Raw genomic sequence first — 69,758 nt, 5'->3', positions numbered from 1 at the left:
CCCTGGAACCAGGCTCTCGTTCTCTGCCTGTCCTCGATGAGTTATTCTCCCGTTTAGCTGCATTTCCGATGGTGCCTGCCCCACTCTGGGGAGAGCAGAGATTTAAGGCCTGTGGTGCCCTGTTACCGTGCCAGAGATTTTCTCTCATAAAACCCACCCAGGGAATGGTTCAGGAGAGAGAGAGAGAGAGAGAGAGAGAGATTTGTAGTCAGGCTGACGAAGAAGCACAAGGCAGGTAGAACCAGCTCTGCAGGGTGGGGGTCGGGCCCTGGAGAAGCTCCCAAGGCTGCCTTTGGGCAGAACCCCGGCCCCCAGACCTGCCCCCTTCCCTGGTGAGCGCTGGTGTCCCGTCCTGCAGGCAGAGGGAGCCTGCTCCTTTCCATAGCAGGAGAACGGTGCCCCAGGGCAACCCAGACCTCCTTCTGAGGACAGCGAGTGAGCACTGTCACTCACCCTGCCCCCCAACTGGTCTCCACCAGTCAGAGGCGTCTCTTGCTGAAGAAAAAGGGGTCATCAGTGGAGAGGTCCACCTTGGTTAGCTCCTTTGTAATCTCCCTTGCCCACCATTTTCTTTCTGTTTCCAGTTTGCAGGACATGGTGACAAAGTATCAGAAAAGAAAGAATAAACCGTGAGGACTGGAGCGCACGCGCTCTCTGCCTCTCCCGTGGTGTCTAACTGCCCCTAACAATGGCTCCCCACCCAGGGCCCCTGCTGCATGCCGCACGTGGACACAGCCTCTCACACCTCCTCCAAGCTGGCCTCACGCTAACACTGCTGACTCTGTCCTGAGGCGAGGCAAGGCGAGGCGAGGGGCCGGGCCCTGCGTTGGGGGTAGAGGACAGGCCACGAGGCGAACTCCCCCAGGAAGGTTTACAGCCTGGATGGGCAGGATGGGGGCCTCCCACAGAAAAGAGCGTTCGGCCTCAGTCTGCCTTCCTGAGCTCCGGCCTTCTCCTCCTTCAGAAAGCAGGTGTAGCTGCCTCCCCGGCCTATTTCACTGAGGGAAAATCTGATTGGGCTGGACTGGTCCACACCCTGGGGCTCCTTTGGAGCCTGTGCCACCCCCCCCCAAAAAAAATGGATAGGTTTCATTTTGGAAGGGCCCACCACCTCCCTGTGGCAGACAAGGGTACGAGGTGTGGGGCGACGTCTAGCAGTTTCTTATTTGGAGAAGGCATCCAGCCAGCTCCTCACGGGCTGCTTCCCCATGGCAGGAGAAGGGAACCCAGCCAGATGTGTTCACCTTGCTCCCTGCAGGCACCTCAGGCAGAGGAGGGCTCCCCCACCCCCAGGCGTTTGCGATGGTGCTTCCTGTCAGGTGATGGGGACCCCAGGAGATCTGCCCTCACCCTCCGATTCCTGCTTTCTGAGTGGTAGCGGGATGGTGGGAGCAGACAAGCGGGCCTTGAGGCCGATCAAAGTGATCCTCTGTCAAGTTCATCAGGGCTGTTTGTTCGGAGGTGGGTTTTTTTTGGTTTTTTTACCATGGCATTGGCTTTCCTCCCCTGACTCTCTCTTGCCTGGCAGGCCTCCTCCCCTGGCCGGGATGCGCTGGCAGCGGCGCCCAGGAGTCCGTGAGCGCTAATGATAAATGTAATAGTGTGTAACAGTGATAGAGGGCCGCTGGAGCCCGGTTGTCACACACAATTAATATCCCCCGCCATCCTGTCTCCGTTTGTTTGTTCCCCAGCGATTTGGCTCCCAGTTAACTAATAGCACATGAGCCTGGACATAAATTGTATTTGACTCGGGGTTTAATTCCGACCATTTAAAATTTCAACTGCCCCCTGAGCCCGCCTGCCCCTGGAGTTTGTTCACGGGCCTGATTATTTAAGGAAAAGAGCCTAAACATCATCTATAGGCTTGACACTAAAGGGAAGGCGAGGGCAGGCCGGGCGGCGTCTCTACCCATTCGCTGCTCTGAAGGGAAGGAGGAGAATTTGTATTCTGGGTCCACGGCTGCCTGTCCCCTGTGTGTTCCAGTCCTGCCATCCTTGGGCTGGAGGAGCTTCGAGGGCTGATAAAATGTGCATTTAAGATCATCTTCTAAACCATTGCCAGGCAGGGGCACACGCGCGAGCATGCGTGTGTGCTTACGCACACATGTACATACCCAGTGTGCAATCACGCAGGCGCACTGGGGCGTGCAGTCCTCGCCACGGTCCCACTGCTGGCCGAGGTGGTGTGGCTCAGTGCTCAGCCGCTCTGGGCCCCAGCGCCAAGTTATCGAGCGAGCGAGTAAAGCGGGCAGAAAAATAATGTTTCGATTTACTTAGAGATACAGTTGTTATTGCCATAACCTTAATGAAAGCAGTAAACAGTGCAGTATTAAGGGAGATTTATACAGAAACACTTTTAACATGTAGACATAGATTTTGCGATGCACACAGAACCTCCTTTCTAAAGGCAATCAATATGGTTATGAACGGTGGTGATAAATTACGGGTTCTGAAGCCGGAGAAGGAGGTTTTTTTGCATGGGTGTATAAATCAGGTGGTGCTGGTGTTCCGTGGGGCCTGTGCACCATAGTAAATCTGCTGGGCTCGGACAGGCACGGGGCTTGCATTAGTGGTTTCAGGGCTGTCTGCTAAACTCCTGTTTACCCGGGATATCAGCCAGCCTCATCTTTGTTATAATTCTGTTCTTGATGGAAGCCCATAAAATATGCCTCTTTGTTCCCCTCCCAATGGGTCATGCTCTCTCACAGTCTCCAGAATGGAGTCTGGCAGTTTCCTCTGTGTGTTTGTGTGTGTGTGTGTGTGTGAGAGAGAGAGAGACAGAGAACACACTTGCATGCACAAACACGCACGCGTGCCTGTGTGGCTGTTTATTCAAGAACATAATTCAGGAATGGGGCTGCTCCTGTTGACACAGATGAAAGGAAATTAATATCAAGGAGAAATGCTTAGCATCTCCATAGCAGGGGAATGTGGGAGCAGACATTTTGCAGAATTCTAGAACATTCTCAGAAGCCATCCTAAGCCCCCGCTGCTTTGTAAAGGAGTTGCCGTGACTCCAGCCTCCGATTCTCACTCCTTTGGGCTTTTCTGCCAGTAGAGAGGGCTCAGGCTGGCTTGGCGAGATGCACAACTGGGAAGCGAGAGCAGGAGGCTGCCTGAGGGAGGGAAGAGGAGACTTGGATAAACAGACCCATTGTCTGGGACTTTCCGAGGGCTCAGGTGGATCTCCAGGACACAGTTTGAATCCCAGAGCTGTTGCCAGCACCTCGGGAAATGGCGGATGCCCCCTCCTCATCCTAGTCTGTTTCCTAAGGGTCTGGGACGTCACAGGGTGGGTCTGATATCTGGCCCTTCCCGCTCAGGTGCGTCACCATCAGCCGAGCTGGGAGGTGTCCATTTCACGCTAACCTGAAGGCATAATGATGCCTTTCTCTTCCCCACCCGCGGCCTGCAATCTGGCTCTCACGGTGAAGGCATGGGAAATGGCCACAGCTGTGGCCACATTTCTGGGAGTGGGCAGACAAGAAACAGAATAGACCTCAGTGAGTAGCTACAGGGCCTCAGACTCATCTTTTTAACCAGTGGCCGTTTAGCTGGAACTCATAAATGGACAGTTTCCCTGTCATCCTCACTGGAAGTGTTTGGCTCAATAGCAGTCTGTCTCCACAAGTAGAATGGGAGGTCCTCCATGCTCCTCAGGGTCCTCTTGGTGGCTGTCCTGAGTGTGGCCTGCTGAGCGGGGCAGGGTCCTCGTGAATGGGGCGCCCCATCTAACCTCCCCGTTCTGCTCCCTGACTCACTGATGTGCATGCCATCCTGCCCGCCTACCCCGGGCCGACCCACGGCCCCATCAGCGCTCCCCACTGGGCCGTGGCTTAGCCCTTCCTCCCCGGTCTCTCCTACCTTTCTGCTCCTCATCCCACAGCGAGGGGGACTCAGATGTGGACTCGGAGCTGGAGGACCGCGTCGACGGGGTCAAGTCGTGGTTGTCGAAAAACAAGGGGCCTTCCAAGGCAGCTTCTGATGACAGCAGCTTGAAGAGTTCCAGGTGAATACATGGCCTTGAGCTGGGAGGGAAAAGCCACCTCCTAAGCCAAGGATAAAGGAGCAGTGCCTCGGTCCCGGAGGGGCCAGGCCTCTGGTACCGGCCTCTCTTGCCCAGCACATGTACGCGGGGCTCAGGGTCTGTGCACCCTTGTGTTTCCTAGGTAACGGTTTCCTACCAGGCTCAGGCCTTTGGTTTGCTGTAGGTTTGACTTCATCCCCATTTATTCATTCAACAAATAGTGGTTGAACCACCAGAAAGTTTGGGCCCCAGAATCAAGATGGGAATGGGGCATAAGGAGTGTCTGGACCCCATGACCCTCAACAGGACTGTCTCAGGCCAGCTCTGGATCTCTGAAATCTTAACAGGACTAGCAGCAGAAAAGGCACCGGTGCCCCTGACTTGCTTATCACAGCCACATTTCTCTTCCTGTCCCCTTCTCTCCTTCCTCTGATCTTTTCACCATGTCCCCTCCCCACCTCGCCCCTGTGCTTCCTGCTCACACCCGTCCACTGGAGGAACGCCTTCCCCTCCTGTCCAGCCAAGTCAGTCTTCTGATCACACAGACAGCTCCCCCTGGAATCCAGCTCCCCAGTCCCCATCCCTCACTTCCCGGCCAGCATGGCAGCAGGAAGGGTAATCCTCTGTCCCCTGTGCCAGTGCCTCCTGCTGGCTCCCCTGCCTCACAGTTTCTCCCCAACTCAGAGCCATCCTGATCCCCACCCCCCCTCCCAGAGTCAGCAGGCAGGCTGGGTTGACAAGTAATCCCGCCCCCCTCCTCCCACTCCCCTGAGGCCCCTTCCCAAGTCCAGCCCCTCACTACCAGCACCCAGCGGCCCCCTCTAATTGGTTTAATTTATTCAGCCAAACAACATTTCGTTGTGGCAGATAATGCCGCCTTCCCCGCCCCACTGCCGTTCACCACTGCGCAGCACAAGGCTCCAGGTAGTTGACAATGAAATAAATTGAACTAAACGTTTTAGAGGGGGAAAAGTGATGAAATAGAACAATGGTCTAATTTACATGACATTCTCCATGAAGCTATTTTCACTGACGCAAATTATTTTGCTTCATTTCCTCCAATGCTCTCACTGCCACTTTGCTGGGGTGCTGCTGGTGGCTCCCTTTGCCTCCTGTCTCTTCCCTCCCCCTGTGTCTTTATTCTCTGGGTTTCATGCAGGCTCCTCTCCCTCTCTCTCTTCCTCTCCCTCTCTTATTCCATCTGTGCTGCTTCTAATCCACTGCTGGTTCTCTCTTCCCGGCCTCACCTCCCTCCCCTAGAATGGCCCTCAACACCTCTGGCAAAGAGGGCAAGGGGGTGGAGGAGAGGCCGGCCTCGGCACTGAGCTCCCTGAGCTACCGGAAGCGGCTCACCCTGAAGGACTCCATCACGGGCACCGGGGATGAGGACTCGCTCTTCACCACCCTGAGCGAGCGGGCGGCCTCCCCGGAGAGGCCGCCCCGGAAGACCCGCATGGGCCCCAGGGAGGAGCCAGACGAGTGCGGCTCCATCGTCTCTGAAGCCCTGAGCCGCCCAGGCCGGGGGCTGGAGAAGCGGTGGGGCTCAGACTTTGACCGGGCCTCCACAGTCTCTGCTCCCACCAGCCGGGCCTCCTCGGCCACACGGCGTGGCTCCGGTGAGGATGGGGCCCGTTCGTCCATGAGCTTCTCCCTCTCGGGCTCCCCCATCTCCCGGCGCAGCACCTCCCGGCTGGATACCCTGTCCAGGACCCTCAGTCCTTCCTTGAGCCGCGCCTCGGGCCGGGGCCGGGACAGCCCGGATTCCCGCCTGTCTCTGGGCCAGAGCTGCCTGGATGCATGGGACGACGGAGCTAGTGTGGCCTTGAGCGAGGCCCACTCCCAGTATAGCCATCCGTCGCTGGCCCGCAGTCTTTCGGTGCCACCACGGCCTCGTGTCTCAGCCTCAGCCACGGATGAGCCCCTTGGCGCTGGCATCCGCCCCGTCAGCCGGCACTCCTACCTGGACCCCGACCTGGAGGCTGCCATCAACGAGGTCTTAAGCTTCAAACCCGGCCCGTTCCAGAGGAGCAGCCTGGAGCCTGACTCGGAGGAGGATGACCGGAAGAGCATCCAAAGCGTCCGCAGTGCCCAGCTGGACCTCCCAGCGCGGGCGGCTGGCATCCGCCGCTCGGCCTCCGCTGCTGACGTCTCCCACTCCCGCAGCAGCCACAAGGGCCGGAGCCGGAGACGCAGCAGCTCCCGCTCCAGCTCCAGCTCCGAGGACTCCTCGGAGCCCAGACGGCGGAAGAAGGGGCGCTTGCGCAAGGGCAAGAAGAAATCCAGATCGAGGAGAAAGAGAACGGAGACCGAGTCGGAGTCCTCGTCCAGCTCCAGCGGCTCTACGGTGTCAGGCCACAGCCGCTCGAGCGTGAAGAAGGGCCCCGCTGCCGAAGACGAGGAGGCTGCAGGCCGGCAGTCCCGGCAGTCTCGGAAGGAGGAGAAGAAGCGCAAGAAGGAGGTGGACAGCCTGATGATGCGGTACCTGTACCGGCCTGAGAGCGACTAGTGCAGCAGTAGGTGGCAGCTGGCGTGGGGCATGGAGTGTGCCACTCGGTGTGAACTAACATGCCCCCACCTCGCCCGCCCGCACGGAGGCCTCTGCTTCGCTCCCATTGGGCACGCCTGGCCTCAGGGAGCCTTCTGGCTCCCACCTTGGAGAGTAGGGCTGGTTAGTCATCCTGAGCCCCGTGCCCCCCAGACTGATCCTGCAGAGGACAGTCACTCACACTTATTAAGTCCCTGCTGAGGGCCAGCCCCCCCCCATATACTCACCACACTGTTTGCACCTAATCCTCGTGCTAACTCCATAACCAAGGCCGGATGAGCCCCACTTTACAGGAGAGAAAACCGAGGCTCGAGGAAGTGAAGTCATTTGCCACAGTCACAGGTCACACAGCTGGGAAATGATGTTGCTGGGATCTGAATGGAGGCTACTTAATTTGCCCTTGACCACTCCTCCACACGGCCCAGGGCAGAGCACGGGGATGACAGGTTTGGTGCGCGTGCCTGGCAGCACTGATGCCCCAACAGGCTGGTCTCGGGAAAGGGCTCTCCCTTCCCTCTTGGGGGTGAGTTGGTGCGCTAGTGGCCATCTATTTTGAGGCCTTCTGGCTCGGCTTTCCCCTGCCCTGCAAAGCCACCTTCCTCCCTGGCACACATCTCAAGCCTCAGAGTGCAAGGCTCCCCAGGGCCTCAGCCCCCACAGTACCACACCCTACATCACACCCTGAGGTGCCTGACTCCCTCCCCAGCCCTCCCACCTGAAGCCCACACATGGGCGGCACCTCCTCTCAGAGGATCTTAAAAAGTAATAGTGAATAGAAATTAGCAGCTGCTGACTGACAGACCCCTCCTGGCTCTCCTGCCTCCCCCAGCCTTCTTTCTCTCTGTGGGGAGGGAGATCAGCAGTCAGGCCCTTTATGCCCACACCCCCGTCTCAGAAGAAAGGCGCAAAGACTGACTCACTGGAATCCCATTGTTGCCAGTTTCCCTGGTGGGTGGTGACATTTGGATCACCCTGGTTATGTGAAGCTGTTTTCAGCATGGTACCTCCCAGGGCAAGCTTGCTGCTTCCCAGGAGATGTGACCCCAGAGTGCCGCCCCCTGCAGCATGGCCCCTGCATGAACTAACACACCTGTCGCATGCCTGTGGGCCTCTCGTGCCATGGGCACCTGGGCAGGTACACTGATTGGGCAGAATCCTCTCCAAAGGGATCAGTTAACGTTTTAAGAAGTGGACAGGTAGGAGTGAATGTTATCTGCAGCGATGTGGAGATGGGTGATGGGATGCGATTAGGGGGATGGTGCAGAGAGGGTAGAATTTAAACCCAGACCAGGCTCATGGCCGTCTCAGACTCCTCAGACCCTGAGCTGCTCTGAAACCAAGTCCCTGGGCTCAGCACGGGCTCTGTCGCTTCCCCCATGTGGCTGATGACTGCAGGGTGCTCTGGGAAGAGCAGGGAGCATCTGGGTTGCACTAGGGAGCTATTGTCAGAAAAGACAGGAGTCCCGATATCAAGTCTACTGCCTCATCCTTCCCCTTGGCAGCCCTGCCGAGTGCCCTCCTTCCCCAGCACAGGAAGTCAGTTGGTAGGCCAGGCCCTTCTGGGTACCGCACCGGAGAGGGAGAGGGAGAGAGGCGCAGGCCTAGCTGGGCCATCGTACACCGCCCAGCATCAGACCCAATGCTCTCAGCCTAACATCACCCTTGATCCTATGACCAGCAAGAACAACAACAAAAAAGCCTGTTTCTTGCCTCAGCCACCTGCACAGTTCTCTTGTCCACCAGGAATGCAGGAGTAGTCCCGAAACCCCACACACCACCACCCAAGAGGATTGGATTCACAGCGGGGAGAGTGGGCCCCAAGCCAGAAGCTAGCCAGCCAATACTGAGCCAGCCAGAGAAGGGCGGGGGAAGGGAGGGCCTGGCTGGGCTCAGTGTGCACTGGCTTTGGGTAGTTAAACTGCCAAGCATGGGGGCCAGGAGCAGAGCAGTGGCTTAGCTTCCCATCTGGCAACAGGGACCAGCGAGAACTCCGAAGGCGAGCTCATCCATAGCAAAGGCAAGGGGAGGGGGCTGCCACCCTGGGCTCACCCAGCAGAAATTAGCTCATACACCAAATTGTTTGTGACAGCATTGTGCAGGAGATGCTGGCTTGTGGGGAGGAAAGCTTTTTGAACAATTTGGTTAAAATGTTCACATTGCCAGCCCTGACTCTTGCCCTGGGGAGGGGGCAAGGCGCTGGCTGTTGACTCTACAGCTGTGGCTCCAGAGGCCACAAAGGAGCCTGGCTTGTAGCACACCTGGCTACCTAGGTTCGGAGCAGGGCAGAGGAGCATGGCATTGGCTCCCCTCTCCAGCTACCTCTGCTGCTTGCCCAGCACTCGGATGGAGCCGTGTCAGAACCTGGCTGTCATTTATCCAGGCCTCTGTCTGCTTGGCAATCACAGGAATGTGGGAGTGGGGGCCTCAGCCCAACTCAGGAGAGGTGCGAGAATGGAAAAGAGCTCAGATTGGCCCTACCCGGCAATGCCCCGTCGGCATCTGGGTCGCAGTCCTGGCATCTGCCTAGCCCCCTGTCCCCCCCCCCGCAAAATAACCCTACTGTTTTTCCACAAAGTCCTTTGCCCAACAGCAGACCTTCGCACTTGGGTGCCCAGAAATTCTGTCCAAAAATTGAAAATAAAACCAGGCTCCCACTAATTTAGAATTCAAACAACCCAAAAGCTAAAATAACCCCAATTTTTTCTATGTTGCACAGTCATCATTGAGCTTTATAATTTTGTCCCTGAGACACCCTAGAGTCCTTAAGTGCCTTTGGCCCATCAAAGTAAGACTCATTTACGTTCAGTCTAGTTTGTATGAAATGTGTTTTGTGCTATTCTGATTCCTTTAAAAATGGTAATACATTCATGAGAAATATGATAACTATTAACCAGACTGCCCCATTCCTGAACCATTCTGCATAATTGAACATGTATTCTATCAGGCTCTTCCTTCTCCCTGGGGAGACACAGAGAGAGAGAGAGAGAGAGAGGCCTATCTTTACATACTCCCTGGGCTATCACCCAGGAGGGCAGGGAACATTCAGATTTGGTTGTGTTTTCTCTTTAGGTCACCCCATCTAGCAGCAGGGTGGAGTCAGCAAAAGGCTTTGAGGTCTAAGAGTCCAAGTTCAAATTTCCATACTGGCTATGTGACCTTGAGCCAGAACCTTCCTCTCTTTGAACCAGCTTCCTGGTGACATTTCATAGGGTTATCGTGAAGAGTAAGATGGGTGTCCAGAGTGCCCGGGACAGTGTCACACACAGGAAGTACTCCATAGCCAAACCCTTTCCTCCCAACACAGTTGGAAAAGCTAAGAATGTGGGTCTTTCTTGCAGAACGCTGTTTCCTCCTCTTTCGGTTTGGGGATGGAAGAACTTCCAAGGGGCCAGTAAACAAGGTCCCCCATCAGATTCTTAAAGCAGAGTTGGGGGCAGAGGGATCACGGAATTCCTGTTTATCCTAGGGAAAGCTCTCTAGGATCGGGAGGCAGAGCTGTGTCCCTGGAAGCGCACTGGGCAGGGACTCTGGGTGCAGGACCCTGGGAAGGGCGGGCGGGGGGAGAGGGGACACAGTCTGGGCTGCATTTTGTTCAGTGTTGAAATTACAGTGCACTTGAACCAGTGAAGGCAGCGGAGGTGGGAGGGGCAAGGGCAGGCGGTTCTAAGGCTTTGGGAAAAAAGGAAAAAAGATAACTGGAGCAAGAGGTTTCTGTCCTTGCTCAATGCCATGAGCCTGCCCCATCCAGGGGATAATTATCCTTCCCATCCTGGTGAGAGGAAGCTGGAGGCCTGATGAAAACTCTGTAGGATTGGGTTATGGTACCAAGAAAGGGATGACTATGCCACCATGAAGCAGAATTCTAGCCAGTCCCTACATCCTGAGCCTCCTTCCCTTGCGGTGAGTAGATGATGCCACGGTCAAGGGCAGAAATGCTCACAGGCCTTAGGAAAACAATGAAGAGAAAGGATTAAGGTCTGGGAGTATCCAGTGGGGAAAGACCCTCCCTCTCAGAAGGAATCATGGTTAGGGGTGAGGTTACTGACCCGCAGTCTCCAAGTCAGTGTGGTCCATGGACCAGTCCATGGACAGTTTTCTGGGGAAGAACTGAAAATGCAGAATTCCTTGGTTCCACCCAAAAGCTAACAAATCACAATTTCTCAGGGGGAAGGACACAGGAGTCTGTTGCCGATTTTTAGGTTGAGACCTACAGCTCTACGGCATTGCTTTCCAGGGAATTTCAGAGGTTTTTGGAATCAAGACAATGCTCTCCTTTCTGTCACTACTCTGCGTATCTTCCAGAGAAGTGAGGGATTGGAGTCACCTCTCAATTTGTGGCTTTTGAGGAATGCTGTGACGGTGTTGTGGGAGCTTCCCCAGACCCAGAGGCTTTGGTGCTGAAGGTTTAAGGGCATCGTTCCACCATGACCTTGCTCCTCTCTCCCCGCAGCCCTACCAGCTACTGGAAGTCCCTTGCCCCTGACCGGTCAGATGATGAGCACGACCCTTTGGACAGCACCTCCAGGCCACGATACTCCCATAACTATCTGAGTGACAGCGACACAGAGGCCAGACCGACAGAGACCAACGCATAGCCCAGGGGAGTGGTCTGTACCTCTCGCACCCCCCGGGCCTCTGCTGCCACGGCGCCTCTCCCAGGAAGTGGCAGGGCACAGGTCTCCCCCACCAGACTGCTGATCCACATGGGAAACACCCGCCCCCCCCAGGTCTGGGGGGCTTTCCACGCTGCGGGTGTCTGACATCTCCACATGGAAGAGGTGGGGGGGTGGGCAGGGCAGAGAGGAGTTCCTGAAAACAGAACTTTTTGCTCCTTCTGCCTCCAAAATGCCACACTCTGTGGGCAGTGGCAGGTGGCTTTGGCACTGCATGGAGCCAGCAAGCTGACCTCCATCTCCGCCCCCTGCTCAGGGACGGTGGACACATTGCCTGCTGGAACACTCTAGGTTGCTGGATCCACAGGGAGGAGTCGGGGGCAGGAACAGCCATTCCTCCCTACGGCCCCCCCTCCCCACAGCCCCCAGCTTGGGGTGAGGGCTTTCTCTTCTCAGTGCCTGCTGTCTTTTTACTTTTAATTTAAATACCCAACCTCTCCATCACAGCTGCATCCCTGAGAGTGGGAGGGGGCCGTGATGGCAGCTGGAGTTTGCGGGAATGACTAGGGGAATCTCATCTCCATCTTCGCTTCTCCGAGAGCAGTCCTTTCTCTGTGCAGCTGGAGAGACCGGTGAACGGAGCAGGAGCCGGATTCTTCGGTCAGCCTAGGGAGGGGCTCTCAGGTGCTTCTGGGTATGGGTTGAGCCAGCCTGCACAGACAGGGGTGCCTCGGTACCATCCGGCACTTTCAGGCCCCACCCCCTCTGTCTCATCAGTGTGTTAAGTGCAATGACGTATTTAAGACTAAACCCATTCCACCCACACCAGGTCGGGGCCTATCCAAGCGTTGCTTCCCTGCCGCTCTGTCATAGTTGCCTGGACCATAGGCCCAGCTGGAGAGGGAAGGCCGCAGGTGGAGGGCTCGTGATCAGAAAAACTGAAGATCGGGTTTGGGTCAGTAGTGATGTGTATTAGACACAAGCCTCCACCCGTGTCCTAAGCCAGAGTCATTTTTCTTCTTCCAGTTGTCTTGTCCCCACACACTTACCCTAGACATGACCACATGTGGCCCGACAGCCCCATCCCCCACCCTAAAGGTCATCCCACCAATGCCACCAGACTTGGGGGCCCGAGGGCAGTGCCTAGTGTCGCTCCCATCCGCTGTCCCCCACACCCCCTCTCCTGCAATTGGTTTGTACTCATTGGGCTGTGCTCTCTCTTCCCTGTTTACCTGATGTATGGAAATAAATGTCCTTTTCCTCCTGGCTCTGCCAATTTTCCTGCCTGTTCCTTCAGGCTCAGGTAAAGTCCTGGGTGGTCCCTGGGGAACAGAGTCAGGATTCTGGTGGGGACCGGGGTAAGCGCCCGGGTCGCTGGTCTATGCCCACACCAGACCAGTACCACTCAGAGCTTTTTGGAAGGTCATTTGGGGCAGGCAAAGCTAGTAGGATGAGAAGGTTGGTCCAGAAAGACAAACACCGCCTTTTAAGAGCCTGCAAACTGTAATCACGTGAGCCATCCTTGCCGCATCCTTTCCTAGTCTCCACTCAGAAATGTTGAGATCTCTCTGATTATTAAATCTCACCAATTACAGAAGACTTTTTGTTTGTTTGTTTGAGGGATGCAAGTCCTTCTTACTAGAAAAAAGTTTTAGGTTTAATTTCAGTCATTCCAAATAAGACTTTCTGACCAAACATGGCAGAACTCCCTCTGGCCCCCAGCCCCATTGGCCACAGGGCAACTTGAGTAGGCTGGGAGTTCTGGCTTCTCTGCCCTGTTCAGTCTCTGCCTTCATGCCTCCCTTTACGCTTGGTCTGCTCACTGACAGCTAAGAGACAGCTCTTGCAAAAGGGCAAAAAACAAATGACTCCTCTGACTCCTCTACCTTCTGTAATGTGACCAGTTATAATCCTTGCACACATAAAGTTTCTTTTATAACTGGTCAATCAGGCTCCCCTGGTTTGTACAGGAAGACAGAAAAGGGTATGAGACAGCCCTAACACCAAAGCTCTGGTGATGTCAGCCACCCAGAAAGTGTCAAGAAAGAGAAGGAGGGAGGAAAGTCCCCCAGAGTGACTGGGAGAGGAGTATAAAATGGGTCCATCTTGAATGAAAGAGTCTTCCTCTCTCCACTGCTTCCCCTCCCCCGGTTGAGTAGAGAAGGTAGTAAAAGTAAAGTTCCTTTTTTTTTTTTAATTGTTGTCTCCTCATGTTCATCTTTTACTCATGCTTTCAAATAGGTGGGTGCATTTTCTGTTTCTCCCAGGAGCTACTGTGACCCCATCCCTCCCATCTGCAGACAAGATTCCAACTCTGTTGATCCACACTGTCTCAGGCCTTTGGTTAACCAGAAAGACCATCATCAGTATATACTGATGCCAACAGTAGTCTGGGGCAGCGGGCTTTGCTCAAATCTGAAAGCTTATATTATTCATTGATTCATTCACTCAACAGATATTTCATAACTGCCTGCTGTGACCTAGGCCCTATTCTAAGTACTGAGGACCGATGAGTTTCCTTCCTTCGTAAAGTAGATTTTCTAGTGGAGAAGATAGACATACAAAATAGGTACCTACTAATATATATGTGCAAGTTTTGCGTGAATAGAAAGATGTAAATCATAGTGTTTGTCGACTAGGGGCTCATGGATTGGGGCAGACCCACATGGAAATAATTACATGAGACCTAACAGAAGGAGAAAGAAGTTGCTTTGTACATATTATGGGGGGAGCCTGGGAGAGGAGTTTCAGGTGGAGGAGGATGGGAAAGCTTCTAAAAGCTGGTATTTTGAACTGGGGCTTAAAGACAGGCTTGTACTTCCATAGGTGTACTGGAAAAAAAGAAGAGCTTAAGCAAAGGCCCTGAGGCAGAGAAAGATGGGTGGTCATAGGGATCTCCACAGGTTGCCTAAGAAAGCCAGACACGGCCTCTCATGACCAACACTTCAAGTTGCAGCAAAGCCCCTTGTCCCGGGGTGCTAGGCTCCAGGCTGGGACCAAGGCCATGCCCTCAGCACCAACTCCCCAGAGAAGTCCGGGAGCAGGGGACCATCAAAGCCCAACTTCCTTTTGGGTGTGCCTTCAGAGCTCTATAAGCTCCTACCCTCCCCTGTACACTCATGCCAACTCTGGTCCCTAAGATATAAAGGATTCTCGCAAAACAGGCAGCAGATCTATGCCTGTACCAGGCTCAAAGGTGCCTCGACATTTTCTCCTCTCCAATTTTCAGACCCTCAGGACTGCTCTGACTCCTGGATGAGAGGTGAGGACCAAAGCCCAGCGAGGCTCCCCGTGGTACCCGGTCAATGCCCAGAAATGATAGCAGCCCACAGTGACTCCTGAACTACCTCCTTTTGTCCTGTGTCCCCTTGGCAGATTATCCTAGTTGTCCCCACCCCTTACCCCGCCCCCATGCCTGGTGGCACAGACACTTAGCGATTTGCTCCTTAATTGTCCCCCAGCTAGGCTGCGCAGATGCTGCTCTTTAATCTCTCCTGATAAATGAATCGCGCCGCTCCTTTAATCATATGTTCATATCCAAGCCAATTTGAATCAATTTGGCGGTGAGCGTGTTGCAAGAGATGCCATGACTGCTGCTCTCCCCTCCTGGCCCCAGAGCCAGCCCGTCTGCTGTCCTCATCCTCCACGAAGAGCCCAGGAGGCCCATGGGGAGAAAGGATCTCCTACCTGAATGGTGGGGACTTTTCAAAGTCAATCACTCATTCCTGTCCTCCACGCTGGGCCCTATGGGACTAGTGGAGCCGGGTTCCCAAGGGCCTCCCACGTGGGAGAGAGGGGGCTGAATCCACAGCCTGCCTGCCTTGTCACTAAACAAAGGGCCCCACTGTCATCCTTGGGAGAAAGTGCTGCCTTAAATCTAACCATCATCCTGTTCCCCCTTTCATTTCCTCTGAGCTGGTTCTCAGGGAGGCTGAAACTCTTCCTCACCTTCTACATAGCAACACATTCCAGACCAACCTATGGTCATTTGTCCTTGCCTGCTGCTGCTTCTGGCTGCCACCCCAGCGGTGGGAGTCTGTCTGTGTGGGGTTGGTTCCTGTCCAGCAGACCAGAGGCACCTCCGCGTCCTCTTCGTGTCCTCTCGGTCCCACCCCCCAAGCTCTGCCAGTCCGGGAAGGCGCCCTCCCATTCGCTGGGAGCCGTGTATTAGCATATTCATATCGTATTTGCATGACCGGGACCCCGCCCCCGCCTGAAGGGTCTTCCAGCACCTCCGCAGCTCAGCTCCGGGAGGCCAAGGCCAGGAAGCCGCTGCCCGCCTCCAAATGTTCTTAGAGCATTTGATGGGGGCCCGAGCCCATCGGCCTTGCCCTTCAAGGATTCCCTCTGCGTGAGGACCCGTCTCCTCCCTCAGCCTGACCTACTGTTTTCCCGCCTCTTTGAGGGCTCTTGGAGGTCCTTGGCAGAAGCTAGGAATGAAGGGTGCCCTTTCCCCCCTGTCATTGTGAAACGGGGATGAGAAGGATGACAAAATCAACAATAATTCCCATTTTGCTGAGCATCTACTTATTATGCTCCCATTTGCTGAGCATTTACTATGTCTTCTAACCTTTGTCACAACCATGCAGTGTCCTCTCCTTGAGGCTCAAAGAGGGGATGTGTGTCCTAACAGCTTGGTTCCAGCAAAGGGCCAGGTGTCTCACAGCGCTTCTGGCCTTGTCAGGGGAAAAAGGGAGACAGGAGAGTCCCAGGAATCATTGTCATGTGCCTCATCTTTAATCGCTGTGTGCCTGGTATTCAGCAAAGCTTGGCCTAAGTAAGGAAACACTTCTTGGCATTTTGGGGGGAAATGTCAACCTTACATTTCTGTTGCTCCTTACAATTTTCAGAGCACCCTCCATACATTATCACATTCTGTGCTTCATGCATATGGTGCCAACAATATGAGTAACAGCTCCACATGGCCCGGAATGCATATATTAAGCTATATTTCCCTCAGTCTAATTTCATTACAGCATAACGGAAAAATCCAGACTGTTCTCTGGGATTGGATCTGGGAGGAGTGATTTCCAGACCAATAGTCATTTTGGAGTTAACAAGGATGCTAGATTTGTTTAGAAGGAATTTCACAGAGAAATTGAGTCTTTTGTAGTGTAAACCCCAGTGATGGGTCATATACATGAGGGAGACTCCAAAAAGGATGTGTGCTTTGCAATTGAAGTCAGTGACATAAATGTCCCAGTGGAATACTTAAATGTGCAGATAGAATATGCTTTAGATATCAAAAGTCAGCAATGACAGTTTAAAAAAAAAAAAAAAAAAAACCTCAAAAAGGATATTAAGGTTCAACACCAGACAAATTCTATTTGAGGTGGCTTAAGAGTCAAAGAGTTTCCACATTTTAATAAATTTTTATATGTTTTGTGCCACATCTATGATCTGACTAGATTAGGAAAAGAAGCAAATGGATTTTGGGAAAAGAGGACGCTAGGGAATTTGAAAGCAGAGAATCAAAAAAGGAGTTTAAAAACACACACACACACACACACATTCTGGTATGAGAAGATGCGGCCAATAGACTTGGAAACATTATATCTCTGAAAGGCAGATCAATGACTGGTAATCAGGCAAATGCAAAATTGTGTGCAGGGAAATAGGCCTTATGGCTCATATTTAGTCCTGGGGACAGACAGGTGGCAGTGGCTGGTTGGCACCTTTTCTTGAGGGCTGCTTCCATCCCCCATGGGAGTACTATCCTCGGGAGAGCAAGGAAGAGTTACACCAGGGAGTGGCACTGCCCTGGAAGTTTCTAGAAGCACAGAACTTGTGGCCAGCCTCTGAAAGCCCTAGAGCTCCTCTGTGGAAGCTGCTCTTTCTGGTAGGCCACATACTGAGCCAACAGGGCAAGACTGAATAACAGAAAATGAGCTTCTGCTCCCAGGAACTGGCAAAATAAGCCTAGAGAACCAACTAGAAAGTGAGGCGGTTTTACAACTCTATGAATGGGTTCTTAAGAGGACATGTGCCTATGACAAAGGTACACGTGAAAACACAGATAAATAGATAAACCCCAGAAGGCGCCTTAAAAATTAGAAATAGGTTGGGCTCCTGGGTGGCTCGGTTGGTTGAGCATCTGCCTTCCACTCAGGTCATGATCCTGGGGGGCCTGAGTTCAAGTCCCACAGAGGGCTCTCTGCTGGAGGAGGGGGACTGTTTCTCCCTCTGCCCCTTACCCCTGCTCCTGCATGTTCTTTCTCTCAAATAAATAAGTAAAATCTTTTTAAAAATTAGAATAGGTTTATTTGAGGATGTGGGTTATAGATGAAGTATCTCTACTTATAAAGTTTTCAGATCATTTTTCTTAAGTCCCTACAGATGTATGTCTGTGCCAAACACCAAAGAAAGCCCTAAATTGTCATATTAGTGTGATTTTAAAGAGTAGCTTCTTCCCCGGCATTTCACAGATAGAAATAGTATCCGATGGTTGGGGGTGGTGGAAACCAATGTGGCAAAGCTTCTTAGAAACCGCTTAGATCCCTTGCTCCGGGAAAGCCGTTTTCAAAGCAGCAGGCATCTCTTGGCACGGCTGAGAGTAGAAGCTGGAAGAGGAGCAGATTGGAAGGTGGAACCTGAACAGGGTATTTAGGGGAGAGGAAGGGGGGGAGAGCATCTAGACGGTTCCCCTCCCCGTGCAGCCTGGAGCGCAGCAGGTGACAAGTTTAGGCAAGGAGACTCACACCCGCTTGTGGGCGAAGGGACTGGTGCAGTGGGGTGAGCAGAAGTCAGGAGTCCAAAGGTCATTTAGGATATGTGCGTCATGGTTGTATACCTTTTTTTTTTTTTTTAAGATCTCTGCAGGTGGACATGGTTCAGTGGCCGGATATTGTGCCGGGCGGATGGATTTGTGCTTCTCAGACCTGACTCCATCTAAGAAGATTTAGGCCATGAAGGAAAAACTATTTTTGCTCTTTCAGAAAGTCAAGTGACTAGTGAGTTCTCTGAGAAAATGAGAAGGTAGAGGTATTAGAAAGAGCATGGCAGAAGATCCAGGAGAAGTTAGTCCCCTGGGACGGGGGTGGGGGACACATGAGTTTCCTCTCCCTCCCCACCCCCACTCCTTGCTCCCCAGTAGAAATCAGCTACAAATCTCAGCTTGTTGGGAACAGATGGCCTTGGCTGACGAATAAGCCACCGCAGGCTGCTCCACCTGTTCTCAGGCTGGAATAATCAGCTCGAGACAAACATCGGCGCTGAAATAACTCATGGCAGCGGGTGATGCGCGGGCACAGATTCCAAAAATCTTTTAAATAGACCCCCTCCACGTCTCCCCCCTCCCCAGCCCCTGGAGGCCATCAGGGAAAGGTAATGGAGAGGAGAAGACAGATCGAACCCCCCCTAAAGCGAGCCTGATGCTGAACCGGTGGTGCTGCTGGGTGGAGGTGGGGGTGGGGACCTGGGCAGGGCTGAGTTCTGCGTGGGAGGGGCACGGGGGTGGGGGGAGGTCTCATTCACCTGCGCTGGGCAGGAAGTTATCTCGGAAGAGCACTTGGAGAACGTGCGAATGGTCTGTCCATGTCAGGGACAAATGGGAGGCCATCAACCAGTCCTGGATAGTAGAGAACTGAAAATTTGGGATTCATTTGAATTGTTCATTAAAGGAGTGATATGCAAATGAGACCGAGCTACAGCGACTCTCTCGGCAGCTCAGACAGCTCTGCCAACAGCCCTTGAGAGTGGGTGCCTGGGTGCCCAGTCTTCTGTGGGTTTGTGTTGCCTCCCCTCACCTCCTTGATGAAGTCAGCTGGGCTAATGTTCCCTGGCAGAGGCAGATGAGCCCATCAGGGAAGTGACAGCGCAGGGAAGCAGTGGTGACTGCGGTTGGGGAAGGGGGGGGTGCCCTCTGAGATGCCCGTCCAGCTCCTGTGGAGTCATTCAGGAGAAGGGGGGAACTGAGATTGGAGTGAAGCTGACTTCTTGTTCCCGGTGCCTGGGGCAGGTGGCTCCCCTTGGTCCAGCAACCAACCCCACGCCCCCACCCCCACCCCTACCCCGACACTCCCCACCCCCACACCTTGGGGCACAGAGCATGGGAATTCAGAAGCTGTGCTGGCTAGAGAAGAAGCCTGAGAGCCCTTGCACACCCCCCATCCCCAACTTCATCCCTAACTGCCAGGTACCATTTCCCCCAGGTGGTTTCTGCTGCTCTGCCTGTGGCCAGGACCCTCACCTATCATTTAGCGTCCAGTTGTGCTCACAGAAGTGTCATGGTGTCCCCTTTCCTGCTGAATGCCTGGCTGGGTGGTTCTTACCCTGGTGCATATAGAAAACACTCGAGGACGGGGCGTCTGGGTGGCTCAGTCTGTTAAGCCTCAGACTCTTGATTTCTGCCCAGATCATGATCTCAGGGTGGAGAGACAGAGCCGCATATTGGGCTCTGCACTGAGCATGGCGCCTTCTTAAGATTCTCTCTCTCCCTCTGCCCTCTCCCCCACCCTGCTCAGACTCTCTCTTCCTCATTCTTTCTCTAAAAGAGAAAAGAAGGAAGGAAGGGAGGGATGGAGGGAGGGGAGGAGGGAGACAGGCTCAAGGAGCTCCCTTTATTATGTTTTGTACACAAGAAAAAAGAATAATATAATGAACTTCTTTGTCTATCAAGCAGTTTCAACAGTTAGCAACATTGAGCAAATCTTATTTCATCTACCCCCCCACCCACTTTCCCGTTCCCTTCACTGGGTTATTTTGAAGTAGATCCCAGGTAGGCTATCACTTCGTTAGGAAATACTTTAGTGTCTATCCCTCAAAGTAAAGAAAATTACTCTAGGGATGCCTGGGTGGCTCAGTCGGTCAAGCAGCCGGCTCTTGATTTGGGCTCCGGTGGTGATCTCAGGGTCCTGGGATCGAGCCCCACATCATGCTCTGTGCTCAGTGAGGAGTCTGCTTGAGGACTTTCCTTCTCCCCCTCTGCCCCTTCCCTGGCTCACACTTTCTCTTACCTTAAATAAATTAATTTTTAAAAAAGACTTTTAAAAAATGTAATCACAATACTCTTATCATACCTAAATAAATTATCAATAACTTCCTAATAACAAATAGCCAATGTTTAGATTTCTCTGATTTTATTTTATGTATTAATAATTATACATCTTTTAATATATAATAATTATATGTGTGTGTGTGTGCGTGCGTGTGTGTATAACTTTAAAAGTATGTCCAGGGGTGCCTGGGTGGCTCAGTGGGTTAAAGCCTCTGCCTTCGGCTCAGGTCATGATTCCAGGGTCCTGGGATCGAGCCCCACATTGGCCTCTCTGCTCTGCGGGGAGCCTGCTTCCTCCTCTCTCTCTATCTGCCTGCCTCTCTGCCTACTTGTGATCTCTTTCTGTCAAATAAATAAATAAAAATCTAAAAAAAATTTGTTAAAAAAAAATTAAAATATGTCCAAATTAGGATCCAAACAACACTAAGGAGCTTTAAAAAAAATACTGTGCTTAAGGGCCTTCTTATTCAGGGATTCCAATTTAATTGGTCTTGAGTGGGTCCTAAGCATCATATTTCTTTGCTCCCTGAGTAGTGTTACTGTGCGGCCAGGGTTGAGAAATGATCTACCTTTCCCCCCACTCATTTCCTACCAACTCCTCCTTGCCTCAGCTTTTAATATCTCAGCCTGCCTCTAGCCGGTGCCCGGGGCAGGTCCCAGGGCATGTGACACTCCCATGCCTACCCAGAGGCGTGGAGGGCTACCCACCTTCTCCAGCCTTCACCTTCAGAGGGGCTCGAACTCTCTGTGGGCACAGGCCTTCTTTTCCCTGACAAATTCACGTATCATGTGAATTCACGTATGCCTGTGCTTATCTTTGTCTTCGCTTAGTATGCCTGGTGCCGGTTCTTACCTTGCAAGCGTAGCAGATTTTGCGGGGGGGATGAAAATAGCAAAATTCCTGCCTCAGGAAAAAGTGAGAACTTCCCTGGGGGCTGTACTCATTTGGCTGCTCCTATGGTTCGACACCACAATGGAACTGAGCAAGGGGCACGTCAGGGGCTTCGCAGCAGATGCGAGGGAAACCGGGGATTGAATAGGACTTGAACCCAGCGCACATTTCGGGGCATCTAAGAAACTTCTCCTTCCGGAAGATGTCGGCCCCAGGAGACTTTTAGAGAATTACACCTGGGTCCCTAGCTCACAGCTGTCTGCCTGCCTTCCCGTGGCTGCTGCTTCTGTTCTTCCCCTACCCTTCCACTCCGCCTGCCTTTTGGACTCATTCCTCCCTCCTGTGCCCCCCACTCCATGCCTCACTGAATGTTGGTGAAACAAATCTAGTCTAAAATAATGAGCAATCAACTACCCTGATGCTTGGGGCAGGCTGGGCAGGGGCTGGGGGGAAGGGGTAGGGAGCTGAATCATTTATAAAGCTTAATAAAGATGCAGATGAGCATGCCGACCTGGAGCCCCAGAGCTGGGCTTATTCATTATTCAAAGTTATGCAAATGCCACTGGGTCCTGCCCATTAGAATCCTGCCCCTGGTCTCTGCATTTCTCCGTGCTTGACAGATCCAGCCCACCTTGTGACTCCCCTTCGCCCCACCCCCACCCCCACTGCCAGCCCCAGATGCTTACATTTGCCCCGCCATCAGCCTGGATCCAGAAACCCATTTCAGACCCTACCTCAAGGGTTCTAAAAATCCCAGATCTCCTCTCCAGCCAGAAGTCTTCCCGAGGTTTATGGGGAGGCAGGCTCTGGTCTTCAGGAAAGCCTCCATAAGCCCAGATGGAAGGGCTTCTCGCTGTTAAAGATTTCCAAGGAAAGGACTCTAAGAATGCTTAGGTACCTGTGTTAGTGTCTCACTAATCTACTTAGTGTCAGGTTCCCTGCGGTCTAACCCAGATCCCTCTTGTTGCCCTGGAAGCCCACCATTGAAAGACAATATCTCATAAGTAAATTCTTTTTTTTTTTAAGATTTTTTTTAAAGATTTTATTTATTTATTTGAGAGAGATAGTGAGAGAGAGCATGAGCAAGGAGAAGGTCAGAGAGAGAAGCAGACTCCCCGTGGAGCTGGGAGCCCGATGCGGGACTCGATCCCAGGACTCCAGGATCATGACCTGAGCCGAAGGCAGTCGTCCAACCAACTGAGCCACCCAAGCGTCCCAAGATTTTTTTTTTTTTAATTTTACATACAGAGATCACAAATAGGCAGAGAGGCAGGCAGAGAGAGAAGGAGGGGAAGCAGGCTCCCCGCCGAGCAGAGAGCCTGATGTGGGGCTCAATCCCAGGACCCTGGGATCATGACCCAAGCCGAAGGAGAGGCTTTAACCCACTGAGCCACCCAGGCACCCCGCAAATTCTCTTTCATCACCTTTCTGGGAAGTAAAAGTCAAGTATCAAGTCACCCTCGCTTACAGTCTCCAGACTAACTCCTCCTTGTTGCTTCCTGTTACCTTTTTAGACAGTTGAACCTCCTCCTTCCAAGTCATACTCACACTCCTTAACCTCTTAAGCCCGTCCCGGGATACCAGACTCCCACAAGTACTCGAGCACTACCTACACGTTACCCCCTCTTTTCAGGGCCATGATTACTGACTTGTGCTCCTCAGACGCCTAGGTCTTAGGACTCTGATTCTTTCCTCTGACTCTGGCCCCTCCGCGCCAGTCTTTCCCTTTCCCCATATCCCTCTCTAGCTTTTCAGTTTGGTGAAGCTGAGAGATGAAGAATTGGGTCAGAGTCTCAATGGCATCGATTGCTTCTGCTTTCCCTTCTTTTCTGGACTGGCTTTCTTCCCTCCCCACCCCCCAACCTATTTTTAGCCTGCCTCTGTTTTCCTTAGTCTGGTTGGCAACCATGCCGGCCTCTTTCCCTTCTCTGCCCTTATCTCTCCCTTGCAGCCTGTGCAGACCCTAGCTGCCCTTCCAGAGGTCTCTCATTGCCCACCCGATGCGCTGTGATTTTCCTCCATCTTGAAGATATATAGGGTCTGCCTGAAAGGGGGTGCCTGGCCACAGCGGGGAGGGCAGGAGGGCAGCAGGGAGTTAATGTTGGTGGGTCTGTTTTAGCAAATGCTTTAGTGGTTCTAAAACCCTCTGGTTGTCTCCCTACGCCCACCCTTGCCTTCTTCAGTGGCATTTCCTCTCCTCTGTCTCTATATCCCCTCTTTGCCTCTAGGACCCCACCCCAGCATCAATAAGAAATGCTCTTGGCCATTCCCGACCAATTTCCTCTGGCTTTGGGGACAGACAGCCTCCCTGGAGGTCCTCACCTGCCTTCTTGGCCTGCATATTACCAGTTTCTTCTCCAGTTCCTTTTTGTCTCCACTCCTTGCCCTGACCTCATCACTCCCACACACACACACCCCTTCCCACCCCCACCCGCCCCTGCCGCACCCCTCCCCGGCATTCGGGTTTCTAGGACACACCAGTTTGGGCAGGGCTTGTGTCAGCATCCCCCACTTGTCCTTTCTCAGCCTCTTCTAGACATTGGTCCCCTCCTTTGCTGTCACCAGCAAGCTGAATAAGACTGGATATTTTGGAAGGGGAGCTGCAGCTGGCTGGGGGAGGAGGGCCATACTGGGAGAAGCAGAGGCAAAGGGAACTACGGGCAGGAAGCCGTTGAATGAGAGAGAGAGGTTCCCAACACCCTTTCTCCCCAATTTTGCCAGCCTTAAAGATGGCACATTCCTCCGATGATCTTTGTAACCCCATTTATCTCTTTCTTGGTAATAACACAATACCTCGCTTTACAGCTGACCACATTCTCCTACACATATCCCGATCTCCTCATGGTGTGCTCCCTCTCTTCCCGGGGTTGCTCCAATGCCCATCCCCACTGAGTGTCCCCCCTCAGACGACCATCACCCCATCACCCCGATCACCACTGTGGCAGAGGGCACCCCTCCCCCAGCATCCTGTCTTCCCTGCCCTGCTCTTTTTCCCAACACACTTGTCACCTTCCACATTAGGATATTATTTACTCATACATATTGTTTATATGTCTTCTCACTGGACTGGGTGAACACCACAAGAGCAAAATTTTGTTCATAGGTACATCCATGCTTAGTACAGTCCCCACCACATTGCAGAATTTCAATAAATATTTGTGGATGGGGTAAATGATCTCATTCGATCCCCACACACTCTTGTAAAATTAGTCCGTATTATTATTCCCATTTTTTTTATGGTGGTAAAACATACAAAACGTGAAATGTATGATTTTAATCATTTTTAAGTGTAACAGTTCCATGGCATTAAGTGCACTCTCACTCTCTCTCTTTTAAAGATTTATTTATTTATTATTTGGGGGGGGTGTATGCAGAAGGCAGGGGAGTGAGAGTCTTTTTTTTTTTTTTTTAAGATTTTATTTATTATTTATTTGGCACAGAGAGAGAGAGATCACAAGTAGGCAGAGAGGCAGGCAGAGGGGGAGGAGGAAGCAGGCTCCCTTTTGAGCAGAGAGCCCCATACAGGGCTGGATCCCAGGACCCAGGGACCATGAGCTGAAGGCAGAGGCTTAACCCACTGAGCCACCCAGGTGCCCTAAGGGAGAGAGAATCTTAAGCAGACTCCCGGCTGGACATGAGCCAGACTCCAGAGATCATCTCATGACCCTGAGATCACATCCCTGAGATCACAACCTGAGCCGAAACGGAGTCAGACACCTAACTGACTCAACCATCCAGGCACCCCTAAGTACCCTCCCTTAGGTAGTAAGTACCCTCAAACCACATTTGCGATGTGATTAAAACATGGTGTTGTGGGAGGCGCCTGGGTGGCTCAGTCATTAACGGCTCAGGTCACGATCCCAGGGTCCTGGGGTGGAGTCCCACATCAGACTCCGTGCTCCACGGGAAGCCTGCTTCTCCCTCTCCCACTCCTCTTGCTTGTGTTCCCTCTCTCACTGTGTCTCTCTCTGTTAAATAAATAAATAAAATCTTTTTTTAAATTATTTTTAAAAAATGGTGTGAAACTGATATGGGAAACAAAGACAGAAGAAAAATTATTACATTTCCTTACTATCTACAGCCCATTGACAAGTCCTTGAAACAGGCTAGGGACATTCCTCTACGGCCTCAGCTACCTGGATGTTAACACCTTGCTAAAGGCAAAAGGCAATCTTAGCCCAACCCTCTAGGATCCTGTAAGTCTTCTTTAACATATAAAAATTCCTTTGGAAACTTCCTTTATCTCTACCCACCCCACCCAAGATACATGTTGGCAATCATCCCCCAAGCATAGGAACTACCAATATACATCTGAAGGGTCTCATGACTGTGGGTTTACTAAACAGTAATAAATGAACTTTTCCCAACAAGAGCTAGACCCCTCAAGATCCAGGAAACTGGGGTGCCTGGGTGGCTCAGTGGGTTAAGCCTCTGCCTTCGGCTCAGGTCATGATCCCAGGGTCCTGGGATCAAGCTTCGCATCAGGCTCTCTGCTCATCGGGGAGCCTGCTCCCCCCACCCCTCTGCCTGCCTCTCTCTGCCTACTTGTCAAATAAATAAAATCTTTTTTTAAAAAAAATCCAGGATACCTCGTTTCCAAAATACCTGGGAGGTTTACGCCTTCCCTAACCCCCTCCCAACTTGAAAGTACATAATCTGCCAGTCCTCACGACCCAGCACAGCTTTCTGCCCACGGGTCCTGTCCCCGTGCCTTTTTTTTTTTTGGGGGCAGACAGAGATCACAGTTAAGCAGAGAGGCAGGCAGAGAGAGAGAGGAGGAAGCAGGCTTCCCGCTGAGCAGAGAGCCTGATGTGGGGCTCAATCCCAGGACCCTGGGATCATGACCTGAGCCGAAGGCAGAGGCTTTAACGCACTGAGCCACCCAGGCACCCCTGTCCCCTTGCTTTAATAAAACCACCTTTCAGCACCAAACACGTCTCAAGAATTCTATCTTGGCCGTCAGTTTGGAACCCTAACCTCTTTCCCACATCATCCAAACCATCACCACCATCCATCGGCCGAACATCTTTATCTTCCCAAACTGAAACCCTATGTCCATTAAACACTAACGTCTTCTGCGCCCCCTCTCCCCAGCCCCTGCAGGCAACCACTCCACCTCCCATCCTTCTGCATCTGATTGCTGTCAGTGGAACCCTCCAGGGTCTGTCCTTTTGTGTCTGGCTTATTTCACTTAGCGGCATGTCTGCAAGGCTCATCCACATTGTGGCGCATTATTCCGACTTTACAGATGTGATTAGTCCCATTTTGTGGAGGCTGAGGTTCGGGGAGCCTCTGAGAGCACCCAAGATGCAGACCCGGCAGGGGGCTGGGGACGCTGTCTGGTTTTTAAAATGCCCTGGAGAAATCAGGGCGGATCTGTGTGCCTAGGCCTATGAGGCAATTCCCTCTGTGTTGTCTTTCCTTTGGGGATATTTTTACTCCTACTCCCATTTCCCACTCTTCCCCCTCAGGGCCGCCTTCTCACATTTCTGCCCCAACTGGTCGCAGGGTTTTTCCTTTTCCTCCCCGGAGCAGGCAAGCTCTCAGGTCAAACCAACCTGGTCTGGAGATGCTCCCACTGGGGTCTCCGCCCAGCACACATCCCCCAAGTCCAGGTTTCCACCCCTCACCCCCCTCACCCACCCTGGGGTCGTTATGAGCCTGTTCCCTTCCAAAGTAATTAGTGCAAGGAGGCCAGCCGACTCGGTGCTAATGCCGTTTCATTAAGTGGGAGCAATCCTAATGATAATAAAATGGCACATTTAACATTCAAACATTGAACAGGGTTTCTAAGCGAGTGTGTCTCTCTCTTCCTTTCTGGTATAACAGCTCCATCTTCATAAGGACCTGACAATACACCCTAATAAGAGACTGGGGAGCTAAGTGTCTTTACAGAGCCAGAGAGAGGATGAGAACCAGACAAAGGATCCAGGGAAAGAGGGTGCAGGGCACTGAGGGGATAAAGATCCCAAGAATTCTTGGGGTTATGGACTCTGGCGCTGATTTAGACAATAAGCGTCTCTAAAAAGTAAGGTCGCATGAAGAAGAAAGCCCACTGCAGACTTGAATGCAATGCAGCTCTTCATTTCTTTGCTTTTCCAACACGTTTTTTTTCAACAAACATTTACTGCACACCCAAGGGGAGCCAGATTTGTGGGGCTGGGGTTGTGATGAAGGGTGGCTCTAGTTTTAGGAAAAGGAACTCCAAGGGCAGTAGCAATCTACAAATCATTTTATTTACCCTCCCCTGGGCTGCTTCAGTTAAACCACCCCAAGTTTATAAACGTCTCATTGAAGACAATTGTAACAACTGCTTGGGTTCCCTGAGCCCATCCCTGGGCATCCTCCTTATTGAGACATCCGTCTCAAAGGTCCTTGTTACTTGATGATGATAGAATATCTGGTTGACCTTCTGGAAGCAAGAAAGTAGTGGGACGGGGAGCTGGCCAGAGAAAGAAGGTCGATTCAATCATCCGCTGTTGACAGGGGACTCAAGAGAGGCAAGGGAACAGGCTGCTATTTAATAGCCAGAGGTTAAAGCTGGCCAGGGGTCAAAGGTGGGCTTTACACAGGCCAGGGAAGCGGCTCATTCGAAAAGGTGTCAAGTCATAGGATGGTGTTAATTTCATGCTTAATTCATACAGGATCTTCCCCACAACAGGGGAAAGCTTGAATCCATGTCCTACGGAAAGGAGAGGAGGAGAGATCAGGCATCCTCATGGACAACGGCCTAGATGTCTACCACCCTCTCCCCAAATTGGGCTAACTCTCTTCTTGGTCCACATCCCAACATGGGAAGTTGCCTCCCACCAGAAGTACCTCTTCTTCTCTATCTGCCCACCCAGCCCCTTTGTACACTCAAGTCTAGGCCTTGGCCAGCCCAGAGCATAGAAGACGCCATTTTGCCTGACAGTGAGATAGGTGGGCTTTGAGGCACATCCTGCCCCACTCAGGCTCACCAGAGAATCCAGCACCAATGACAATGTTGTCATACTTCGGGTGGCGATCAAGAACAAAGTGCTCATCGGGGGTGTTCTAGAAAGAAACAATCACACTGGTGTCCTTCGAGGAGAGAAGGAGAAGGAAGAACTGCAGGTTCGGGGGGAGGGGAAGAGGCTGGGTTGCTTTCCAGAAAGAATGGGAACGGGGCACGGGAATGCGTTCTGCATGCCAGCTCCCCCTCCAGGGGCGACAGTCTTTCTCATTTGTCCATCTGCCTCTCTGCTCATCCAGGGCTATGAACCCAGTAGGTGCTCAGTGAATGCATGTAAACTAACTTTAGCCAAGACGCCTCGGGCCCTGGTGACATCTGTCTCTTCTCTTCGTCCCTACGGCCTGTTCAACTAGAACATCTTGCCAAAAAATCTTTTAGAGCTCTTCTGGGAAACGTCGCAAGAGGCTGCCAGGCATAAGCCTAGTCTGCTAATGAAAAGGAATATGAAAACCTCTCATGGGCCCTCTCGGATATGGAGGGGAACCAAACCCACGGAAAGAAGTCATTCATTTCAAGTCACCTACCAGGTCAGGGGTCAAACAGCAGCAAGCCTGAGCTGTGCAGGATCTGTCTCCTTCCCCTATTCCTGGGGCCCGTGAAGGGGCTGGGCCTGGCCAGGCTGCCCACACCCTTACCGTATACAGGCAGCGCTCCATAATGGCAGGTTTGGGCTCTAGGTCAGGTAAGTGATCTCTAACAAAGCGGCTCAGAATGTGGATGTCTTGGGTGTCTGAGAATGCTTCCGGGCAGTCCCGCTCCTCAGGATCTGCATTGTTGCCGTGGTGATAGCAGACCTAGCTCCCAATCAGAGCAGTGTGAGCAGTGGCAAGGGGCCGGGCCTTCCCGAACACCCACCCAGCCCAGGGGGCAGGCTCGAGCACAGAGTGCCCCCATCCATCATCCCAGCCATCCCAAGCCCTGACAGGTGCCCCCCATCCATCATCCCAGCCATCCCAAGCCCTGACAGGTGCCGTTTGTTGCCACAGGAGGTTCCCTTGGCTGTTCCTTCTACACTCCCCCCCGACCCCACCCACAGCCCCATGTTTGCCAAGGAAGGGTTCCCTTTGTTGGGCCTCCGGACAGCTTGGGGGGTGGGGTGTCTTGCATTGCAAATAACGAATAGGGAAGTGTTCTCCGCTCCTGCTGCTGGGGGATCCCTGGAATCTGTTGAAAGGGGAGTTAGAGCAACTGCCCCAAATCTGAGGGTCGGGGGTGGGTGGGTCCTACTAGCCCCCTCTGGGCCTTTCCACTCACCTTCATCAGCCCTGGGTACTCTCCGGAAGGCAGCCCATAGATGTGGTGGGGAGCCAGGCTGAGGCCCAGCCCCAGGAAGCAAGGAAAGGCCTGGGATACACCATAGCTTCCAGGAACCTTCTCTCGCCAGTAACACACATTGATCCGCAGGGTCTTGAAGTAGAAAGAGGAAGTGGGAGATGAAGGGGAAAAGCCATGAAACTGTCCAGACGGTGAGAACAGTTTCTTCTGAGGTCCTATAGCTCTTGAATACAAGCCTGGATGCCCCCCCTTAACCTGTCTATCCTGTTTTACCCAATTCTCGCATCGGTGGTCTGTTCCATTTTAATATGAGACATAAAGTTCTCCACATCTCTGTCTCTTCCCCCAGACTTAGTCTCCCATAACTGCACTCAGCCCTACTTCTCTCTCCAGCACTTACTAATGCCTCAGATTTAGTGAGTTCCCGAGGGCTTTCTATTGACTCGATGGCCTAATTCTCCAACAGCCCTATCCCCATTTTACATGTTATAAAACTGAGGCTCTTGAGGGGAACTAATCAGCCCACGTTCGTCCACCAGCAAGTAGCAGTTCCGGGACTCAAGCTTGAGTCCACCAGACTCCCAGGCATCTTCTCTTAGGCACCAATTCTCGGGCTTCCAGCAACCCCTTACCCGGAGGGGCAGCTCAATTCCCAGGGGACGGAGGAGCCGGTTGGTCCAAGGACCTGCTGTGATGATCAAGCTTCTGGCTTGGTAGCTCCTGGAAGTACTTCTCACTGTGATGGGTTGCCCTGGTTTAATCTCCGCTGCCTTCTCTCCATCACGCACTAGGCCTCCAAGACGCTGAATTGCATCCTGAAAGGGCGGCGGCAGGGATGGGCAAATGAGTTAGCTCTCTGTATGGCTCACCCTGGTGAACAAGAGAGTCCCTCGCTTCCGGCGGAACAGAGAGCACAGACTCCAGACCTCCTGTCCCATAGGGACAAGGCCTAGCAGCATATATAAAGTGCCTTGCCCAAAAGGTCCAGAATAAACCCGGCAGGGTGAAGGCCCTCGTCGGCCACACCTTGCCCCAAATGTTGTGCGTATTACCTGGAGGGCTCTGAGGGCCCTGTCTGCATAGAGAACCCCTCCAGACTTGTCCAAGAGCCCCACTTCTCCCCTGGCCAACCGAACATTGGGGAAACATTGCTTTAGTTCCTCAGCCGAGAGACACTGGTGTTCCACCCCCTGTCGAGACAAAGTGGCCTGGATGGCTTTTAATTCTGAATTCTCCTTCATTCCCAGCAGCAGTAGCCCAGTCTGCCTGTAATAAATAAATAAATAAAGGCATATGGGTGAGGGTATGAGTCAGGGCCCTGGGCCATTCGCTCTCATTCTTTAGCAAGGGTCCCATCAAGGGACCCTGTGCAAAGAACTGGTAAAGTCAGGGCACCTGGCTGGCTCAGTCAGTGGAGCATGGAGCCTACTGCGAAAGATTAAAAAAAAAAAAAAAATGGGGGCGCCTGGGTGGCTTAGTTGGTTGGGCGTCCAACTCTTGGTTTCGGTCCAGGTCATGATCTCATGGGTCATGGATCAAGCCCGTGTGGGGCTCCAAGCTCAGCAGTGAATCTGCTGAGATTCTCTCCCTCTGTCCCTCCCCCTGCTCATGCTCATGCAAGCTCTCTCTCTTTCAAATAAATACATAAATCTTAAAAAAATATATATAAGGGGCGCCTGGGTGACTCAGTCGTTAAGCATCTGCCTTCGGCTCAGGTCATGATCCCAGCGTCCTGGGATCAAGCCCCGCATTGGGCTCCCTGCTCAACGGAAAGCCTGCTTCTCCCTCTCCCACTCCCCCTGCTTGTGTTCCCTCTCTCTGCCAAGTAAGTAAATAAAATCTTTAAATATATATACATATATGGGATAAAAATATATTATATGTTTATAAAAAATAAAATTTAAAAAAAAATCAAAAATATATATATATACATATGTATATATATTTATATGTTTATAAAATAAAAAGAACTGGTAAAGTCATCTCAATGCTGTCATTAGGGTCACATTCAGTATTCCTGAGCTGGCTGCCTGCCCATTCCCGAGTCTGCCCCTGGGTCTCACTATTGGTTTGCTTGTCCCTCCATCCTCTCAGGATCCATCCCACCCTGGAGGGCAAACATCGGAAATCCTCTTTACGCTGCAGCTAGAGTGGTAGGTGTTTCTTCCTCTTCCTCCATCCCCTGGCCCACTCACTATTCTGATCTCGATTCTTTTTTTTTTTTTTTTAAAGATTTTATTTATTTGGGACAGACAGAATACACATGAGAAGCGGGGAGGGAAGTGGGAGAGGGAGCTTGATCCCAGGACCCAGGGACCATGACCCTATCCGAAGGCAGACGCCCAACCGACTGATCCACCCAGGTGCCCCTGATCTTGATTCTTTATCCTCTTTCCCCGCTCCTCCATCGCCCTGCTCTTTCTTTTCCTGTGGCCCTTTTCCCCTCATATCATGTTCTATCCCTTGCTGCGCATCTCTCAGGTCCCCCTCTGAGGCTGTCTGTTTCCTGGAAAGGCTCCTGGGGGATCAGAGGCTCTGGGTCCTGTCTGGGCAGACGCCTCCTGATATTTGGGTTGCGTACTGCTCCAGGCCCCAGATTCCTCTGTAATGCATGCCAGCTGGCCTATCGGTGCTCCCGCCCCGACCCTGGGACACAGGGACCAGGCATGGGCCATTTTTTAAGTTGCCACAATGCCTGGGCATGGCTCCTCACATTAAGTGGGCTGACCCTGCAAAGCTCAGTGAGATCCCACCGAAATGCGGACGGCGCACTCGTGCAGAAACATCAGGAGGTGGTCTCTGAGGGTTCCAGCAGAGGGCTCGATCCCAGTGATTCTATGGTTTTGTTCCTCCCTCTACTTCCCTTTCTGCTTCTTACTCTCTAGGGGAGTGAACGCTGTTTTTCTTTAATATTTCCCATCTCTCTGTCGCAAGAAACCAGAGCCGATCTATACGTTCAGTGGGAACGGATCTGAACAATGTAAGGGTCACTTCAGCCCTTGGGACCAGTGCCGCAGTCCCTCTCCCTTTCAGCAGCTGCGGTGACCAGCATCGGCCTGGTACATCCCCCAGGTACTGTGTATAAAGCTCGTAATAGCCTATAATGGAGTCTCATGGATATTACATGCTTCCAAATCCCACATTATCTGGTTGGGGGGATTAAAGAGAAGATTGGGCGGGGGTAGGGACACAGCGGGCCCTGGGGCCGGTGTCAGTACACAGAGCCGCGCAGCGTGCCCAATCCATTCGCCATGGCCCCCGCCTACCCGGCATTGAGCACCAGCAAAAAGAATTGAGCGCCTCTGCCTCTTCAAAGCTTTGCAGAAGGAAGATGCTGTTGAATCCCCACTAGCCAGCAGGGGCCTTTCCCCATGGCCCCCAAAAGGACTTCAGATTGGTTCTCAGGTAATGAAAACTTGCCTAGGACACTCCTCTCAGTCAGGTAAAGGGAATCATTAAGAAGTCACACAAGTGTATGACCCTGAGCCCTTTTTACTGGATGCGGTTGGGGCTGGATGGGGTTCTGGGGAAGATGGGCTTAACCCTCACCTTAGCAGTTACCCTGTCAGATCCCTGGCTCAGGAATCTCAGAGCAGCCTATCCCAACCCCTGCCTGCAATATACCCACCATGGTCTCCCACGTACCCTACAGTTTAGCTCCTTCCCTTCCACCCTTCCTCCCTTCCTCTCTCCCTCCCTCCCTTCCTTCCTTCTTTCCTTGAAGTCTGAACTCCTCTTACAGGAAGGTGCTGTATGGGGAAAACAAACTCAGGCCAAGACAACAGACCAATCTGTCGAATTCTGAAATGCTGAGTGATGTTCTAATTCCCAAGCCGTCCCATGGTGTATGAAGCCAGAGCTCCCATCCCCGGGAGTAATCAGTGAGCTGATTCTGCCGGTGAATGTAATTGTGCCGATTGTAATCATTTTGCTCCAGCTCTCTGCCCCTGTGGCATTTATTTCTTAGCCCAGATATTGATCTAACGGTGGGAAATTTTCCATCTGAATTTGTGATGCTGGACCCTCCCCTAGTCCGAAGATGCGTTTGGGAAATTCTCATTTTCCGTGGATCACAGCTGAGCTATTTGGCCTGAGGGAAACCGTGCACTGCTGGAGAAATGCCTCGGATTGGAGAGAGATTTTTGACCATTATGAGCAAATCGGAAATAAATGTAAAACACTGCCTGCAAATGCAAAGGCCTGTCATTATGGGAGATAGGTGAGAGGCTCCTGTGGGAAATGCTTCGAGAATTGGAAATCAGTCAGTCAAAACCGGGATCAGAGAATGGGCCTTTTCTCCCCAGTATGAAGATAGATGACTTCCATGGGCAGATTGAAAATCATTTAAGTGCTTATTTTCTTAATGGCTTTTCCTAGATCCCAATAAACAGACCGCTCATTCTGCACCAATTTCTCACCCCTGTGCTCTGGGCCTCCCTCCTCTCTTTTTCGACTCAGACCTAGGCTACAAAAGTTTGGGAGGAGAGGAATGAGAAGAGATAAGGCCATCGCAAAAAAAAAAAAAAAAAAAAAAAAAAAAAAGGAAGAAGAAGAAGAAAGGTCCAGGAAATGCCTGGTCAGGGCTGGCCTAGAGAGAAGCTCCTTGAAGAAAGACTGGGTTGTCAGGGACCCTGGAAAGAGCGCAGCTCCCAGCATGCCGTCAGCTGAGCACAGAGAATGAGGTATGAGCTGTGCCTTCCCCCAGCCCTAGCTGGATCCAACACGAGGAAGAGGTAATCGAAGAATCCTCCCAAGGGCCTTGTTGACTCCTCTAGCCGACTAAGCCTCGGACGTGATGTAAGGAGCTGGTGATCAGGGATTTCCATCCGTTACTACAGCAGGACAGGAGGCCGAATGGAGAAGGGAGCCACTGGGAGGGGCACAGAGCTCTCCCTATACCTGCCACCTCCCATCCCCGGCTCCCACTTCCCCCTCTGGGGGTTAAAAAATGCCAGTCAGGCAGGCTCCCAGAGTCACCTTGGGGAAGAGACTCAGTAATGGCTGCTGTCTTTGTTGGTTTTGGAGGAGCTCTTGGCTTTCATCTTCCGCTCAGTGGGCCGAGGTGGAATTGGTTAACAAAGACTGCTCCGGGGAGGGGATGTGGCTGACAAGCCAGACACTTCACAGACACAGGAAGCAGCAGCTGCGGAGGGGGCCCGCCAGGTTCTGCCAGCAGCTGTATTGCCTACGGCTGTGATCTTGTCTGATATTGTCAGCTAAGCAGGGGCAGCCTGGGTCAGGAGCTAGATATTAGGACTCAAAGGGAGAAGGCGGAGCAAGCGAGAGAAGGGCCCCAGAGCTGGGATTTGCTGGTGGTATCAGGGTCCCGGCTGTACACATCACAAAACACTCAGACCTTGTGATCTGACACACGGGTTGTCTGTACCCGGCATCTATGCAAATATCCTGAGCCCACCCAGGTTGAGTATGCCACTGTCGCGGAAAGAGTCAGAACAGAATATAAAGAATCGGACAGCTGCCTTAGCGACCAACTCCCGAAGATACTTGTTTGTTTGTTTGTTATCACCATCAAATAGCCTTAAGAAAATACACTCCTATCTATCAGTTAGATTATGATGTTGTGCTCGTTCTCCCAGCAGCACCTAGGAGAATAAGAACCAATAAGATGATGAATCATTTAGAAAATAAGAATCAAGAACAAAAGCCAGAAATGGGAAGTATCCATTCTGTGTTCCTGAGTCAAAGAACCAAATAAATGAGTGTGCCCGTGTAAATCTGATTAGCCACAAGAAAGGACTTGATAATGGTAATAATAATAATAATAATGGCAATGCCTAGCCCCCTGTTGAGCTTGAAAGATTTTCCAAAGCACATTCACTTTACTCTTCATTTTTCATAACTGGGAAGGTAAGGCATCAGAATGGTCTTTCCAGAGGGTCTACGATATGTTCCTGGCTTTAAATATACATTAGCAGTCTTTCGACCCGGGATGATTTAGACATCAGTTTGTTGAACAGAGAGGATGGACAAGGTCACCAGTCTGAAGTATCTTCTAAACCAGCCAGCAGACTATGACCCAGGAACCAGATCAGGTCTACCACCTATTCTTGTTTGTCATATAAGCCAAGATGATTTTTATATTTTTTAATGGTTGATTTAAAAAGAATATTTCCCGGGGCGCCTGGGTGGCTCAGTGGGTTAAGCCGCTGCCTTCGGCTCAGGTCATGATCTCAGAGTCCTGGGATTGAGTCCCCGCATCAGGCTCTCTGCTCAGCAGGGAGCCTGCTTCCTCCTCTCTCTCTGCCTGCCTCTCTGCCTGCTTGTGATCTCTGTCAAATAAATAAATAAAATCTTAAAAAAAATAAAATAAAATAAAAATAAAAAGAATATTTCGTGACACGAAAAGTGAATGAAATTTCAGCATCCACGAATAAAGTTTTATTGGCACACACCTATGCTCATTTATTTACGCATCATCAGGGGCTGCTTGCCCACTACAATGGCAGTATTGGGTAACTGGCAGAGTTGAACAGTTACAACAGAGACCATATGGCCTGCGAAGTCTAAAATACTATGCGGCCATTCTGGAAAAAGTCCGCCAAGCCCTATTCGACACTAAGAATAGGGCGCGATTTGCACTAACAGGTTAAGACCCTCACGGCTCGGTAGCAACCCTTTCATAGCTTATGGGGAGAATTAAGTGAGTTAACATGTATTGAGTTTTGTTTTGTTTTTTTAAGATTTTGCTTATTTATTTGACAGATCACAAGTAGGCAGAGAGGCAGGCAGAGAGAGAGGGAAGCAGGCTCCCCACTGAGCAGAGAGCCTGATGCGGGGCTTGATCCTAGGACGCCGAGATCATAACCTGAGCCAAAGGCAGAGGTTTAACCCACTGAGCCACCCAGGAGCCCCGTCCTGAGCACTTTTAAAACAGCCTTAGTTTCTTATCAAAAGCGCTAAATACGGGATGATGGCAGTGATGGTGATGACGAAGGACTGGTCAGTACCACTCGAAGCCCTTCACAGACTCATCCTCACCATAGTCCCATGAAATCCGCACCCCTCCTTTACAGGTGAGAACACTGAGTCTCACAGAGGTTAAACAGCTTGCTCCAAACCACACACCTAAATGTGTCAGAGCTGACATGTAGAGCTAGGTCCACAGCCCCTCCAAATTCCTGTCCTCCTGCCAAGAGGAGGACGGTGAGATGAGAATCTCCTACCCAAGCGTTCCTTTCCCTCGTTCCAGCCGCCATTCTCCTTGATGTCCATAGTTGCTGCATCCCACCTGTCTCCCTTTGCCCTTCTTCCTCCCTGTGCGATGGAGATAGGATACAGCTGGTGCAAAATAGGTAGAACGAGCTGCCATTTATCGAAAGGGGCTAGGTTCTATGCCAAGTACTTCATGAGAGTCTCGTTTAAGGAGCACCTGGGTGGCTCAGTTGGTTAAGCCTCTGACTCTTGATTTCAGCTCAGGTCGTGATCTCAGGGTTGTGACTTCAAGCCCCACAACTGCTCGTCTGGGCGTGGAGCCTGCTTAATAGTCTCTCTCTTCCTCACCCTCTGCCCCTCCCTACTCCTTCTCTTAAAGAAAAAGTCTCATTTAATCCTCCACAAAGCCTTGTGAAATAAAAATGAGGCACAGAGAAGTACACAAACTTTTCCAATGTCACGCAGCCAGTAAGAGGTAGAGCACAAAGTCAAGTTCAAGCCCGTTCTCCAGAATCATGTCCCCTCTGAAAGATTCCAGAGACTCCTAATATCATTTCTTAGTTACTTCCTTGTCTGCTGGGGAGAAGGGTGCCCTCCAAGACCTCACCACCTCTTTTAGTAGCCGAAACTCAGCAGTATTCACAGATGGCTGACAGAGAGGGGTCGTTTAGCTGGGCCACCCTTCAGTGAGACATGCTCCTTTATTTGGGTGCTGGGCGCATTAGCTGCCTCTGGAATAAATCTGTAATTAGCTGTCCTAGCTGTATTTGCATAATGGATTTCACTTTGTTCTTAAGTTAATGATGTTTTTGCAACAGAACAGTAACCTCTTGGTTCCTGGCCATTAAAATAACTGCCACCCTCTAGGATAGAGCTGTGGTTTTGTAGAAAGTTCGGTTAAGAGCCACAGCGAAGGTGGGAAGGGATGTGGGGCGGGTGGGTTAAAGCTCTCTATGGGCCGTGGATTGATTGTCTGCCTTCTTCCCCATGAGTGTTTGAAAGGTCAGTGGAGGTTGTGGGCGGGGGTTGTGGGGAGCAGAGGAATCTTAAGGGTTAGAGAGCCACAGGGACAGCAGAGATCCCTAGTGAGCAATGGGGTCTGAAGAGGAGACCTACAGGGAGAGGCATTCAGAGAAAATAAATGGATTATAGGGGTCGCTCTAGGGGAGGGGACCCGGTTATGCTATTAGCAGGAATATAAAGAATGAAGATGGCAGCCTCTTCCTTTATTTCAACCGCTTCCCTAAAAGAGTCTCAGATGACTACACAGAGATGCAGAGGCAAACCCCAGCTCTGGGTATCTGCTCCCAGTGTCTTTTCAGTCGTCTTCCCCACATACCCTCTGCTGGCCTTGGACACATGCTGGGAACCCACTGCTGGAACTCAGAGGGTGGCAGGAGCCAGCTGGACTGACCGACAGGGCAATCAGGACAGTGGACACATGCTGGGAACCCACTGCTGGAACTCAGAGGGTGGCAGGAGCCAGCTGGACTGACCGACAGGGCGATCAGGACAGTGAGCAGAACGTTCCCACGTGTCTGGCATGTCCCTAGGCTCTGTGTCCCTCCACTGCACTTCCGGTGTTCATGGCCCTGCCCCCTCACCTACTCAAAGCACCTCCAGGCCCTGGGTCCCACAATTCAAGCAATTCCCCCACCTGCCAACCTGTGTAACTGGGTCCCAGCCTCATGCTCCAGCTGGGCCCATAGCTGGTAGCACTCATCCATCATCTGGGTGTAAAAGTCTTCGGGGTACGCCCTCCGGATTATCCGGCTCTGCCCATGGGAGCTTCCTCGGGAGTGTGGTAGAAAAAACTGCAAATGGAGAACAAGAGAGACAACCGAAGCTGTTACCCCTTGCACGCGGTCCCTTCCCCCGCTTAGGAGCTAGCTCCTCGTGTGTTGTCAGGCAGGAGCGCTTATTCTTTAAATATTTCCATACAGTCTCCCTTTACGGCCAAGTTACTGATCTGGCCAACAGCATAGATATTCTCAGTAGCTTAACTCAGCTTCCCTTTTGGTAACATTACTCACTTCCCTAAGTCCCTCTGTTAGTTAGTCTTTGGTCATGTTGCTGCAACCCCTCCCCACTTGGTCTCATAGAGAAGCATAATTGGTTTTTTAAAGATTTTATTTATTCATGAGAGACGGGGCCTGGGAATGGGGGGTGTGCAGAGGGAGAAGCAGACTCAGGGAGCCCGATGCGCACCTCGATCCCAAGACCCTGGGATCATGACGTGAGCTGAAAACAGACGCTTAACCGACTGAGCCACCCAGGCGCCTGAGAAGCATAACCAGAAAGAAACTTTGAGATCATTCCAGTCTAGCCCCTTCTTTTTTTTTTTTCCCAAAAATTTTATTTAAATTCTAGTTAGTTAACATATGGTGTAATATCGGTTTCAGGAGTAGAAGTTAGTGATTCATCACTTGCCTATAACACCCCGTGCTCATCACCGCAAATGCCCTCCTTAATTCCCTTCACCCAGCCAGCCCATCCCCTGCCCACCTCCCTCTGTCAACCCTCAGTTTGTTCTCTATCGTTAAGAGTCTCTTCTGGTTTGTTTCCCTCTCTTTTTTTCCCCCTTCCCATATGTTCATCAGTTTTGTTTCTTAAATTCCACACATGAAAAAAAAAATCCACATATGAGTGAAATCATATGGTATTTGTCCTTCTCTGACTAATTTATTTCACTTAGCATGATAGACTCTGGTTCCATCCCCATCACTGCAAATGGCAAGAGTTCCATTTTTTTGATAGCTGAGTAATATTCCATTGTATATATATACCACATCTTCTTTATCCATTCATCTGTCAATGGACACTTGGGCTCTTTCCGTAGTTTGACTATTGTTGATCATGCTACTCTAAACTTGGGGATGCATGTACATTTTCAGACGAGATCGGGCGCATTCAGGGTGGTATGGCCATAGACTCATGTACATTTTCAAATCTGTATTTTTATACCCTTTGGGCCAATACCTAGGGGAGCAATTGCTGGATTGTAGGGTAGCTCTATTTTTAACTTTTTGAGGAAACTCCAGGCTGTTTTCCATAACTCCCTTCATTTTCTGGACAAGGAAGCTGATGATTTTTCTCTGTGGGTTCCGATCACTTGGGACAAGGGAACCACCTTGGGATTTAGCAAAAGATGGAGAGTTTCCTGCAAGGTTAGACCAGGAATCCCTTAGGCTTTCTGAAAACCGAGAGAGAAACAAAAAAGGTTTCTAACCAGCCCAGTTCATTACCAAGAAGAGTGAACCAAAAGCCACCTGGATAGCTGTAGGCAGGATGGGAGGATAGAAGCCTTTGGAAAGTGGTCTGTGTGGACCTGCCCTGGGAAGGACCCTGGAGATACAGAGCTCCCTTACCCCCAACATGTGCAGTGATCACGGTAGAATAGACTGCATGGGGTCACCTTCTCTATAATGACAAATAAGACCTACTTATTCCTGGTGTATCAAACAATAAGGCTGCTATCAACCAGAGGTGGGGGGGGGGGACAAAAAAACAGAAGGCTCTGCTGGGTTCCAAGGTGTGAGGCCAGGAACACCCAGGGAGGAATCCTACCTCTTAGGCTGACAAATCAGCTTTTCCCTCTGGGCAAAATTATTTTTATTTAAGGTAACCCAAAGCAGAACAGATTATTTTTCTGGGCTGGATCAAACATTTTGGCACAGAAGAGACTGAGTGGCAGGAAGGAAGAGAATAGGACCTGGGATACTTCTTGATCAAGGGCAGGAACCAGGAGGCAGGAAAAGGAGGAAATGTGCCTAGAAACCCAATGTGGGTCTTAGGGAGGGTGGAACACTCTTTGCATTGTCATGAAACACACCAGGCAGCAAAGCTGCAAATTGCACAAAATTTGACAGTCAGACCCTTTGGCCTCACCCCAAAGCCTGCTGGCTCTGGAAACTTCTCGCTAGATGAGGAGGGAGGGACAGTCCCTAAATGGGGAGTGCAGAGGGGACACAGTACCTGCTCCAGCAGGATGACCCTCTTCCCGTGTTTGGCCAGGTGGTATGCTGTGAAGCAGCCTTGGATGCCTGCCCCTATCACAATGGCATCACAGAGATCTTTCTGAGCAGCCATGATGCCCGCTTAGCCCTACAGCTACAAAGCCCACACACAAAGGAGAAAGCAAGCAAAAGTAAGCTCTGGGCTAAAGGAGGAGGAGTAGGGCAAAGTCCAGTCTGACCAGCATTCCCACAATCCCCTGGGGCTGTGTCCTTCTACCCTGCTCCTCCCTCCAGGCAAAGCCTGTCTTAGGGCTCAGCCCCCACCTCCCCCGCAGAGCGGGACTGGGTAGTCTGATTTCCGAGGTTTAGCCCAGCTCAGCTGCTGGCCTCACCCTTGTATCCCCCTAGCTTTCTATTCTTGGCTCAATTATTGTCATGCAAATGGATCCTTCCTATGCCACCTTCCTGTCTCATTATGATCTTTGTCTCTGGGACTTCGGCCCTGGAATTTCAATGCCTCCTAGACCAAGCTGGGCACCGGGAATGCTGCCTCCCCCTGCTGGCTTCCCTCCCTTCAGCCTGATTTCCTTTGGAGATTCTGAAAGGGCCGAGCTAAGGACTTGGCACTCTGCCCAGGGTAAGGCCCACCTCCCTCGTGGGTGGCGAGGTCAGGGGGTAGACCCAGGAAACAATCAGGAGGGCAGTTTTGTGATTATGAAATTATTCTCAGTGTGGTTTACTTTCATTTTTTGCACAGGAAAAGAAATTATCTTGAACAAATGGGAAGAACAGAGTGAGAGGAGGAGACTTCTCCTGACGCAGAGGGGGCACTGGGCACCAGCCCCGGGCAGAGAGGGGCCCTGTAGTGAGCCGGCCACCCTCTGGGCCCGGCTGTGTGCTAAGTAAGTACCACTATATGCATTCAGGATAGAGCTGGGATTTCTAGGGCCCGGTTCTTAGACAATTCGGGGATCTTCTTTAAGGAAAGGAAAAGAAAATTTATGAATCCAAAGTTAGGTGCTAGGGACTAGAAAGAAACTGTCTAATTAACGAGCCCTGTGGTTGAAGTTAGCTTCACGGTAAATCTGTCTCTGTACACATCACCTCGTTGAATTCCCGCAGCCCTAGGAGGACATATGTTTATCTCCACTTTGGGCACATTAAAGATGGCCCCCAATTCTTTGTCACTCCTCCCACCATGGGCTCTGTGACAGTGTGACCAACACAGCGGAAGTAACACTGGGACACTGGCCCAGGCCTGAGGACACTGAGAACTTCCTCTTCTGGTCCTGCAGCTCCTCTTGGAGCCCTGAGCCACCATGTTAGAGGTCCCACCAGCCTGTGGAAAAGACCATGTACAGAGGCCCTGAGAGTGCATGGAGAGCCAGACAGACGGGGGAAGCCATCTTGGACCCCCAGCTCAGCCCAGCCACCAGCTCAGTACCACTGAGTGACCCGACTAAGGCCACATGAAAGAAAATTACCCAGCCAAGCCCCACCTGAATTCCTGATCCACAGAATCTTGTGATAGAATAGGAACAGTTACTTTAGCCACGAAATTTTGGGGTATATAGCCATACCTGAAACACCTCTTTTTTTTTTTTTTAATTTGAGAGGGAGCGAGCAGGAGCTGGGGGAAGGTGCAGAGGAAGAGAAAGAAGCAGACTCCCCACAGAGGAGGGAGCCTGACGCAGGACTTGATACCAGAACTCCGGGATCGTGACCCGAGCCAAAGGCAGATGCTTAACGTACCGAGCCACCCAGGCGCCCCTGAAATATCTCTTTACAGCCAAAGACATTAAGGCTTACAAAGCCGCATACCTGGTAAACATAGGCACTGAGATGTGATCCTGATTATCTGGGGTTATCTGCTCCTGATCCTGTTCCCTTAAGCACCAGGCCATACTGGGGATTCATCAGAATTTGTACTGATGATTCTGATTTCAATAGTTTGCTGTTTCTTTCATGGCTATATGTGAGTAGGGAAAAATACTGGATCAGGAAATCCGTGTGACCCCAGGTGGCTGCCCAGCCTTGGCAAAGTGTCCCCCCTCCGCTGCCCCCAGCAAAGGATGCTCCCGGGGGACCAGGGCAACTAGCTGTCTTCTCCACCAAGCCCCTCCTTTACTAAGAAAATGGGGGTCCGAGAGGGGGTACCATATGACTGGCTTCAGATGACTCTAGAGTCCAGGAGTCATCTCAACTCCACCTCACCCCTAACCCACATGGACGGGCTAGCATTTGCCTCACAACCGGACATTTCCCTTATAGGTAAAACATGGTAGACATAACAGGAAAAGTGTACTGTTTAAATATGCAAAGGTTTGATAGAAATATGTAAGGTCAGCCCCCAGATTCCTCTTGATAAGATGTCAGAGAAGATGAACAGTTTATACACAAGGAAAAGCAGACAATAAATCTTCACATGAAAGTGCCCAGCCTCACCTGCAGGGAAAGAAATGGGAATTAAATAACTTCAAGGTACGACTATGTGCCTATTAAATAAGCAGAAATTTAAAAAAAAACGATAAAATCTATTGTTGTCAGTGCTCTGGGAAAGGGGAGAGAATAGGGTGGCAACTCAGATGGTCTGGGCCTTCTGGAAAGAGCTGGGCAGTGTGCACCCATGATCAAATGGTTCACACCTTTTGATCTAGAAATCTGACTCGGGGAATCATACCCTCAGGAAATATCCTAGGGAAGAAAAAGACATTTGTATAAAGACATTCATAGCCGTGCGCTTACAATATAGAAAATTGGAAACAACCCAGCCAGAGGGAATGGCTGAGCAAATTCTGGCACATTGACACAACGGAATACTATGCAGCGATTCAAAATGACAAGCTGTGGACTGTGGGCTACATAGAAATGTGTGTATGTAGGAAATCATCCCGAGAAAAAGAACAGAACACAAATAGACACACTCGGATCACAACCGTGAGTTCTGTGTGTGCCTGTTATCAAAGTTCTAAAGAGAATTTGGCACAGTAATTAGGCTTAATGCTCATTAGCTTCCATATTCTATCAAAACTGTGCTTCCATTCACAATTTGTAAAAGGAGGAGGAATCCCCTGGGGAAGCCGATTCCTCAGATCTCCCTGGTCACTGGGTCCAGGGCCGGGGGAAGTTCTTTCTTTGTTCTAACCTCAGTTCTTCCTGCTGCCCCGCCCGCGCTCCTCGGACCCATTTCTTATTGTTCGGTTCTCCAGGGAGGCTACAAAAGCGGCTCTATAGCCCATCTCTCCTTTGTTTAATATAATATCCCTTCAGAAATGACAATTCCATCTCCCCATCCCTACTTCACGAGCCTGCCCTGGATTCCTGGACTCAAGCATTCGGCTTCTTGTTAAGAATTTCAAACAGCTCCTCGGAAAGCCGACGCTGGCCGGGGCCCAACCTTGAAATGAAAAGGAAATCGACTTCTGAAGGCTTCCCCTCTCTCTCAGGGTTGCCCGTCCTTGTGGCTGTCCTGACAGGGGCAGGCAGAGAGAAGCGATCCCCTCGAATTCCATTTTAACACCCATTTGGGATCGGAAGACTATTAAAGAAAGAGCCAGCAGCCCTAGACCGCGCTGCTGTGTGTCAGCAATTGCGGCTTGTGTCCTGGGGCAGAGCCTCGGAGGATGTGAGGCTGAGCTGCTCATCTGACGGCTTGATTGACACTTCGCACACGGGGGTGGGAGAGCCCAGCCAGGGAAGCAGCAAGCTGTACAGCTCGAAATAATGAGACGACTCGAGCCGGGAGAGAGCGAGGCATAAATAAGAGAGACCTAGGAGTTGAATGGCGGGGGAGAATCTTCTGTTCTCTCCCACCACCACCCCCGGGCCCCGCCCCTCTTTGCCAAGGCGCTGGAGCCTGGGGCGAGGAGGCAGGCAGGCAGGCAGGCAGACCAGGAAGTGGCCCCTCCAGACCTATCCTGCCAGCTGCCAGGGGGGTTTGGGGCCCTGAATGTGCAGAAGATGCCAGAGTGAGAAAACCAAGAACTGCAGAGCTGGATCTGTGCGTGGTCTCCGTGCAGCTTAGAGACCCATTGCATGTCTCGGGTTTTGCTACCCCACAACCCCGTCATCGCTCCCCTGCCCTCTGCTGCCTTTGCCCCAGGTCATCCATATGCCTCCGCTCACCTAGATTCATGCATTAACCTCATAACCAGTCTCCCGGCCTCTCCTTGCCCCTCTTAATCTATCCTTCCACGCTCCTGCCAGAATTCTCTCTCTAAACAGCAAATCGCACAGGTCACTCTCCCCTACTGAAAATTCCATAACAGCTGCCCATTTCCTATTATGATAAAATCGCAGCTCCTTAGCTTGGCACGCAGACGGCAGTTTGTATCCCGGCCTCTGCAGCTCTAGGGCGGGTCCCTTCTCCCTATGCTCTTTAGGCCCTGGCAAGGCTGAGCTGAGAGAGGTTCCAGCCATGATTATGATTCCAAATTTCCCGACACCCCCAAGCCAGCTTGGATGTCCTCTCTCGTAGACTCCTTTCTCACTATCTGTGTCTAGTCTCAGAGATACCAATGAGCAAAGTGGATTGCAATTGTTAGCAGGGCTGCCTCCTCCCCCTCAACACTCCTTAAGGGGACGGGGTCTGCTTCTGATTGCCTAATTCAGTAGGTAACACAGACATAGGGACCAACAATGAAAGGGCTCAAAAGAGAACACCGCAAAAAGGATGTCTCCTTCCCACCCTGTCCTCAGCCACTTTGTTCTCCTCGCATGCAATACTGTTAGCATTTTCATTTGTCTCCTTTCAGAGACATTCTATGAGTGTCCAAACGTATTGAAAGTGCACATTCTGGGGCGCCTGGGTGGCTCAGTGGGTTAAAGCCTCTGCCTTCAGCTCAGGTTGTGATTCCAGGGTCCTGGGATCGAGCCCCGCATCGGGCTCTCTGCTTGGCAGGGAGCCTGCTTCCTCCTCTCTCTCTGCCTACCTTTCTGCCTACTTGTGATCTCTGTCAAATAAATAAATAAAATATTTTAAAAAAAAAAGAAAGTGCACATTCTTTCTTTGAAATCTCAGACATTGTACACTCTACGGCACCTTGCTGTTTCCATTTTTTATACCATGGATCCCACATGAGTCCTATGGGGTGGCCCATTCTTCCTGATGGCTTCGTAGTTGTACGTGCATAGAGAAGGTATTTAGGACAGAGAAGGCACCCGTGCATGTTTGCTGAATGTGTGGTGGGTTCCTCTGGCCTCCTCAGGCACCCTAGACTCACACCATTCTCCACACATCGGATGTTGGGTGTTTAGGGAGATCTTACCCAGGCTGGCCTGGCAAGATTTATCAAAGGCTGACAGTGTCCTCTGTGAGCTACAGGGAGGACGGTGCCCATCTTGAGGCCTGGAGGTCATGAGGGGAACACACCCGGGGACCCTGGCTTCTGCTTCCTACCCCAGCTTCATGTTTGCATTTGTTTAAGTGGCAGATATTACCTTCCATCTCACTCCCTCAAGATACAAGGGTTCCATTGCTAGGCAGTCTCCAGGGGAGGAAAGGTAGTAAGGAAAGTCCTGGGAATTGGGGCTGAAACCTCTGAGAAAAAAATTAAATCACTATGTAGCTTGGGAAGGGATCAGCCACCTCACACCTCACTAGGACAAAAGGAAATGCAATAAAAATGAGGGAGGAGAAAAAAGTTGAAAATAGAGCTACCCATAACCCAGCAATTGCACTACTGGTTATTTACCTGAAATATACAAACATAGTGATCCAAAGGGGCATGTGCATCTGAATGTTTATAGCAGCAATGTCCACAACAGCCAAACTATGGACAGAACCTAGATGTTCAACAGATGAATGGATAAAGAAGATGTGGTGTATATATACAATGGAATAGTATGCAGCCATCAAAAGAAATGAAACCTTGCCATTTGCCGTGATGTGGATGGAACTAGAGGGTATTATGCTGACCAAAATAAGTCAATCAGAGAAAGACAATTATCATATGATCTCTCTGATATGAGGAATTTGAGAGACAGGGCAGGGGGGTTGTGGGGGGTAGGGAAGGGAAAAATGAAACAAAATGGGATCATGAGGGAGACAAACTATAAGAGACTCAATCTCACGAAACAAACTGAGGGTTGCGGTGGGGTGGGGTGTTACGGGTAGGGTGGTTGGGTTATAAACATTGCGGAGGGTATGTGCTATGGTGAATGCTGTGAATTGTGTAAGCCCGATGATTCACAGACCTGTACCTCTGAGGAAAAAGAATGCATTATATGTTAATAAAAATAATTTTTAAGGGGCGCCTGGGTGGCTCAGTGGGTTAAGCCTCTGCCTTTGGCTCAGGTCATGATCTCAGGGTCCTGGGATCAAGCCCCACATTGCACTCTCTGCTCGGCAGGGAGCCTGCTTCCTCCTCTCTCTCTCTCTCTCTCTCTGCCTGCCTCTCTGCCTACTTGTGATCTCTGTCTGTCAAATAAATAAATAAAATCTTTAAAAATATATATAATTTTTTTAAAAATGAGGGAGGAGATGTTCTCATTGTCTTAAGGGGAAATTTCCCTGAACACTGGAATCTTCTTCTTCTTCCTCTCTTTCTTCTTCTTTTAAAGATTTTACTTATTTACTTGACAGAGAGAGAGAGAGAGAGAGAGAGAGAGAACACGAGCAGGGGAGTGGCAGGCAGAGGGAGAGGGAGAAGCAGGCTCCCCACCCAGCAGGGAGTTCAACGTAGAGCTCCATCCCAGGGCCCTGGGGTCATGACCTGAGTCGAAGACAGATGCTTAACCTACTGAGCCACCCAGGCACCCCTAAGTAGGTCTCTTTACACCTATGTGTACCTGAGCTGGTCTATTCCTACCACTAGGCTTTTGGCGAGGTCCCATTAAAGCTGAGCAGACACTGGGGGAAATGGCAAATCAAGGAGAGCTCAGAACTAGCATCCCATTTCTGCCCCTTGGAGGTGAGGGTGTATCAGGGATGGAAACAATATATGAATTATCCAACAGGACCCTCTCCTCCCTTCTCTGGAGAGTTTCTTCCGTGGCTTTCCCATGCTTCATAGCTTGGCTATCAGGACACTCTGGGATGGGGATTTGCAGCAAGGAGTGAGAACTGGGGACAGGAAAAATCAAGTGGATTTCACTGGATTGGGCTGGCTTCACAGGTGACAAATAGCAACCCAACTTCAGTAGCATGCAGGAGGACCAACTCCAGGGCCTCAGGGCTCTGGCATTCTCCAGTTTTCAAGGAAATATGGTCTTTCCTTCTCCTGCCTCTGCAGCCTGACTGTTGATGTTGCTGTTTTCTAGGGAATGTAGATATGGGAGCTCAGGTCTTCCTGACATGATATTGCCAAAGGTAAGATCATGCAGGCAGAGAATCAGAGGGAAGCCTGAGGGAGAGGAGGAAAGGGAAGGGAAGCAGAATTCTGGATAGAGAGTCCTATGTCATCTTCAATCCCCCATCTTCCACCTGTTGCCTCCAGGTTGACCCCCAAAGCCAGTCTGGCCCATCTCCCAAGTCATAATGCCTGTAAGGCTCATCTCCCTTACTCTGATTTCTCTCTGATTCTTATTCATCTGTGCTTTTCTCTGTTTCTGTCTTAGGTCTCCTTCCTTTCCTTGAGGTCAAGAGAGAAAGAGAGGTCTGGGGGGTGGGGGTGCTTTGTGGAGAAGTGGTAGGATACCAGGGCCTGGCTGGGGGAGAGGGCTTGAGGCAGCGGAAGAGGGAGGGAACCCTAAGGGAGCAGAGAATCACAGGCATCAAAGCCACAAAGGTCTGCTTCTTGGAGACACAATTCTGAGCTGTATCCCTCCCTCCTCTCTCATATGGCTGCCGATTTAGACAAGACATTCATGCTTGGGATTCACTGGCCTCTTGAATCTGTAGACTTAGTGTCTTTCTGGAAAGCTCTCAGCCATTTCTCTTCTCAAATATTTGTCTCTACCCTATTTTTCTTTTCTGTTTTTTGGGGGGATGCTAATTAAACATATACTAGCGCTCTAGCTACTGTATCTACTATCTTCTCCATCCTTCTCCCCTTTTTGTTTCTCCATGCTGGATAATTTCTCATTATTATCTTCCACTTCGCCAATTCTCTGTTCTACTGCATCTCAGCTGCTTTTAAATTAATGGGTTGAATTTTAATTGCAGTTACTTTTATTTTTAAATTTTAAGTATTTGTAGGGATGTCTGGGTGGCTCAGTTGGTTATGTGTCTGCCTTTGGCTCAGACCATGATCCCAGAGTCCTGGGATCAAGTCCCTTGCTCAGCAGGGAGTCTGCTTCTTCCTCTGCCTGCTGCTCCCCCTGCCTTTGCTCTCTCTCTCTGACAAATAAATAAATAAAATGTTAAAAAAAAAATTGTATTTGGGGTGGGCACCTAGGTGGCTCAGTTGGTTAAGCATCTGCCTTTGGCTCAGGTCATGATCCCAGGTTCCTGCGATTGAGCCCCACATTGGGCTCCCTGCTCAGCAGGGGAGTCTGCTTCTCCTCTCCCTCTGCTGCTCCCTGTTTGTGCTCTCTAGCTCTGTCAAATAAATAAATAAACTATTTTAAAAATCAATAAATAAATTTTTTAAAAAAGATTTTGCGGGGCGCCTGGGTGGCTCAGTGGGTTAAGCCACTGCCTTCGGCTCGGGTCATGATCTCAGAGTCCTGGGATCGAGCCCCGCATCAGGCTCTCTGCTCAGCAGGGAGCCTGCTTCCTCCTCTCTCTCTGCCTGCCTCTCTGCCTGCTTGTGATCTGTCAAATAAATAAATAAAAATCTTAAAAAAAAATAAAAATAAAAAAAGATTTTGCATTTGGAATTTTTAAAGTCTATTTTGTCCCTTTAGATAATTTCTTATTCCATATATCTATCTGCACTTGAGCAAATTATTATTTTATAATATTATATATTATATATTATAATTTATTTCCATGTTATATATAATATATTATAATTTATTTATATATTATTATAGATATTATAATTTATAATCTATTATAAATTATTTATATATATAAATAATTTATAATATATTATAATTTATTCCATACAGGAATAATCTGAATATGAAGGGGCTTTCCTCCAGAGAGGATTGTGCTGACTTCTGCCAAGCACTAGGGCACCACCAGTCCCGAGTTATCTAAACAGAGTCCCAGGTCCCAGGTTCTCTGCATCATGCAGGAATCCTTTAGGATCTCAGTGTATTGAGGGGAGGGCATTCTATTAAATGCTCCACCATGTGCAGGCACTGAGCGTGGATTGCTAGCCCGCTCATTCTCCCAGGCGTTCCAAATAAAAGTTCAGATTTGCTAGGATTGACAGATGCTTTTTCAGAGAAAATTGGTTCCTATGTTTTGGTTTTCTCTTCCATGTTGGTCTGTTGATTTCTTGATATTTTATCAACTCTTTGGAGATTTTAAGATTTTTTTAATATTTTGGGGGGTGCCTGGGTGGCTTGGTCGTTAAGCATCTGCCTTTGGCTCAAGTTATGATCCCAGAGTCCTGGGATAGAGCCCTCCAACAGGCTCCCTGCTCAGCAGGAGGCCTGCTTCTCCCTCTCCCACTCCCCCTGCTTGTGTTCCCTCTCTCGCTGTGTCTCTATCAAATAAATAAAATCTTAAAAAAAAAAAAAGATTTTTTTATATATTTTTAAAATTTTAAGAAAGACTTCATTTATTTATTCATGAGAGACAGACAGGCAGAGGGAGAGGGAGAAGCAGACTCCCCGATGAACAGGGAGCCCAATGTGGGGTCAATCCCAGGACTCTGGGATCATAACCTGAGCCAAAGTCAGACGCTTAACTGACCCACCCAGGTGCCCTTTTTAAAAATATTTTATCTAGCACTTCCAGCTGTTTTTACTGGGATGGTCTGCCCAAATAATTCAGCCTGACATTAGCAGGCTTCCAACCTCAGTTACAACCAGATTACTGGGACCCAGAATACATGGTCTCAACAGTATGTCCTTCATTTACATTCCCCTGTCCCTTGGGCCCCAGATACAAAGAGTGAAAACAAAGTGGCAATTGTCAGCAAGAATGATCACCTGACAGACTCAGAAGAGCATGTGACTCTTGGTCTTGGCGTCATGAGTTCAAGTTCCCTGTTGGGTATAAAGATTATTTAAAAAAAACAAAATCTGGGGCGCCTGGGTGGCTCAGTGGATTAAAGCCTCTGCCTTCGGCTCAGGTCATGATTCCAGGGTCCTGGGATCGAGCCCCGCATCGGGCTCTCTGCTCGGCAGGGAGCCTGCTTCCTCCTCTCTCTCTCTGCCTGCCTCGCTGCCTACCTGTGATCTCTGTCAAATAAAAAAAAAAAAAAAAAAAATCTTAAAAAGAAAAAAAAAACAAAAACAAAAACAAAAACTTGGGCACCTGGGTGGCTCAGTAGTTAAGCAGCTTCCTTTGGCTCAGGTCATGATCCCAGGGTCTTGGGATCTGGCTCCCTGCTCCACTGGAAGCCTGTTCTCCCTCTCCCACTACCCCCTACTTGTGTTCTCTCTCTCATTGTCAAATAAATAAACAAAAAAATCTTAAAAAAAAAAAAAAAAAGAATGACCACCTCCCTCAGAGAGCAGCGAGAGTGAGAATTTCATAATAGCTACCAGCTGAACCGGATTTAAGAGTGGACCAGCCAAACTTCAGTAAAGGGTCGGGATATGTGTGACCCTAAAGCCCCATCATGAATTGGAATAAGAGAGAATGTAGCTGTCCTGGTGGCTTTCAGGGAAATCCCTGTGTTTGTTCGAAAGGAGGGCTGTTTTGGTCAGAGGCAGGTATAGGCTGTGACCTCCAAGGTTAACTGCCTTCCGCTGAAAGTGGGTCCTGCTTATTTACAGCTTTTGTTTCAAAGACGGGGGCTGCATTGCTGAGAACAATAGAGATGCGGGGTCCTCTGTCCATCCTTCTTCTTTGCAGCACCTAACCTCTTTAAATAAAGTGTTGAACAAATATTTAAAGAAAATCCGTTTTCTCTCTATAACTATAGGAAGAAACTGGCAACACAAGTAGCCTCTGGGGAGTGAAGCTGGGTAGAATCTTGTTACAGAAAAAGGCTTAGAAGAAAATGCTGTACAGGTAACTGCCGTCCTGAGGGGCTCAGGGCATCGTCAGCATCCTGCCTGCTCCCAAGCTCCCAGCCCCAGCAAGGGTTTGGCCTGGAGAGGATCCAAATCCACAGATAGACCCAAAAACAGCTGAAAGGCAGTGTGCAGCATCTCAAAATGTAGGGAATGTAAAAGGGGTGAGATTGTGGCGCCCGCGCCGGGTCTCATCTCTCCGAGCAGGGTTCTCATTCAGAACTTTGGAAGATCCCTGCGATTCACAGTAGCCTGGTATTAACCGAAGCCTCCCTTCTTCCTGCCTTCGTCCTTGGCAGCCCTTTCTCTGTCTCTCTCAGTGTCTCTCCACCCCTGCCCCTCTCTCTCCCTCCCTCTCCCTATCATACTTGTCCACCTTTATTTTCTCAGGATTTAGAGGGGCAGAAGAAGGAAGGCTTAGAAAACACATTGGGAAAACTCCAGCTGTGTTTGGAACAGACTATCCGTGCTCCTTGCCCAGAATTCTGAAAGGAAAGGAAACAGCCAAGGTTTGTGGAATGGTCTAGGGAAGGTCTGCCTGGAGCCCATCCCAAAAGCTTCCCGGACGACCCCAGTCCTTATCATTGCCCCTTAGGGACCCTCACCACATCACGTGAGCTCATCAAAAGCTCCAGGGTGCTCACTGTATAGACATCTCATTCAATCTGCAAGGCAGCCCATGAGGTGGGGAGAGCAGGCATTCTTAGTCCCGTTTTATAGATGGGGAAACTGACAGCTAGGAAGTGACAGAGCCAGCATTCTAACACCCACCCAGGAGTTGAAGCCCCAAGCCTCTCTCTGCATCCAGAGACAGACCCAGTGCTCTCACTCCAGACCATCCTGGGTCCCTGGCTCAGCGTTTTTACGAAGGAGCAAGAAGGTGGCTCATTCCATGTTGCAAACCGTGGCCCTTCCCACCCCTCCCCTGCGAAGAAAGAGAAAGAACATGACCACCAATGGAAAGATATTCTAAAGCAGCCCCTAGGGACCTTTGGAGAAGCTGTTTGATTTATTTTGGTCCCTACTGGTATTCTGTGCCACATTTATAAACGTCAGTGCCGGAAATGAACTTCCCACTGCCCTAGCAGCTGCCGGTTGCTGCTGCCGCTCACTAAGGGTTCAGATAAAGTGTCTCCCCCTCCCCTTGATTGATAGAGAGCTGAGAATAAAAGAAAAATAAAAGCCCCCTGGAGCACAGATGGAAGGGAGGGGGCAGCTTCTCTGGAAGAGAAAGGGGGTGAGCTTTTCTAGGCTGATATTAGTGGAAACAGAGAGGGTGTGTGTGTGTGCATGTGTGTGTGCACATGTGTGAGTGTATAAGGAAAAGACCCAGTTTTTAAGGCCACATGGAAAATAAACGCCTTTGCTCCTGTAGAGAAAGGAAAAGTAGTGAAATCCGTGGTCTGTTTCAGGGGCTCTGACACCAGATGTGGGGGAGGAAAAGCGATCTGTGAGGTTATCTCTGTAACCTCTAGGTGTCTACCCTCCCTGAGCAAAGTCTGCTCTCTTCCAGGGTCTGGGCCAGGGACAGAGACTGGCAGAAACCAAGAGCAAGAGAGTCCTGGAGGATAGTGGCGAGAAATGAAAGGTAAAAGCTTCCCAAAGGACCACAGAGATCCAAGGCATTGCCATTATGAACCGAACCACCAGCTGAGATGGAAGCCTCCGTGCCTGGAAAAGGCTGTGGTCTTGCCCAAGGTACTGTAGTAGATACTGATGGGCACACTTCTTCAATAATACCTCCTCTTGCTCGTCTTCTAAATGTGTGATGCTCTCTGGCCTTGGAGAAATGCTGGTTGGGATCCACTCCGACAGTCCCAGCCGAGCAACTACGGTGATTCCCAAAGCAACAAGGCGTTGAAACGTCACTTTGAATTGGATTGTCTTGTACCTTTATTTTATTTTTACTTTTTTTTAAAGATTTTATTTATTTATTTGTCAGAGAGAGTGAGCACAGACAGAGTGGCAGGCAGAGGCGGAAGGAGAAGCAGGCCCCCTGCTGAGCAAGGAACAGGATGTGGGACTCGATCCCAGGAAGGCAGCGGCTTAACCCACTGAGCCACCCAGGCGTCCCTCGCACCTTTATTTTAAAACATAAGCCGATGGGGCGCCTGGGTGGCTCAGTGGGTTAAGCCGCTGCCTTCGGTTCAGGTCATGATCTCAGGGTCCTGGGATCGAGTCCCGCATCGGGCTCTCTGCTCCCCAGGGAGCCTGCTTCCCTCTCTCTCTCTCTCTCTGCCTGCCTCTCTGTCTACTTGTGATCTCTCTCTGTCAAATAAATAAAATCTTAAAAAAAAATAAAACATAAGCCGAATATTTCCAAATGACTGCTGTTCTCTTCAAAGTCACCGCCCTGAGAGGTTTTGTAGTTAACCCAGTGTCACTGGATGTGTGGCCGATGTCATCCTAGAGGGCCATATGTTAATACTTTAGAACCAGTTTATAACCTAGGCAATAAAATGCCTTATTACTTCGCAGAGGTTCCTTCCTTTGCCTTAACTTGTTTATCACGCCTGTTTCCTGGTAACTTTGCCCTTTCCAAACACTATATCCTCTGTCACACTGCCGGCTCAGAGTGGTTTGAACCGGCCCTGGGAGGACAGGATTATTCACTGAGGGGGTGGAAATATAATTTTTAGCATAAGAGAGAAACACAAAAAAGGGAGAGGGACCATTATATTGATGCCATGGGATCTGGGTGGGTTCTCGCTTCTTTTCACTTTCCTTATACAGATAGAAGTGTTTCTGTTTAAAACAAAAACAAAAACAAACCAGGGGCCTCTGGGTGGCTCAGTGGGTTAAGCCTCTGCCTTCAGCTCAGGTCATGGTCTCAGGGTCCTGGGATCAAGTCCCGCATCGGGCTCTCTGCTCCAGCAAGAAGCCTGCTTCCCCCTCTCTCTCTGCCTGCCTCTCTGCCTACTTGTGATCTCTCTCTGTCAAATAAATAATAAAATCTTTAAAAAAAAAAAGTGTACAGTAAGCAAAATGTGGTATATTTACACAATGGAGGATCATTCCGCCCTAAAAAGTAGGAAATTTTGACACAGGCTGTAACTCGGATGAACCTTGAAACTGTTATGCTGAGTGAAATAAGCCAGTCACAAAAAGGACTAATACTGCAGGATTCTGCTTGTACACGGTACCTGGAGCGGTGAAGGTCACAGACACAGAAAACAGGTTGGTGGTTGCCAGGGACCAGGGGAGGCAGGAATGGGAGAATTAGTGCTTAATGGGATAAGAGTTTCAGTCTGGAAATGAAAAAGTTCTAGAGATGGCCTTACACAACAATGTGAATGTACTTAGGGGCACCTGGGTGGCTCAGTCACGTGGGCATCTACTTTCAGCTCCAGTGATGATCCAGGGGTCCTGGAATCGAGCCCTGTTTTGCATTGGGCTCCCTGCTCAGTGGGGAGCCTGCTGCTCCCTCTCCCTCTGCCCCTCCCCCTTGCTCATGCTCTCTCTACGTCTCAAATTAATAAAACTAAAAAAAAAAAACCTAATGTGAACGCACTTACCCATGAATTATTCACCTCAAAACTGGTTAAAATGGCAAATATGAAGTTATGTGAATCTTTAAAAATATATTTTATTTATTTGAGAGAGCGAGCACAAGCTGGGGGAGGGGCAGGGGGAGAAACAGGCTCCCCGCAGAGTGGGGAGCCTGACATGGGACTCCATCCCAGGACCCTGAGATCATGACCCGGGCTGAAGGCAGAGGTTTAACTGATTGAGCCACCCAGGTGCCCCAAGTTATGTGAATTTTACCACCACAAATTAAAAAAAAAAATCTATTCTCAAAAGGTGAGGATTTGACATCACTGATGTTATTCACCGGGGTGGGGTGAGGGGTCGAGCAGGCAGCCTTCACGGGTGCTCCAAAGCCACTCTGGGGAGAGAAGTTACACCTCCAGATCTTCTGTTCTGACACTTCCTATAACTTCATTCACCTGCAGCTGCGAAGTCACCTTCCAGACCCTGGAATGTTCCGCAACGCAGCCTGGGTCTCCCTGACCCAGCCCACCGGGACTGGCCAGCTCCCCTAGCAGCATGAACCAGCCTATCCCAAGTCATGGCTCTGCTGGCCAGGCGGCTGCTGAGGTGGCTTTTTAATCCTCCAGCCGTGCCTTCCTAGTGATTGCTTTTATTAGGAAATGTAATGAAAAGACTGTATGAAGCCCCTGCCAGAAAAAAAAAAAAAAGAAAAAAGAAAAAAAAAACTAATAAGATTTTGCACCAAGTGTGGCGAGAAAAGAAAGGGGGAAAAAGCACATTAGGAGTCAGATAATGAGATAAATGAAAGACCGCAGGGAAGATCATTTTTGCAGACTTGCTGGATGGTTGTAAAATTTTTAATTTGCTGAATTCTCTTTTTTCCGTTGTCTCTGCCTCTCTCCATCTCTTTCCCTGGTTTTCTGATGCTCTGAATCTTGTCTCCGTCTTTCTATCTTCGCCTCTCCCGCTCTTCCCTTGTTGCTCTCCCTGTTTCCATTCTTGCCTTTGGACCCTGCGTGTATGTGCATGCGTGCGTGTGTGTACGTGTGTGTGTCCTTCCACCAGGGCCAAATGTGCCCCGCGGGACGGGGTGGGGGGGGCAGGAGGCTGGCACCTTGGGCATCGAGCCCCACCCAGTCAGAAGGAGCAGGAGGACAAAGGACTGCTGCTCCCCACCCCCCTTCCAGGGAGCTGCTGTGATTTGGCTGAAGGGAGAGAAAGAGGGAGAGATCAAGGGAAGAAGGAGGAGAAAAATGGGACTGCAGAGGAAGGACAGGAGATCAAAGACCAGAAAAGTAAGGAGGAAGAGAAAGCCCCCGCTGCTCCCGCAAATCGATTCTCTGCAATGCCCGCCCTCCCGTCTGTGCTCTGAGCTTCGGAGCAGAATGCCACCTCCATGGGATGCCAGGCCTGAACAGAAGGGCTCTGGGGGCACGGGGCAAGCACACAGGTCGGGCTGCTAGGGTCCACTGGGCCTTCCTTGCCCCGTGGGGAGAGGTCTCTCTTCTCCCAGGATGCCCCTATCACCACTCAGGCTTTGAGGCGGTCCCCTCCAAAATTCAGTTTCAGTACTGGCTTTGGCAGATACCTTCCTTCTGTTACACACTTGGGAATCCAGAGGCATCTCTTTGCTTCTCTGCATAAATCCCAGGTCACACTGCAGTTAGAGGGCTTGAGAGTGGACGTGATGAATAGCTTCCCCAGGGGGAGGAGGAGCCTGTGAAAGTACAGGAATGAATGGCTCAGGGTGGAGACACATTGTCAGTTATTAGGAAAATCTCTGTCGCTCTTCCATCCCTTGTTCCTTCCCCAGTGGGGACGATCTGTTCCGCTTCCTCCCAGGGAGGACTTCTCTCTCTCTGCTCTGCCTCCAGCAAAAGTGTGCTGTCAGCGACCTAGGGGATGGGCGTTCCCTCCACCAGCCACCACCGAGGAAAAGAAAAGAGCCATGGAAATCGGCAAGGTCTGTGGGAAGCAGAGACCTGTCAGCAGAGGGTGTGGGGAGTCAGGCGGTGGGACCCCAAGACGGCTGGACAGAAAAGGTGGATTGGGACAAAGATAGGCAGTCCCAAGTGGGAAGATCGTTCAAGGTCAGTGGGCAGGGTGTGGTTGCAACTTGACCTAGAGTAAAAATAAGCTGGGAATAAGAACCAAAGCACACGGTGCTTCTTATGCAGAGCCTGGAGTGTATCTATTTATTTAATCCTCACCACAATCCCATGAGGTTGGTACGATTGTTAACATCTCCATTTTATACCCAAGAGAACGGAGGCACGGTGAGAGGTTAGCCACTTCTCTGCTGTCCCTCCAGAACAGGAGACCAGTTTGGCAAAGCATCAGAGATGAGTCAAGAGGGAGAGCAGCACTGCGGTTAAGAACGTGAACTTTTGGGCCAGACAGCCCAAAAGGGACTGGCAGAGGGACCTTGGAGGGGGAGATCCTTAGAACTTAAGGTCACTCCTCAGGGCACGGAATGCACCTGGCCCCTGAGCTCAATCAGAGGCAAGGCCATTACTCCCCATCACCCACGAGAGGAGGGGAGCCTCTCCCATGTTTGGCAACACCTCTGGCCGCCCACCAGCAACGCTGGAGATGGGCCCGCCCTGGGATCAATGTCTTAGGGGCACGCCATCCTGCAGACAGGAGAGCCTCTGCACCCACCACACAGCCCCACACCCCAGAGCCTCCCTACCCTTCTCTGACCTGGTGATCCCCAGGGGTTCCCAGGCTGTGGGAGCATCCCCCCCCAGCACCCTGGCTCAGTGAATTGCTCGGGGAGTGTGTCACCCTCCTTCTCTGCCTCCTTCCCTTCCCTCGCCCCTGCTTTTCTCTTGATGGAGAAGGCACAAATTAGGCAGAAAGGAAAATGTTGACAGTTCCCAGCCCTCCCTTGCTAAGGATAAAGAGAAAAACGTTAACCGCTGAAGCTTTAGGCGGACCAAACATAGGTTGTGAGATGCTTCAAATGTATTATTCATCTCACCAATGAGATGCGGTCTTGGGCTTTCCCTTGTCACCCCCACCAAAAGGAACCCTCAGCCACCGTGGAGACGCTGGGCTCCAGAAATCAGGGAGCACCTCCGGAGCGCCATCTTTTCAATATTAAATGAGTAAGTCTGTCTCCACTCCTTCTATCTCCTCTTGAAGGTTTCCAAATGGGATGGGTCAGCTTGCCGGAGAATCCAAGGATACAAAGGCTGCAGGTGAGACCCACAGAAGTGGGCACGACCAACACTTGGAATCAAAGAGTAACTGTGGCCCTCAGGAGGCAGGAGCTGGAGACCTTGCCCCTGGAAGTTCCTCTATGTGCCACTTGAACTTGAGGGATGTAACTCTCATGGGCTAGAAGAGCTCTCAGAGAAGGCATCCCAGCCATGCTATTAGTTCTAAATTGCACTGCGGATGGAGGGGCTGAACTCACCCTATAGCTGGATGCCTGGAGGAAGGCTCTAGATCAGACACAACCCGTAGGCCTTGGAATTGGGACAAGTGGAGGCCCCTGAGGGTTCTGCATTTCATTCCTTGCTCCTTTTTCCCTTTGGCCACTGAGGTCCCCTGTGAGCTCCTGCCAGCTCCCGGGGTTCTGAGGCACCAGGGCAGGCTTCCCGAAATCACGCACTGCCCTGTTCTTAAACCTCACCCAGGGAAGAAACCATCCCAACTTCCATGCTTTTGTTTCACTATCTCACAAACCTCACACTTGTGCAGCCGTGGGAATAGAGAGCGGGCACTGCTGGTGGAATGAGAGATGAGAACAGCCTGGAAGGAAGGAATTTTGACGCCACACATCAAAAAGCCTTAGAGCATACATTCCCTTTAACCCAGCAAGTCCATCTCTTAAAAAGCGCTCCAAGGCAACACTGGACAGGTGTGCAAAGTTGTACAAAAATGTCCATCCCAGCTTGTTGATAATGGCAAAGCCTACAAACACTTTTTTCTTTTAAATTTTATTTATTTATTTGAGAGAGACAGAAAACAGGAGGGGGGAGGGACAGAGGGAGAGCGACAAGCAAACTCCCCACTGAGCAAGGAGCTTGATCCCAGCACCCTGAGATCCTGACCTGAGCCCAAGGCAGACACTTAACCAGCTGAGCCACCAAGGAGACCCTGAACCTGGAAACACCTTAACACCACAATCATAAAGGATCAGATAAATAGTCACTTCCTTTTTTTTCCCCCAAAGATTTTATTTATTTATTTGAGAGAGAGAGAGACACAGTGAGAGAGGGAACATAAGCAGGGGGAGTGGGAGAGGGAGAAGCAGGCTTCCTGCCGAGCAGGGAGCCCGATGCAGGGCTCTATCCCAGGACCCTGGGATCAGGACCTGATCCGAAGGCAGATGATTAACAGCTGAGCCACCCAGGCGCCCCTGAATAGTTGCTGATACAGTAATTTACAATCAGATTCTGCAATATGGGGGGAGTAATATACAAATATATTTTCACTCTAAAAAAATGTCAAATAATAGAGGTAAACCACCCTCCCCCTCCCTAATCCTAACCCAGTCCCATTCCTCCCCTCTGAGTACTCATTATTAGCAGTTTAGCATGTTATTTTAAAGAATCGCATTTAATGTAAACAAATAAGAAACTCAGGTTATGCAAGTTGGTAACTAGAGACGCATCCATGCAAAGAGAAAAGTCTCGCTGCTTCTACACCAAAATGTCCACAGTATTCAGCCCTAAATAGCGGGACTGTATATGATCTTTACTTCCTTCTGCAGGAATCACTGCCTTTTCTACAGGAACAGAAAAGAGAAACAATGCTATCTTAAAACAGAGTAAACCACAAGGAATTCATACCATTGGCTGCCGCCAAGGAGTGAGAAGAGAGAGTGCCCAGATATTCTTTTATGTCTTTTGAATTTTGCACCTTGGACATGGATTACCTATTCAAAAAAATGAATAAAATTTTCTAAAATTTAATATGGCCATAAAATAAAACAAGAGGGCTGGTGGAGAAGCTTTCCAAAGGGCAGCATGCCTTGGTATTCTGGAAATCTGTGGAATCCTTCCAGCTGTAGTAATGGGTTCTGAATCCACTCAGGATTCACTCCAGTAATGCTAGTCTCTTTCTGACTCACCGGGCAAGGAATTAGGGCCCATAACCTGGAAGAAATGAGGTAGGGTCTAAAATAAACCAGACTGCCAGCCAGAAATAACTTTGTAATAATTTACAGCACGGCAACAGTAGTGGCTCGGTTGAGCCCGTTTTCATACTTTTTTCAAAGTATTTTTCATCTCCTTTTAGTTCTCCCAATTTTCCTTGAGGCTACCTGCTGCTGTCTGATGCCTGGGCAGGAAAGGACGGGGTCCAAAACCTGTCTGAAGGGCCATTGTTTGAAGCTGCCCCGAACATCCATGTTTCCCAGGGCTGGGCATTGGGTCTCAGACAGAGTCCATTCTCCCTCCTGCCCAGGGCCCGTCTGCTCCCATCAGCCCCCAGCTCCTCCCTCAGTTCCCAACTTGTCAGAGGAGGGTAATCCACCTTGCCCCATGGAAGGTGGTGACATGTGGGTGATGGTTGACAGACCCTATAGCAAGGTGGCCGCCCAGTCAGAGCAGAGGGTCCCCAAAGCTGGAGCAGCTTCCCAGCATCCACTGTGGGGGATGATGTAGATGGCAGGATGGGGGCTCCCTGAGGCCTGGGAAAACCACTATTTATCAACCGATGACAGACATCTTTTTTTTAAGATTTTATTTATTTAACAGACAGAGACCACAGGTAGGCAGAGAGGCAGGCAGAGAGAGAGAGACAGGAGGAAGCAGGCTCCCCACAGAGCAGAGAGCCCGATGTAGGGCTCGATCCCAGGACACTGGGATCATGACCCGAGCCGAAGGCAGAGGCTTTAATCCACTGAGCCACCCAGGCACCCCTGATGACAGACATTTTTAATCGACCATGTTATGAGAGGTACAGGAGGTGACGTGTGTTTGTGTATGAGGACACAGGGAGCCCACCCAGCCTAGAACGTGCTCCATGAAGTATTCATTCCCTCCCCTGGAAAGCCTCCTCTTCGGGTCTCCTTCCTTCCTACCAGTCACCCCTTTCCTCCTCTGGGCTGCCCCACCCCTCTCCACTCCTCTACCTCCCAGAATTATGATTGGATGCCTGTGTCACACACAGTCTCACCAGACCGGATTACTTAAGGGCAAGATTTATATCCAAATCAGTTTTATATGTCCCATAGTAGGTCCTCAGAAACTACTTCCTGAATAAATAAACGCTATTTGGGGGCCCAGGAATTCTTGTAAATTCTCATTAAGGGGTCTCACTCCAGGCCCAGAGGCTACCCTAAGCCCTGAGTTCCCTGCCCCGACTCACTCCAGACTGGACATGGAGGAGGCAGGGGCAGCCAGCTGCAGGGGCCGCCGCCAGTTTGGTCAAAAGCATGCTGGGCTATTGTCCCCGCCATCAGAGACTTAACTGCTCTGACACAGCTCCTTCATCTATCTACATGTGATCATTAGATCAGATCAGCCACTGAAAACTCGGATACCTACGGAGGAAAGTAACCTGGAGAGGGGAGCAAAGGGTGGAAGACAGTGCAGTCGGGTAACCAGCGTGTCCTCTGAAGGGCACTACCCCTCACCGCCAGCTGGTCATTGTCAACTGATACAAAACCGTGGGTTTGGTGTGGCCAGATCTTATTTTTGGAGACAAGCCAGAAATCTAGATTTTTCGGTGAGGGGTCCGCTGACCGAGTCTAACTCAAATCTGTAGACCCTTTGCCAAGTGGAGGTTGCCAGTTTGGGATGAAATACCAAGTGACCCTTGACCTCCTTTCTGGCTCTTAAATTCTAGGAATTTCAAGAAAGCGGCCTGGATACTTCTGTTGGGGGGAGGCAACCTTTTTGGTTTTTTAAAAATATTTTATTTATTTATTTATTTATCAGAGAGAGAGAGAGCGCACAAGCGGGCAGAGCGGCAGGCAGAGGCAGAGAGAGAAGCAGACTCCCCGCTGAGCAAGGAGCTGGATGCCGGACTCGATCCTGAGACGCTGGGATCATGACCTGAGCCCAGGGCAGCGGCTTAATTGTCTGAGCCACCCAGGCGTCCTGCGGGGGGCGGGGGATAACCTTTTAAGGGCAAGAGTCAAAAGTCCGGGGTTCCTTCTGGCAACTTCCATCTCGACCCCCAAACTGCTACTCCCGATGAGTGCTGTCCCCCGCCCACCACCAACCGCCCCCACACAGCAGGCAGAGATGCCGGTGGGCCAGAGGGCAGCCCCTCAAAGCGCCAGGCCAAGGAGCAAACCCGCCGCCTCACCTTGCCCTGCACAGGGACGCCCACCGGTGATGCCAACTCACCTAATAAATTCCCGTCAGAGCTGCTGTCAGGGCCTGGGAAATAAATAATGATATTTAACATTTTGTAATAACAACAATTAACCAGTAAATAATGTCCTTTAAACTGCAAACGCTGGAGTAAATTAATTCTTCTAATGAGCTGTCAGGCGCGGAAGAAAAAAAAGGACCCGTTTCCTTTGGTGCCACGCGGCTGCCGAGTGAGCAGCAGGAGAAGCTCACCTCGGGCCCCGGGAGCTCATTACCGGGAAGCACGCGGCGCGGGGTTCCCGGGGAATCGGCGGGTCCCGCCTGTTCCCACGTGGCGCGCGGCCGCCGCTGTCCTCCCTGCACCCCGGCGCCCCGGGCCCGCCGCGCTCCCGCACCGCTCACCGCTAGGTGCCGATTGCCGAGGAGCCGCGCGGCCAGCATTTCAATGAGAGACTCCCAGCTCCCTGGCCTTCCCCCAGCCCCACTCCCTGGCCTTCCCCCCACCCCGCCCCTGTTGCCCAGGCCCGCGCTGAGCCTCGAGGTGGCTGGGGGCAACGAGCTGGGGACAGAGGAGGGGGAAAAGCCCGGCGCGCATCCCTAAGTCCTTGCTGCGTGACCTTGGAGAGCTTTCCTGCCCTCTCTGGGCGGGGACGTCGTAAATGGAAATGTGAAGCTAATCAAACCAGATGTGATTACTTCTGAGCTCCCCAGAAGCCTGCGACCATAAAAAGACACCTAAGAGTAAAGCAGCTCTTTATGTACTGATTCAGAGTAATCTCCAAGATATATTGTCAGATGACAAAAGCAAGGCACAGAACAGTGTGCGGGGTATGCTACATCTTGTGTATTAAAAATAGGACGAAAGAAAGAGAATATGTGTTCCTATTTGCTTGTATATGTCTAGACAGGAAACGTATAATAATGCGCTTGCCTCGGGGGAGGAGAACTGGGAGACGGGGCGGAGGGGGGTGGGGGGAGCCTTTTCACCCAATGACTTTATGACCACCCTTATGTTTGGAACCATGCGCAGTTATTACCTATTCAAAAAAAATAAAAGACAAAGCCACACGCGGCAGAGGACATTCTTGACTCTCAGTAGCTTTCTGGAAGTGAGAGCCACAGGGGCACAGATGTACCAGGAGCCTACCTGAAAACCCTCAGGAGAGAGTGCCCTGCCCGCCTCCTGATCCATCCTAGAATACAAGTTCCTGAGTCAGGAAGTCCTTGCCTATATCTAATCCCATTCCCTCCTGCTACAATTTGAGTTCCTCTCCAAATTCGTCTTTGGTGGGTGGAAGGGCAGGCAGTCATGGCCCTCTGGAGCCACATAGGCCTGGGTGTGAATCTTCTTCAGTCACTCTCTAGCTGTGTGGTCCTGTGTGCCCCTCTCCATTGCTAGGCTGTAGAATCTGGACGTCCCTGCCTCCTTTGGGGAGGACATGGGGGGCTGAGTTCGATGAACAGGCATCCATCTCCCACAAGGGCCTGCCCAGGCCCTTTGCTCCCTAGGACAGATAGAAGACCCCTTTCACGATCCAGGGCCTTCTGGTCTCCAGATTTGTACCTCCCCACAACGCCCAGCGCTAGCCCCCAAAGGAGATAGATATGGGGCCTCGCTGGGGCCAAGGGCAGCTTTGCCCACTTAGCACCTAAATTACCATGCTCTAAATCCAGAACAGGCTGAGCGATAGTGTTGAAGCTGGAAAATTAGCCAGGCCCCAGGTTCAATGAAGCACCTGGAAGGCGTGGGAAGGAGGGGCCTGGGTTTGCTGCTCCAAGGCTGGGGGCGAGAGAAGGGTCCAGCTCCCAGGCCCCTATTGCCAGCTGACCAGCTCTATTTTCGTCTGTTTGTATCCTTGCCTTCCTCATAAGGAGTCTCCTGATTAGAGAGCTTTTTTTTTTTTTTTTTTTTTTTTTTTGACAGAGAGATCACAAGCAGGCAGAGAGAGAGGAGGAAGCAGGCTCCCCGAGAGAGCAGAGAGCCCAATGCGGGGCTCGATCCCAGGACTCCGAGATCATGACCTGAGCCGAAGGCAGCGGCTTAACCCACTGAGCCACCCAGGCGCCCCTGATTAGAGAGCTTCTTAGCTAGAATATATTTGAAAAGCCCTGACCTTGGCCGTTCAGTACACACCCTGCTGCCTGTCCCAGGCCCCACTCCTCACCACCTAGTTACATTAACAGGACTGGGGGAGGGAAAGGGAGTACATACTGTACTGTGGGAAGATGGCCAGCTTGGCCTCCTGACCCTCCTGTGTCCTCAACACCCTCAACTCAGGGCCTGGAAAATCAGGGTGAACGTTCAGGGAATAATTGCTGATTGTGGGGATGTCTGAGAGTCTCTCTTCCCTGGCAGCCTGGAGGTAAAGCAATGGTTTCATTTCACCTGACAGGATCCAGGGAAGGGGGGGCGGTGGAGAATGAGGGCTTCTCTGGTGTCATCTTTAAGACATTGTCAGTGGCTAAGGCTTAGGGGAAGGGAGTCTCACAGTCCTGGGTTCAAATCCAGACTCCATCATCTATCAGCTGTGTGACTCAGGACAAGTAGCTTAACTTCTCTGAGCTTTGGTTTCCTCCTCTACAAAATGTGGAGAACTGTTCCCTATCTCTTTGGGCTGCTGTGAGGGGTAAGGAGGTATAAAACACTTAGCATAGTGCCTGAGCATAGAGTAAGCCCCCAGTAAAAGACTGTTTCTATTCTGGTGAGCTATTTGCTGTTCTGCTAGACAAACTCCATCTCCAAGACCAAGAAGGGCAGTTGTCCTGCCTCCTGAGGTAAGCAGACCCCCTCTTCGACTCCCTGATTTGGGAGGCAGCCCGGAAAGGCCTCCAGGCTTGGTTTTTTGCAGAGGGCAGGGCGGGGGGAATGGAGCTGAAGCCAGCAAAAAGGATCCCAACAGCAGGTCTGAGTCAGCTCCTCCTGGATCTGGGGGTTCCAGAGCCTTCCTTAAGGTCACACAACCTCCCAGTCACCCTGCCCTCCATGTGATGACCGCCCCCTTGGCCTGAGTCCCCTTGAGGGCCTGCCCAGGCCCCCTGAGAGTCTGCAACACAGGCTGGGAAAGCGCTCGGTGTTCCAGTGCACAGAGGAAGCTGGGTCTCAGCCGCACGGAAATTAAAACCAGCTTGCCCAGTGCTGAGTTACCATGTCGCTTGAAATCAGATTGATTTCTTGGGCTTGTTGTGACGGCAGTGTTACAATTGATTCGTCTGGATGGCAGGGAGTTTATCTGTTTGGAGCTGTCTGTCATTGATCTGAATAAGCTTCTAAAATAGCGCAAATACCTGGCCAGGGCGAGGTCGCCACCAAGCCTGGCTCAATATTAATTATAATAATGAACAGGCATGAGGAGGGCTGGTTCATTGCCTGCCCTGAGGGCTGGCCTCTGTGAGGTTTCATGTTTAATATTCCTTGCAGGCCAACCCAGGCAAAAAGCAGGTGGACCCTCCGCGACTGGGGGAAGTTTGCACGGGACAGAGACGGGACTGGTGCTGTTGTAACATGAAAGGTTTAGGTTAGACCTTAAGGAGGACTTCCTGACAACTAAAAGGGGTGGATAGAGCCTACCATTCACTTATTAACCGAGACAGGCTAGTTCTTCCTATATCTGTTTCCTCTGTAAGGTTGGGTTTATTATACATCTCGTAGCTGCTGCTAGAAAATAGCACAAAGCAAAACACTGGAAACCTCTTCTGGTTCAGAGAGAAGCAAAAGGGTCCTACTCTAGGTAAAAAAGCATCTGCCTTTCTCAGCTTTGGCACAGAGTAAGCATTCAATCAATGGAGTTGTTATTATCATAATTATTGATTCGATGAATATTTATTGAGCGCCCCGAGGAAACACTGGTGAATGAGCCATGATCCCCTGCCTTTGAGAGGAAGCCTGGGTTACTATGGGAGCCAGAACAGCCCCCCTTGCTGTAGGCTCTCAGGAACAAGGGGGAACCCTATGGGTGGGAGACAGCTTGGAAGTAGCTCGTGGAGGCCAGCAGAGGAGCCTGAGGACCTCATGAGGTGGCTGCCAGTTCCAGGCTGTGTCCCCCATCAGTAGACAACTCCACTAAAGATCCAGGGGTGCCTGCACGGCTCAGTCGGTTAAGCATCTGCCTTCGGCTCGGGTCATGATCCTGGGGTCAAGGGATCGAGCCCCACATCGGGCTCCCTGATCAGCAGGGAGCTTGCTTCTCCCTCTCCCTCTGCTGCTCCCCCTGCTTGTACTCTCTTTCTCTCTGTCAAATAAATAAAATCTTTAAAAAAAAAAAAAAAAAGAGCCCCTCCAGAATAACGTTATTCTGGAAGAAGAGAATCCTCTCTTCTAAGGATCTGGCAGAAATGTGATCAGGCTTGGGGCTCAGGTCTGCAAGAAACAAAGAATAACAAGCTGTCCCTGACAACACCAGCTGACGAGCAACAAGGAGCATGGAGGCTGAACCGACATCAGGACTTCCCGGCTGAGCTTTGGAGGGCCGTGAAGTAGACCCTGGATGGAGAGACTCCCAGGCCTGTCTGGGACCCTGGTCTGCTGCCTTCCTTGCGACATTCCTTGCTCTGTACCTGCAAAGCTCTCCTCTCTCTTGCAGCTTGTGGCTGGCAGGGAACCCCCCACGGCCAGCCTTAAGAGAAACATCAGAAGAAAGTTAATAGCGAAACGCTCTGGCGGATCTAATTGATTTTTTTCCTATTGGTTCCCTAATATAGGCAACACTGTTCCTGCCGCTTTTCTGGGCTGGAGATTATGTCATAAATAAAGAGATTTGCTCCCTATTTCCATGTGCTTATCTTTAATAAGTTAAGAACTCAACAAGCTTTAGGAAGACTTGAAATAAGCAACGGATCCGGCAGTGGCTTCGGCTGTGGCAGTGGCAGTGGCAGTCACAGCTTTATTTCAGCAGAGAGGGGGAGGCAGATGGCTGAGCCCGGTGGGGGTAGAATTTGCATCCTGCACTGGGCTGCCCGGGATCCAGGCTCAGCTGGAAGAAGCCAGGAGCAGGAGGGAGAGGCAGGGGAGGGAATTCAGGGAGGCCGAATGAGGCAGAATGGATGGGCATGGCCCCCTTGAGGCTGGGGAGACCCTGGAGATGGAGAGGGTAGGTTCTAGAACTAGGGAGCCTGAGTTTAAATGCCAGACCCATCATTGCTTCCCAGCTGTGTGACCTTCGGCTGTGTTCCTCAGCTCTCTCTTTCCTCATTTTATTTTATCTTATTTTTTTAAAGATTTTATTTATTTGACAGACAGAGATCACAAGTAAGCAGAGAGGCAGGCAGAGAGAGGAGGAAGCAGGCTCCCCGCTGAACTGAGAGCCCGATGCGGGGCTCGATCCCAGGACCCTGGGATCATGACCTGAGCCGAAGGCAGAGGCTTTAACCCACTGAGCCACCCAGGTGCTCTTCTTTCCTCATTTTAAAGATGGTTAATGTCATCTGTCTCATTGCGTGGAGCGCGGCAACAGGAGAAGAGCTTAGAAAAGAGCCTGGGACGGGGTGTGCATGCGATATGTTAGCCAGCCCGTGACCATGAAGACACAGTCTAACTCCATGGACCTTAACCGCAACTGAGCCTCTGCCATGTGCCAGGCTCTGGGTTTCACCGATGAGTGAGACACTGCTCAGCCTTGACTTCAAGGAGCACCAAGCCAGCCGGCACCCCAGCGCCTGTGACTGGCATGAGCTGGGTGGCCATTCTTTTTTTTTTTTTTTTTTTTTGAGGTTGCCATTCTTATGCCCTGGTCTCAAGGCTCACCCACTCTCCAGTTCCGGACACGCCATGGATTAACTCTCCTTTCCTTGAAGCTGACAGGGAACGGAAACTGCCAAAAACAGCCCTCCTCAAGACTGAGGACAGGTGCCACCATCCACCATGCGCTTAACACGTACCAGGCTATAAGGACCAGGATTTGAACCCAGGCCTGTGGACTTCCCCTGCTCTAAGCACTGTCCTCTATTCCTCATGCTGTTCCGACAGTCACAAACATTAACGAAGCACATATAATACCCAAAACCCTCAGCTAAGAGCTAAAGGGATATAAAAGTGAATGTGACAAGCATTTATGGAGTCCCTCACTCTGTCCCAAGCCTTCCTACAGTTTATCTCACTGAATACCTTTCTGAAAGGCAAGTGGCACTGTTTTCCCTTTCTTTTTTCTTTCTTTCTTTTTAATATTTTATTTATTTATTTGGCAGAGAGAGCAAGAGAGCACAAGCAGGGGAAGCAGCAGAGGGAGAGGGAGAAACAGGCTTCCTGCTGAGCACAGAGCCCAATGTGGAGCTCCATCCCAGGACCCTGGGATCATGACCTGAGCTAAAGGCATATGCTTAACTCACTGAGCCACCCAGGCGCCCCTGTTTTCCCTTTCTAAGTAACGAGGTGGAAGCCCAGTGAGGCCCAGAAACTTGCCCAAGGAAAGCATGAGGTTGGGATAACTTGAACCCAGACCTGACTTTCAAGCCTGAGCACTAAGCCCCTGGATGAGTGGTCTCCCTCTCCAGGGGGTCCTGCTCTCACAAAACACTAACATGGTTTCAGAGACACCAGCAGCTGTCCCAACCAAAAACACCCCAAGTGTGCCCACCCTTACCCTTCTCCCCGCACAGCCACTTCCCCCCACTCACAGAGGACAGACCCAACGGCCTTAAGCCAAGCTGTTGCTTATCCTCTAAGTCAGGAAACAAGGTTCCTTGGCACCTTCACTCCTCCCCTGAGGGGGAAATCAAGGCTCAAACATATGTCAGGTCTTGGCCAGACCCTCTGACTCAGTGGGGCTGAGACCAGAACCATACTCCCACCTCCACTTCCCAGTGGTACATGGGGCCAAGTCAGTGACCCCAGGATTCTGTTCAGCAACCCCATCAATTTCTGCAGCCCATCTGAATCAGATTATATGAAGTTCTACCTTCGTGGGCAATTTTGGAGGGGATCAGTGTCAGTGTAGAAGCTTTTCAGTGAGGGACAAGACCAAGAAACTGTTTTAAACCCCTCTCTGCAAAGGGGCTTGAAGTGGAACCCTCCTCCCTCCCATAGGTTTTGGGTGGCCCTTTTCCGGGAGGAGATGGTTTCCCTCTCGGACCCACATTTTGCACTCCGCCTCTCTCCTCCAAACCATTGTCCAGACCCACAGATTCTGTTGCTTTAAGGATTGGTGACCTCACAGTTGGTTGCCATGGAGACCATTGTGATGTCACATGCAGAGGACAAGTAGTTCAAGGAGGAGTGGAGGGTGGAAATGCATGGCTAGAATTGAGGGATCTGGGGTTTCTGTCCTCTTTTCATGCCCAGGAAAGTAAGTGTCTGGAGCTGGATTCTGATATCTGAGGGAGACCTGGCCACATTTCCCTGTGTTCTCCTGAGATGAAGAGACCTCCGAGACCCAAAAGAGGGGTCAATGAAAACAAACATCAGAAACAGTACCCACCCTGGGGTGGTAAGAAGTGGGCTGCTTTGGGAGCAGAAAGGAATGAGGTTGGAGGAGGAACCACGGGACTGGAAGACCCCCATGGAAGGAA

The 69,758-nt window shown here is 50.8% G+C and overlaps 2 protein-coding genes and 1 long non-coding RNA gene across 16 annotated transcripts in view; 2 read left to right on the top strand and 1 right to left on the bottom strand.

The window, feature by feature from the left end:
• Positions 1-12,451, top strand: part of MYO18A (myosin XVIIIA) — a 94,604-nt gene extending 82,153 nt beyond the window's left edge. For 8 of the 14 annotated variants that reach the window (XM_047708592.1, XM_047708589.1, XM_047708588.1 and 5 more), the window contains 4 exons: positions 585-629; positions 3,887-4,009; positions 5,288-6,540; positions 11,023-11,162. In XM_047708592.1, the coding sequence (XP_047564548.1) occupies positions 585-629; positions 3,887-4,009; positions 5,288-6,533 (1,414 nt within the window). In that variant the 3' untranslated portion in view covers positions 6,534-6,540; positions 11,023-11,162. Of the gene's footprint in view, positions 1-584; positions 630-3,886; positions 4,010-5,287; positions 6,541-11,022 lie in introns of all 14 variants that reach the window. The other 6 variants (XM_047708599.1, XM_047708598.1, XM_047708596.1 and 3 more) reach the window with 3 other exon arrangements.
• Positions 12,452-26,837: 14,386 nt separating this feature from the next.
• On the bottom strand, positions 26,838-40,662 carry PIPOX (pipecolic acid and sarcosine oxidase). The gene is made up of 8 exons (XM_047709049.1): positions 40,490-40,662; positions 38,180-38,328; positions 30,394-30,607; positions 29,974-30,156; positions 29,321-29,473; positions 28,702-28,860; positions 28,032-28,107; positions 26,838-27,754 (listed from the first exon to the last, which is right to left on the bottom strand). Exons 1-8 carry the CDS (start codon positions 40,601-40,603, stop codon positions 27,624-27,626), a joined length of 1,179 nt encoding a protein of 392 aa, XP_047565005.1. The 5' UTR covers positions 40,604-40,662; the 3' UTR covers positions 26,838-27,623.
• Positions 40,663-40,795: 133 nt separating this feature from the next.
• LOC125088071 (uncharacterized) lies at positions 40,796-53,431 on the top strand. The gene is made up of 4 exons (XR_007123564.1): positions 40,796-41,107; positions 41,228-41,372; positions 51,880-51,998; positions 53,003-53,431. It is a non-coding gene; the product is annotated as an uncharacterized LOC125088071 (long non-coding RNA).
• The last annotated feature ends 16,327 nt before the right edge of the window (positions 53,432-69,758 follow it).

Source organism: Lutra lutra, chromosome 16, assembly GCF_902655055.1.
Source record: "Lutra lutra chromosome 16, mLutLut1.2, whole genome shotgun sequence".
NCBI lineage: Eukaryota > Metazoa > Chordata > Mammalia > Carnivora > Mustelidae > Lutra > Lutra lutra.
This window is presented reverse-complemented; position numbering and strand designations above follow the sequence as displayed.

What these genes read in the sequence shown, in the direction of transcription:
- PIPOX (XM_047709049.1), bottom strand. Translation starts at nt 40,603, where the DNA reads ATGGCTGCTCAGAAAGATCTCTGTGATGCCATTGTGATAGGGGCAGGC. An exon ending in GGGCCCTCAGAGCCCTCCAG is followed by an intron (nt 30,157 to 30,393) that starts GTAATACGCACA and finishes CCGCCCTTTCAG; the next exon opens with GATGCAATTCAGCGTCTTGG. An exon ending in TGGAGCGCTGCCTGTATACG is followed by an intron (nt 28,108 to 28,701) that starts GTAAGGGTGTGG and finishes GTTTCTTTCTAG; the next exon opens with AACACCCCCGATGAGCACTT.